This window comes from Lycium ferocissimum, chromosome 9, assembly GCF_029784015.1.
Source record: "Lycium ferocissimum isolate CSIRO_LF1 chromosome 9, AGI_CSIRO_Lferr_CH_V1, whole genome shotgun sequence".
Classification (NCBI taxonomy): Eukaryota; Viridiplantae; Streptophyta; class Magnoliopsida; order Solanales; family Solanaceae; genus Lycium; species Lycium ferocissimum.
In genome coordinates, this window is record NC_081350.1 from 36,007,982 (window position 1) to 36,071,827 (window position 63,846).

The window sequence follows — 63,846 nt, forward strand, 5'->3', positions numbered from 1 at the left end:
TTGGTCCCCGATAATTGTAAAGATTATTTTGTGAAACATAATATTTGAGCTCTATTACACATGTACTCGCATCTCACATGCCCATCTACCAAAAAAGGGGGAAAAGTGCAAATATATTCCTCAACTTTGCGATTTAAAGCAAATACTTTTTCTTGTTAAAAAAGGTGCATATATACTCCCGCAGTTACACAAAAGGAGCAAATATACCGTTCTCGCTAATGGATTTTTTTTTTAAAATCATTTAGCTTATTTTTTAATTAAAAAAAATGTCACGTGGCTTTAAAAAACAAGACTACCCATTTTTTATTAGATTTATTCCTTTAAATCCATGTGGTAATTTTTTCTGGTGGGTCGAGTTTGGTTCGTTTAGAAAAATGGGTAGACTTATTTTTTTAAAGTCACGAAGATATTTTTTTAAACGAAATAGACAATCCATTAGAAAAACATTGCCACGTGTTTTAAGAAATAAGTCTAATAAAAAAAATGATAGACTTTTTTTTTTAAAAGCAATGTGATATTTTTTAATTAAAAAATAAGTTAAATGATATTTTAAAAAGTCCGTCAGCGAAAAGGCTATATTTTGCATTATTTGTGTAATGGCGGGGATATATTTGCACAATTTGTGTAACGGTGAAATATATATGCGCCACCTTTTTTAACGATGATATATCTGATCTAAATTGCAAAGTTGGAGCGTATATTTGCACCTTTGTCCAAATGAAAAAAAGGAAAAAAAAAAAAAAAAGAGAGAAAAAGAAATTGCTCTTTCTCGGCGCCTGTTTCGGTGTAAAGGGAGATCCAAACGTCAAAGCAGAAATGAAAATTTATCTCGAAAACCAACACACTCACTCTGCCGCACCTGGGAATGTTGATACCAACGTCGGACTAAAAAGGTACAGAGTCACAAACTACTCCTACAAAAATATGCAAAAAATTGGAGTTGCTGCTGGTTTACTTTAAAACATTGTCCCCTTACGCCCATGGAATATTTAATTTTCTACACACTTTCACTCTGTATAAATTGCACCCTATACATACACTTGTTCTATGCACTACTACTCAAGAAATAGCGCAAATTGTATTGATCTACTTTTTAAGTGTTCATTTTTACTCCTCACTACTTCAAATAATAATGGATGTATACATTCCTGAAGAGTACGTTATTCAACGAAGACTCGAGAAAAAAAATGCTTCTGCTGCTGCTAAGAAGCTCAATGCGACGTCAGGAAAAGTCAGAAATGTGTTTCGTTCTGATAAAAAAGAAAGAAAAATAGCTGCAGGCGAACCATCACAATCCTCTTACTTGGTAGAGGATATTAGGGAGAATGTAGTTTTCACATATTTTTCTGCTTAATTTTTGTATTACTTAGCTATTTATTACTAAGTGTTCATTGCTAATAATCATAACTTCAATGTATAGGGAAACTAGTTTTACTTCTTATTTGCAATGATGAGAAAAGCTCTAACTCTGTGTCGCTGCTGTCTGTATGCTTGTTCCAATACAATGTATGTGAGATAATTATTTTTGTACATGAAAAAAATTGTCATTGTACTTTTCTGTAAATCTAATATACATTTAGGACGGATTTTGACGTAGTTTAATTGAATTCGTCAGTGCTGTCAATTCGAATTGTGTACACATAAGCAAGGAAAAATCTAAATGTATAATATAATAAGTTGGCATTTGTTCTAAATTCAATGACTCTTAAATCATAGATTCATATCCATGTGAAACCATCAGATAAGTTAGGATTCAAGCCTTCGTTTGGATGCTAATTGGATTATTGGACTGAGTCAAGGTCAATTATTTGGACTTTTGGTTATTCTGAAGTTTAATGGGCTAGAAAATGGAGAGGAAGATTTTTGGGCCCTTACCAATATTGGGATCCGATGAGATATATTAATAGCTGGGCAATTTGCACAATTTTCCTTATCAGGGGGTGGTCTTTAATTTTTTTCCCCTCAAATGGGTGATCTTTAATTTTTACCCTTCAATAAAACTTCTTGGTTTAGGGTTCGAACCCGCTCTCAGTCAAAATTTTTAAAAAAAAATCGCAAGGTAGAATTTGGTCTCGCAAGATAGAGTTTTGTTTGCAAAACTCTACCTTCAGGCAGAGTTTGACTCAAATTCTACCTGATCAGGCTGAGTTTGACTCAAATTCTGCCTGATCAGGCATAGTTTGACTTCATAAGGCAAACTCTACCTTAAGGTAGAGTTCATTAAGGCTTTTTTTTTTTTTTTTTTTTTTTGAACTCAATTGGAATTTTGCAAAACTATGTCTTAAGGCTTAACTTTTGCTACGAAACTCTTTTTTTAGGCCGGGGTTCGAACCCCAAACCTCATGGTATTAGACGAAGGTCAAAAATTAAAGACCAACAATTTGAGGGACAAAAATTAAAGATTAGTGCCTTTGAAGGGAAATCCGCACAAAAAAATGTTAATAATTTAACAAGAAATCTCCACAAAGTTTGACTCAAACTGCGAGCCGATCTGAGCAGAGTTTTCTTTATGAAACTCTACTTAAAAATTTTGCTCAGCATAAGGCAAAACTCTACCTTAAGGTAGAAGTTTGCATTGGACAATTTTTTTTTTAACTCAGTTGGAATTTTGCAAAAATCTATCTTTAAGCCCTAACTTTTGCCCGAATGGGCCTAATTTTGCTATGAAACTCTGATTTGCGATTTTTTTTTTTTGGACTAAGCCAGGGTTCGAACCCCCAAACCTCATGCTATTAAGCGAAGAGCAAAAATTAAAGACCAGTGCCTTTGAAGGGTAATCCGCACAAAAAAATGTTGATAGTTTAACACAAAAAAATGTTGATAGTTTAACAAGAAATCTCCAGAGAGTTTGGCTAAAGAAGTGTATATATTTAATCACACATTATTCTAACCCAATAAAGGTTAATTTGTAGAACAATTTTCTAGCATTTTATATGTACAAGGCTCGATTCTCCCTAAATACGTTAGTTATTCTCTCTTCTAGCTCAGATCTCTCCAACCTCTCCAACATCTTTGAGAATATTAATTGTTCAAAGTTGGTTTTGATTTTTAAAGCAAAATATAGAGTATAGATGATGCATAACACATCTATACATTATGTACATTGGTTAGCCAGCAAAATCTATTGGGCCTAGCGGACAATGTATAACTTCCCCTAAGGTACGTTCTTAGGACAAATAGGAAAAATTAGGCTCCGAAGTTGGCAAAATATACATAGTGTAGCTTAATAATTCGGAAGATTCAGGTTAAACTTGATAATTTTGCCACATTGAGCCAATCAAGCAAATGGTTTTAAAGAAATTGCACGGTTTGTAATTCAAATGGGTTGGTCTTTTATTTTTGACCTTCAAATGAGCTGGTCTTTAATTTTTCCCATTCAAAATCGAACCTATGCTTAGCGGCGCATAAGTTCTTTAAGTGATCCGGCATAACATGTGAATTATGAAGCGAAAATATAAACTTACATTTCGTGAAAAAATTGTTTGTTTTGAGGAACAAAACTTAAAGACCAGCACAAACAATAGGGGATCAAACGTCCAAACATTTTTTTACGCGGATTGCCCTTCTTTTGGGGTGGTCTTTAAATTTTTCCCCTCATATTTGTGGTCTTTAAATTTTGCCCCCATATTCTTTGGTCTTTAATTTTTGCCCTTTCATTGCAACCACGAAGCTTCGCGCGAGAAATCATGAGGTTACGGGTTCGAACCCACTCGAAGCATAAATTTAAAAAAAAAAAAAAAAAAAAAAAATTACAAGGCAAGGTTTGGGTCGCGTGTATGCCGGACCCGGCATACTCATGCCTTATGGGCAGACTTGGCATAAGTATGCAGGGTCTGGCATAACTTTAGTTATTTCTTAACAAGTGTATGCGGTTTCGCATACTTATGGTGACTTTTAGTTAAGCCTTAATAAAAAGTCTTTTCCTAGTTATACCTTATTTATAGGGCAGACTTTTATTAGGCATAACTAAAAGTATGCCCATAAAAAATAACTTTTCCTTAAGACATAGATTTTTGCCTTATAAGGCAAACTTTTATTATGCGTAAGGAAAAGTTCGCACTTATGAAATGGACTTTTAGTTATGCCTTATGGGCGGACTTTTAGTTAGGCATAACTAAAAAGTATGCCCCTAAGCGAAACTTTCCTTAAGGCATAAACTTTGCCTTATAATATTAACTTATAGTTATGCCGGTCCGACATAACTTTAGTTGTTCGCTAAGGAAAAGTTCCGCCTTATGAGACATACTTTTTAGTTATGTCTTATGGGCACATTTTTTAGTTAAGGCATAACTAAAAGTTTTACGCCGAAAAGTAAAAATAAAATAAAAAATATATGCATCAAGGCAAAAAAGCATCTACAGACTTTTAGTTAAACATAACTAAAATTTGGGTGGGGGGCGTAGCAAATTTAAACTCTGCTTTGCGAAATTTTTTAAATTTTTGACTAGTGGGGTTCAAACACAGAACCCGTGGGTTTTTAGCAGAAGAAAAATTTAAAGATTACAAATATGAGGGGCAAAATTTAAAGACCACCCCAAAAGAAGGGCAATTCACAAATGACCCAATGGTTTTCACTCATCTTGGGCCTAAATATGACGTGCAAGGCCCATCTGGGGATGAACTATGAAAAAGCCTAATCCATAATGTTGGACAACTGCTAATCTGTTCTTTTCCAGGGGTCACAGATCATAGTACCCCGGATTAACGTTATCCGAGATTGATTTAAATAAAATATTGTCTGCAACATGGCACACACAATAATTTTGCCACAAAATTTGTAATTATGAGAAAGGTATTGAATACTATGTGTATATGTTCGATTTAGAATCTGAACTATATATATGATTGAGGAAATCTTCATCTGTTGTTGGTAAAGAGTATTAAAACGAGTTCCGACTATAGGTTTTTTTTTTATTTTGTGTGTCGAACAATTGATACTTTTAATAATAGTGTATTATAGAGAAGGCCATCCGGATATTTATTGTTTTGCAAAAATGAATTTACTAACCATATACATACATAGGGTTAGAGGATGTGGCCAACCTGTAATATTTCCACTTGCATATCTTTAGTATAGAAGATGGACATGGACTTTTTTCACATGTGGATTTCAACCTAACTGTCTAGCATGTGATAAAATGCTATCGCTTGATAAATCTTCACTAAATTTGCGGTCAAACATATTGTGATTCTCAAATCCGATGTTTGATTTACACCTGATTTACGAATACATGCAAGACTTGTATTTTTTATGTACCTTTGTTAGTGATCATGGTTAAGTAAAATAGTAATTCCTGACCTTGCACCGATCATCTAATGGATCATAAATTAAACGACTAATGCCTGATCAAAGGACTATGTCTAGGGGATGGCTGCCCCCTCCCCATCATAAGGTACACCTCACGCTTATTGACCGCAATGTCATTACCAAAAAAACGATAAGTTCAAATGGACGTTTTATTAGAATTTGGCTCGTCGGTAAGAAATTTGAGAAGAAAAATACATCAATGGTAAGCTAGATTCCGACGAATTCCATAAAAAATTAACATGCTAAACTATTCAAGAAGATATTATTTCATCTTTGAGTCATCACTTGTCATGATAAATTAATTTGATTTGGTGTAAATACTTAGTACACGTAAATTTTTTTCTTTTGGTACGTACCTTATCTTTGCATCTATATCTTTACATTTCTACTGTTTTTCCCCTTTCCAGCTTCTGTTAAAGAACATCAGTATGACATAAGAGGAGAGAGAGAGAGAGGAGCCATTTTCCTCATAGGACAAGAAATTAAGGCAAAAGCAAGTCATGTGTTTGTGAATCTAATGCTGTCTCTTGAAAACCATTGGACCCCTTCCTCTTCTTGTCCCAACACCATATAGTATGTGATACTCTGTGTCTCTTTGTCTTTGGGGGGGGGGGGGGGGGGTGGGGGGTTGGGTGGCTGGGGATATGGCCATGGATCAGCTAAGGATCGCAAGGACTTCATTCCTAAATTATATTTTTTATTTATTTTTATATTGTAAATGTTGAATTTTCTTAACTTTTTCATGTTGTTATTTCTTTATAGTTTGAATTTCTTTAGTGAAATTCTGATTTCGTCAAAAGTTTGAGGTAGAGGGTGGGGGTAGGGTTTGAAGGTAGGGAACCATCACATGAGCACCTTGTGTTGTCTCCTTTGTGTGCACATTATCTAATGATTAATTTCACCTTCTCTTCTTGTTTTCTCTAATAAAGAGATAAAAAAAGTCTTTTGTGATCTTTTTCTTCTTTAATCCTTCCTCTCTTTTTCTTTCAAAGAAAATTCATTGATGAATATTTACTTTTGTGTAATTATCTTCTTTGATCTTTTTTCTCTTTTCACTTTAGGGTAACCTCCTCTACAAGTAAATGAAAATGAAGCTTTAATGACATGTGATCATGTGATTGAAAAAAAAAAAAAAAAAAGAGAAAAGAAGATAAAACATCATTATTTGTAATAAATAGAAAAAGGCAATCATCCCCCTCGTGACCAAAAGTGAGATCATCTATTGACTAATCAGCCTTTTGTCGAGCGTGATATGTATATATGGACTTTATTTCAAGATTATTTCTATTCAGTTAGTAATACGAACAAACACAATTATTTTGAGGTCATCATTTAGAATCACAAGATTAATAGAAAACCTAAAGCCCTTCTTGTTACTAGAAAATTCTATTTTAACAGCCGACTATTATGCTCTGTTTCTCATTCTCTTGTTATAGTGTAATTTTCAATTTATTTAATTGACATGTGACCAGATCCTCAAAGCTCCAAGACCAACCCCCCCCCCCCACTCCCACCCCCACGCCCAAAAAAAAAAAAAAAAAAGGGGGGGGGGGGGGTTTGGCGGGTTCACCAAAGCTCAATTACAAATTGCAATCTTCTCGTAACTTCAACAAAGACTATCATGTGAAGTTGTGAACAGCTCTAATCACATGACAGAAAGCAACAAAAGGAACCTTGAATTTATTAATCCCAAGGTATATATGATTTGTAAATTATGGATTTAATCTCACTTGGATTTTGCTGAAGTTCCTTTTTCCAACAATGACAAGACAATCTTTCCTTTTAACTATGATTGTAGAACTAGAACATGGTCCGATGCTAATTATAGAAAGAATGATAGTTGTTGTTTCACATTATCTATGGAAGTGGAAAAATTAGAGAGGAAGGAAGCATATCTTTGTTATATAAGAAATCTAAGATATATAAACTATCAATCGGCTGAATTTTCACCTTATAAATATTCTCCTTCGCTTTTCCTTTCCCTACCCCAATGTAATTAAAACAAAATTTAAAAAAAAAAAAAAACTATCAGTACAATTTTAACTTATTATATTACGGTTATTGTTATTTTCTTAGATTACCATATAAGGAAATTATTATGAGTAATTATTGATTGTTGCAAGATGACTTAAATCAGATGATGTAAGAAATTATACAATATCGGATACTCATAAGATTAGCCTGATGGTGCACAAATATCTTTGGTCAGATGGATGTCGGTGAAGCAACATCCAACTCATATGTTGAGTTTCCAAATTTATTGAAATTTGAGGGTTATACCTATTCTGAATAAGTATATTACTTTATCTGCTTCTCTCTCTTTTCCTTTAATCTTCTTAAAGTATTATTCCCTTTATTTTAATTGATGCGTCTTATTATTTTTAATTTGTTTTTTAAAATTGTCACTTTTCTTATTTAATGGTTTCTTAATTCTAACACCCTATATGGCATGTTAAGATACAAGATTTAATAACAGTTTCATACATAATATATATCTTTACGAGATTTAAAAATATTTTCTATGTTTTTAAATCTTCGCGCAAGACACGTGAATTAAAACGGAGGGAGTAATACTATATGTGTCATTACTACAGTTACTAGTAATGGTTTAGCTTAGCAGAAGTCTATGTAGATGATCAATGCAGTATCTGTTAGGTAAGTATTGCATATAATGATAAACAAATTATTACTACCTAAAAATCCACCTAACACTTTTTTGCTAAATTGGAGATAAAAATGTACTTAAAATGAAGGCCTTGATGAAAATGAAAGATGATTAGCAAGTGGATAAAAAGAAGCTCTCACGAGAAAGTTGAAGAGGACCATCTTAAGAGATCATCATCATATATGTTCCTTGTTTGTTCACGAGATGTACTCTTTTCTTTTTCTTTAGATGAAGCCTCATCTCCAAACTTTTTGCACTAATATTAAGTTATCCTAATGGCACAAAAATCTTGAAAGTGTAATTTGACTTAATTTAGATGTTGACAATCCTTTAACATCAATTGACTTTACTGATAATGGTGTTAGTAATTTTTTGCAAAACAGGGAAAGAAATTTTTTATCAGTCTCAAGCGAGATTGGTTCAATGGTCAAGTGATTTAAATCCAAATTTCATTGACAAATCATTACATAACTCACATAACCATTGACCCAATCTCGCTTGTGAGTCTCAAGCGAAATTGGTTTACAATTAAGAACATTTTATCCCGAACGTTAAACGAAGAGTAAAATTGATTTCTTTTTCTTTATTATGGAACAACGGTTAGTGAGGAGGGTATTTTTAAGCTATTTGATTTGTGAGGAGGATATTTTTGAGCGACTTGGCTTGTGAGGAGAACATTTTTGAGCTACTTGACCAACAGCGAGACATTTTTATTCCAATAACAAAACGAAAGGACAAAATTGTTCTTCTTTGAATAGTTCAGGAGTATTTTTAGTCCTATTTTCTTTACTTTATATGCAGTGACAATGTATATAACTAATTCTACCTATGCAGTTGTCTTTTAGGTGATTTAATACTTTTAAACTTCGTTTACACTATCCGTGCATAGTGTCATGATTTCAAAAACTTTATAAGTAAGAGCATTTGAGGGAAATATCCTTTAGGAAATTTTAAGGGGAGTGAGCGGTACCGAAGCCAGTAAGGAGCAAGGGGGTCATTTAAACCGTTTTCGGTGGCAATTTATACTGTATTTACAAAGTTAAAATTATTTTTTATGTGTATATCGTAGATGTTGAACCCCTTAGTTTCTTCGTGTGTTTACTTCTTTAAATTTCCGAAGCCCTTACTACAAATTCTGGCTTCGCCACTAGGAGTGACTACTTCGATTGATAGAGTAGGAGTAGCTGTTAAATCCATTGTACCTTATTCTTGTAATATGCCTTCTAATAACTTTATACAGAGGCTTTAGTTACTCTAGGATCACATGTACAAAAAACTTAAAATTAAAGTCACTGGCTTGATGGGGGTGCTTGAGCCCTCTTGTGTGTTCCATATATCATTTCACTAGTAAAATTGCTCAGCACTTTGCGCGATTATAAAAGTGCATTAATCTCATTTGCCGAAAATTCAATAAGTCTAATAACGTATTTAGATACTATAGTCTATGCCTCTCTTTTTTATTTTTATGAAAAAGGAAATGCTCATAAATAACATACGTTTGGGTTTGATATGTTAGTTTATTAGTTTTGTTTATTTATGGGGTACCTCTTTTAAGTCCAATGTATAGTTAATTAAACTACTATGGTCAACCATGTGTGTTTTAACTTTTATGTAATTAAGAAATATTCAAGGAGATCTAGTCTAGAATAATAAAGACAAAACTCAAATTAAAGTATTTAAAGTTTTATTAGTCATATATCAGAATATAAAAATTGGTATATAAATGAAATATAGCATAAAACTAGAGAATTTTTTTTAAAACCAAAAATATAATCATCACTTTGTATTACAGAGTAAATTGATCAAATTTTTTGTCTGGATTAGGTTTTGAACTTAGTATAAAGATAGACGTTCTTCAACCACATTTTTTTCCTCTGAATCAGTGACCAGAGAGAGTATATATTTATGTTCGAGCTAAATACTAAAAGTAGGAATCTGGTGCCTCTTGATAGAAAGAACTGGACTCAACTTACAAGAGGTGTTATCTGACACCTATTGAAACAACCTTCACCTATTATGTGTATCCTTGTTTTTATATAAGATATCCCTATAAAAGTAAAGTTGCATAATAATGTAATAACGTGAACTTTTTCGAGGAACAACTCCGTAGCTGTAAAAATCATAAAAACCTCACAATCACCCAAATGGTGTATGATAATCCTAATATTTTGTTAACTCCTCCTGCACATGTAATAGCCTTAATCCAAGCTGACAAAAATATATGCAGCAACTAATAAGTTAGTTTTCTCTCTCCATTATATGTAATGTTTTAAGAACTTTGAAAAACTTGAGTACTATCACTTTTAAAATGAAAATGAGTGTTTTTATATTCCACCTTAGACTATAAATAAAATATATCTTTTGAAAAAAAAAATTCATTGATTTTTTTTTTTTCTGAATAGAAAATGAACAAAGAAAGCGCACTAAGTCAATTAAAAGGCAAATTTAAAAATGTTATAAAGAATGTAATTTTTTTAAAAAGAATATTAAAAATTAGCTTTTCATTGTTACCTAAAATCCTAGTGGGAGGTGGATAAAGATTCACTGGAATTGGTCTAAGGTGTGCGGACATCACGGATTTATAAATCAGTTTTTTGAATATATAGGTCTTTCAATACAAACTACAAATAGATATCGTTTTAAACAGTAAGTAAAAAGTCCTAAATTAAAACAAAAATTGTCTATTTTTTGAAGAAAGATTTATTTTAATAAAGCAACATCAAAGGCGGAACACAAGAATAAATAAGATAAATAGAACGCACACACTAAACAACCATGTAAATTCTTCTGGCATTTTCCTTTTTCAAAAACACACTCATTTTTGCCTTAAATAAAATAAATAATCTTGCATTAGTTTCTCAATTATTTCAGAAGCAAAAATCTTGCTAGAATAAATGACTAATTTAAAGATCACAATCGTGAGTAGAAATAAACCAAGTAATTGCTTAGAAAATTAACAGACAACAAACTAATAAAGAATGGTTATTTTTGTTGGTGTTTCCGGAAATAATTATATTGTTACATTCCTTATTTCTTGGTATCCTTATCGAAACTTAAGTGAAAAAAGGAGATTTTATTTCTGTGTCAACCTTCAACTTGGAATCATCAATGTTTAATTATCCAAAGAATCAATAGTAATGCCACAATAAGGAAAAATATAAGAAAGAATTGCAACTCAAAAATTAATGTAGAAATGACGGGAGAAAATGGAGATAGAAGGAAATTAAAGAGTAAATACGCAAAAAAAAAAGGGAATTAAAAGAAAAGCAAACCTGTTCTTCAAATTGATGGAATGGTGATATTTTTGCTGGACTAATCAAAGCAAACTTACAGTGATTTAGTTTACCCACTTATTTTTAATCAGATAACTTGGTCAAATGTATGTAGGAGAAAGAGGAAACCGGTTACATATTGATCGGCATGTATACACCCATTCCGAAGGGCTGTATGTTTTTCGATTGCGACTCTACAGAGTTTTGATCTTGTTTTTTTTAATAAGAGTCTTTGTTTTTTGTTTTAAGAAAATAGAAGGTTAAATCAAAAATTTGAGAAAATAGATAATTTAATATTCCAATTAACGAGTCAACCATGGTGTTGACTACTTGTTACATTCATATTTAATAAAATAATTTTATATGGTGAACTAATATGCCAGCAGATATCTTTGTGATTATGTACAAAATAAATGCCAGCTCCACTCTCATTTGTCCTTCAACAATCAAGATCACAAGTCACACCATGAAGTACTATTTTTTTTAAATTGAATTTCGATATATTGCTAATTGTCAAAAATATTTACTATTGAGATTATTTATTTAGTAATTGTACATGAATATCTTCATAAGCATTAATAATTGGTAATATGATAAATATGGTAATTGGTCTACTATCACAAGTTAAAATTCACTAATAATATAAAAGTTATTTATATTGACAATGAGTATAAGTTAAATTCCTCGTTTTATATCCAATGGACAACTGGTGAATTAATAAAAATATGGTGGCCAACCATGTGTGTGTTTGCCTTATTGCCATTTGTAACCACCAAGGCACTATCGGAGGTTAAAGATGACCCTTACAAGACAATCTTTAGGACCCTCCACCCTTTAAATGGCACAAAATTTTGGCCCCATTTATAAAGAGAGTTACAGTTAGGATGGTAGTTATTGGTACTCTCTGAGTTTCTCTGAGAGTGGAATATAGCAAGAAACTAGAGAACCTTTTTGAGTCAGATGATAGTGGCTTGCCACATAATTTTCACTTTGTAGTACAGAGTAACATTACATCCACAATTTTTTGTGCCACTAGGTCATGAGAACTTAGTATAAACATAGATCGTTTTAGAATTTTAGAACTATTCCTTCCCCCACATAAATTAGGACACAGAGAGAGAGTATATATTTATAGTTCGAGCTAAATGAGCTAAAAGTAGTATATATTTTGCTAGTGGTAGAAAGAACTTATTACAACTTACAAGAGGTGTTATCTGACATTGTTTCATAAAAAAAGTGACCAAATTTATGTGTAAATCATATTTTTATATAAGATATACGTATAAAAGTAATATGTTTGAAAACAATGTTAAGGTAACGTGAATTCGGAACAAGCCTGAAGTAAAATCATAAAAACCTCACAATCACCCAAATGAAATTCAATGGGATCCAGAGACCATGTCTTCATTCATAGGATTTAAACGCGGATCGATATAAAAGTTCAATTCAGACATGCAAATACTTATTTTCAAATTATATATATCCACATTGTTAAAAAATGTTCAGTTTCGTTTAAAAAAATTCTTATAAACCACTCTCTCCATTTCATAATAAGTGGGTTTTAGGCTTATACGCGCATGCCCAAGAATAGAAAAAAAGAGAAATTTCTTAGAAAATTAAGAGTGTTTTTATATACTAACTTACCCCAAATCAAGTTTTACTACTTTCTAGAAAAAGAAAAGATAAGTTAATGAATCTTGACTATTTACATACGGGTAATCTTGAAAGAATTTATCCAAAGTCTTCTTGAAATCCTAAAGCACCACTTATTTTGGAAAAAAATTGAAAAGCTTAAAACACCACTTATTATGAAACGGAGGGAGTAGTACTATCAGTTTTCGCATTGAATCCACAAATGTCTGTATCTTTTAGTTACCTTGAGATCATTATAAGCAAAATTGTGATAATAAGTCCACATCGCTTATACAAAATTCTGCACACATCATTGTAGGATACATCCTCTATGCTTCTGGCAAAAGTCTTTAACCGAATATACACAAAATAGTTACCAAATGCCCTTTGTCTACAATGTAACAGCATACGTACACTTGAATTTGAGAATACTACAGATAGTTGGTAGGCCAAATTCAAAATGGTATAGTCTATTCATTCTGGTGAGTAAAGAAGGAAGTAGTTTGCTTACTATGACTGAAATAAGGACGTCACTTCTCTCACGCTCAATCCATGACCCTCTTTAAAGCCAAGAAAAGGTGCTATTTTTCTAATCCGAACAACCCATTACCCTTTTTTCTCCTTTGCCCTACTATGGAAGTTTCAATATTTTCGTGTTACACGTATGTGTCTTAAGCCCTTATCAACATCCTCCTATCACCATCCTATCCATACTTTATCCGGAGTATTTTTTTAAAATAGCAGCGTACACAAAATTTTATATTAATAGTATTGATCTGTCATTAGAGATCTAATCTTGTATCTAAGTTTCGGTTTGGAGTTGTGTGGGTTTTAATGCTTGATTACTCCTATTCCTAATGATCTTGATATTTACTTTGCATTATTTTCAAGCAGTATCGACCTATCGAATGCATATAAGTTTTATAGAGAATAATATTGCTTATCATGTAATGCGGCGGAGTGGTATATGGTGACACGCATTGCAGTAATTAAATGTCTTCACCAGTTTGAAAACTATTGGAACCCGAAGTTATGGTTGATTTCATTTTTTTGGAAGTGAGACTTTTTTTTTTTTAGTTTGGAAATCCTTCATTGAATGAAAGATTCCTAATATGAGATTAATGAAACTTTGTACAATTGTACTCTCTCTACATTTAACGATGACATTAAGAAGAGCTCCGCACCATGGAGTAAAGCATTTGGAATGCTACATTATTTTTTGAAACAAAAAACTGTAAGGAGAAAGGACGAGTGTGGAATATGCATACAAAATGCATAACCTTATTAAAAGCCGAATTGTAGACTTGTAGTTGAGCACATGGAATGTTAGAATTGTAGTTGAGCATTTATTAATGATCATAAATCTTCCAACAAAATATGACTCCCTCCGGTTCATTTTACTTGTTGTCCTTAATAAAATTAGAAGGTCCGAAATAGTTATCACTCTAGAAAATTAAGATACAATTAATTATTAATTTCACCTTTATCCTAACTCAATAAATGTGGAGAGAGATTAATGTGGTAAAAAAAAGATAGTAGTATTAAATTGAGATAAGGAATAAATAAGAATATAAGGAGCGTGGAAAAACAAATATGACAAGTAAAATGGACCTGATTAAGTTTTATTTTCCATCCATTTTACTGTTTTTAATGTCCTTAAACACTTCTCGAAAAAGTTATTTAACAATTTTAGTCATAATAGTGTCTATCTAAATTTTATCTATCTCTTAAATGTCTACTTAATTTTTATTTCACTAATTAAAATTGTTTTTTAAAATATCGAATATCTCGATAAAAATTCAATTTGCCAAAATTACAAACATATGAGACTGAATAGTATAATGACTAAAGTCATATACGTACATGTTCATAAACAAACTCCCTTTTAAAGTATAAATAAGCTAACTCCTACTCGCATCTAGCTTTGATACACATAAATATTGGTACTTTCATAGTTTCATTCCAAAAACGTAACTTAAAGTGACCCCTACATATTAGTCCTACAGCTTCATCCTCCTCTGGCTTTCTAACAACTTGTTCTTTTAAAAAAGAACATTAATTATAGCTTTGAATACATATATTCGAAGAGTACTTTAATTCCTATACCTAACGTATCTAACTTGTCCATTTCCGTTATACATGCATTCCTAACAAAGAGACGGCAACATATACAACAATTTTAAATGTATTTCTGTCATTAAAATAACAATTCAGTTGCTACCAAACAAACCTTTCTTCGATATTACTATCTGGAATTTAATTATTTTTCTTCTACTTCATATACTTCCAAAAAGAGTACGCATCTTAAAAAATTCCGCTTACCATAGAAAATTTGTAGCACATACCAAACAATTTCTGATCTTTTTTACATCAAAGACAAAAATGGTCCTTTATCTTAGTTAGGCGGTTCAAAATAGTCTCTTAAGTATCACTTGAGCAGTTTTGATCCTTTAAGTTAGCCAAAAGTGAACATTTCTGGTCTTTGTCAGATATTTACCAAATTTTGATTGTTAATTTAATCTGATCTGTGAAAACGAATATTTAACGAGAGCTCACATTTGGAGGTATGAATTTTGTAGTTTAGGTTTTTTTTTTTTTTGTCTATTTCAAGAGACTAGAGCAACTTTTTGAGGTGCAATTTCTGTTGTTTTTTGTGTCTGATGTAGTTTTTTTTCATATTGCATTTTTTTAAGAGATTTTTTGATATTTCTGGTAATTTTTTCCACAGTTCCGGAAAAATTTAGCAATAAGAGATTGATAAATATTTAACGGAGATCAAATATGCTCACTTTTAGCACACTTAAAGTATAATTTCTCAGTTAAATCTACTATAAAAAATAAGGGACCATTTTTATCATTTTTTCTCAATAATTATGACTCAATTATTTAGAGTCCCAATATTAGTGTTCGATAATGTTAATGAACATTGGAGTAGAATTTACATCGATCTCCAGCAATGTTATCGTTCTTTACACAATCATAGATCTATTGCTCGAATTCACTTACCTATACCACGTGCTATGCTATTTTTTAGTGTTATTTCGAGACTTCACTGCGTTTACTTTTCTTTTTTCTTTATTTATCTACACATTTTGAGATGATTACTATTACGATATTTGGGTTTCTTAACCAAGATCAGTATATACTATATATCTCGGATATAACAATTCTTTAATCATTATTCAATATTTATTCACCTTATAATAATAATAAAATGTGAGGGACATAACATGTGGTCAGACATAAATGATAACGGTGGCGATCCATAAATTAGATGTTCAAGAAATATAATATGGACTAATAAAAAAACATCTGGAGCCAGAAAAAATTGCAGAACAAAATATATAATTTTTTGTACCACCGTGTATTTATGGAGGGTACAGATATTATTTCCTTGTTTTTAAATACTCTAAACCAATTGAACAAAAGGTAGAAAATGATTATCAAACACTTTAAATATGAATTTATTGTTTGAATAATTTTTTGGTAACAACTGTAAATATGAATCTACCATTAATAAATTATTTGAATTTTTTTTACGTCATTTGAAGGGATTATTCTTGTGCTATTATTATTGGGGTTGGAGTTTGATTTTTAATATTAAACTTTTAACCCATATATATATTGCACCATCATATCCTTTTTCGGAAATATTACACAGGTTTTTTATGTTTACATTTCTTAATGACGCGTAGAAATAAGGGAAAATACGTGTTATATTTTGATTTTGTATTAGACAAGAGATTTAAATAAATGTAAGAGTAAGCCCCCGAAGATTGGTGCTTCGCAACGTGCCGATGTAGTTCCCAAACTGATAGTTTGATTTATAGAAAGGATGACTTTGCCTCTCAATAAAAGAGCAATAATTTTTGGTCTCTAGCCGACTGATCCCATCTAAGTTTCGAATAAATTACATAATTAGTTATGACGCCCCGAGTAATTATTGTAAAAGAGAAAAACCAAAGGAAAGACATACGATACAGTATCAATACTACCATTTTGTCAAGGGGTCGTTATTGAGTTTGATTTTTGCTTACGAAAGAACCATAAAATAATTGGGCAAAAGGGTATTATTTTAATTCAAAGGTCCTTTTCTGGAAATTAAATAATCAGTAACTGATCCATTATACACGTAACCGTACTGACCGTTGGCAACAGGGTCTTTGGGTTTTGTTCTTCAGCTCCTTTGTCTGACATGACAATTTTATCCTCTATCTTATTGTTGACACCATAAATTAGGTTGTCATTTTCTTGAAAAATTTGTGTACTTAGGCATAAATGAAAGGAACAAAAGTAGAAATATTAGAAGTTGTGGCGGAAGAGTAAGTACTCATTCATCATAGGAAGTATTGGGTTGGAGTTTTGAGAATATATAGCATGTTTGGCCAAACTTAATTTTCTCTAAAAGTATTTATTTTTTCGTAAGTGCTTATTTTTAAAAAAGTGAGGTGTTTGATCAAGCTTTTAGGAGAAAATAAGTGTTTTTGGAGAATAACAGAAGCAGTTTTTCAGAAGCTAAAAGAAATAGTTTTTGCCCAAAAGCACTTTTGAGAAAAAATACACTTAGAAACACTTTTTAAAAGCTGATCAAATGCAAATTGCTGCTCAAAAGTGTTTTTAAAATTAATTAGCCAAACACAAATTGTTTTTCGCTAAAATTACTTTTTTTATAAGCACTTTTGGAAAAAACACTTTTCAAAATAATTTAATTTTAGAAGTTTGGCCAAACAGGCTAGTCGTCTTTAGTAGGAAATGCTTTACTCCTAAAGTGAGACTTCCCGACTCGAATCGAGATTAGTCGAGTTCCAAATAGATACATAAACATAAAAAAGGAAAATAAGAGAAGGAAATGATGATTTACCGGCACGCGAAGTTTTGCACCAAATCGATTTTTTCTTTTCTTTTCATTTTTTTAAGAAGGGAATATTGATATGACAATTTATGTGTCTAAGTATAGTCTCTATAAGGAAATAAAAGAGAGGTAATGGACCATTCACCTACAACTAAGGGTCACCTAATTTCATTTACACCGACTGATTTGGCATTTTCCTTAAAAAAATGGAAAGGAAAAATAAATTAAAGACATTCTTCCCTGAGACAATAGTTATTTTTTTCATTTTTAGTTATATTGAATAGATTATCATTTAAACAAAACAATTAGGTTATGTTTTATTAATCCAACATGGCTTATTATTGACAACTCCATATTTGTAAAATCTTGGCGTGAGTTTGGTTTCAAATCCTAGTTCGAACAAGAGGAATATGATATGTTAATGTGTCTTGGTTGATTTACATCGTAGGATCAGACGTCAATGAATACATTGAATTATCATGTGGTTAAAAGACATTAATTTCCAAACATAATGATGTAGTTGTTAAGGACACATTTTATCACTTAGCTCATAGCCCCTAGTATGATCGTTTTACTCATTCAATTATATTATCAAAATAATTTTTGATTTTACCTAAAGGAAACTTTTAAGGGATAGCGAAATTAAGGAAAGTTCATAAATAGACAAGTGACTGCCTATTATTCTTGACACAGTAACATGATTGTGATTTAACAAAAAAATGAATATTACCAAAAATAATTGTTGAATAGATTGAAGATGTAGCAACGAACATTTTAGAAGACCCTAAAACAGAAAAAATAAGGATTTTTGCATTATGCAATTTAGGTTGTAAAATGAAACCCCACCAGGAAAAGGTATTTGAATACAAAAACTAACACAAATTGATTTCGAACCCAAAAAATTATTGAGATTTTGGAATTTACAAAAAATGAAGAAAGTGACACTTTTCATCTTTTTGATTGGAATCAATTGACCGTGAAGCAAGATCTTCGTTGAATAATTTGAAGGTCATTAATGTCAATTCAGAACTTAAGAGTAGCAACACACTTTGTTAATTATATATTGTGCAATTAATATAATAATTTTACTAAAAGATTTCACCTACTTCTGATCATCAGATTCTTGAAACAAGACAAAGAAGCTTCCCTTTACTATATTTTATTTTCTTCTTTCTCTTTCCCCGATTGTGGACAAATAAAACCAATAGAGCCATTTATTGTTAAAGAAACAAAACATCAAAAGCCAATTATTTTGCCAAAGAAAAAAGGGAAAAAAAAAAAACATAAAAGGAACAAAAATTAAGTAACATGATAACTATTTTAGACCGGTTACTTTTAGGTAGTACGACGATTAGAACGGACCAGCCGTAGTAACAATTTAATTTTAAATTTGTTATTTTAACATTATTTATAACTATATAAATATTTATAATTTATTTTAGATAATATCCAGTATAATCTACATATCTAGTATAGCCACACAAGTGGAATCTGAGGAAGGTAAGATGCACGCAACTCTTATCTCTACCTTTGTGGCGTAAAGAGGTTGTTTCCAACAGACCCTCGACTTGACAAAAAAAAAAAAAAAAACAAAGGAAAAAAAAAAATTTAAAGCATGATATCAAGAAAAATTTGGCAACACAATAATAAAAGCTTATGCACCAGCCTTAAAATCTTCATTTATTTTTAACTTTCGTGTCTAGTCAAACACAAATACATAAATTAGGAAAGAGAGTACTATTTTGCCAAATTAAAAAAAAATAGTACTCTCTCTGTTCCAATTTATGTGATATGCTTTCCTTTTTGGTCAGTTCAAAAAAGAATGATACATTTCCTTATTTGACAATAATTTAACTTTAAACTTTACTTTTTACGCTTAACGAGATGATTTATAATCACACAAATATCTTTGGCTTGTTTTTTACCACAAGATTCAAATATCTTCCTTTATTTCTTAAACTCTATGTCCAGTCAAACTATATCACATAAACTATGTAAGTACATTGTCACTATGGATGTGTTTGGTACGACGGAATATATTTTCCACGTATTTTTGTATTTAATCAAATATATCACATAAATTAGAAGGGATGGAGTATTATTTTGCCAAAGTAAAAAAATAAAAAAGAAGAAATATTACTAGTAATATAATATAGTAAGTAAATTGTCACTATGTGAGTACTCATTTTCAAAGGCAACTGTTATATATATATACACACAAAACAAGATACAGAGAGAGAAAGAGAGAGAAAGAAGCACTGTGTGTGTGTGTGTGAAATATAGAAAGGAAACAAAAAACCCACTTCAGATCTACTGATCTCTCTCTTCTCAAACACATTCTTGATTATTTTCACAAGCATTTCATGTAAAACCTCTAAAAATAGCAAAATAGCTCCATTTTAGTTCAATTTCAGTTCACATTACATCCACTCTGTTTAACTCACTGCCACGTGTCTCCTTCTCAGCTGCATGGTCATTTTCCGGCAAGATTCGCCGGAGCTTCATAACTGAGCTCCGGCGAGAGTTTGGGGTGTGTTTTTGTTACAATGTGTTAAATTGAGGGGTTAAAAGTGAATAAAATAAAATGTTTAAGTCTTCAAGATGGAGGAGCGAAAAGAACAAGATCAAAGCTTTATTCAAATTGCAATTTCATGCAACTCAGGTACTATTATTACTCTCATTTTCACATTTTTTTTTTGTTGACAATAAAAGAAACTAAAATGAAGTTTTTTAACAAATTTACATTCTTGGGAGCAAATTTTGTAGTCAAAGATTGATTTTTTTTTTTTTTTTTTTTTTTTTTTTAACTTTCTTTCTATCTAGTGTTGAATGCATTGGAAATAAAAATGTGTAATTGAGTGATTATTTGCACTTCTTTCTAGATTATACAGTAGTAAAGGAAAAGAAAAAAGGGGGTGAAAAAAAAAAACAATTTTTTGATGTGTAATTTGATGTCCAGATTCATGAATGATACAATTTAATTAGTGGGGTAAATGGTTGATTTTTGTTAAAATGGAGTTTAAGGTCTTACATTGTAAAGATCTTTGATTTATACATCATTCTGCATTTTCTTGTCAATGGAGCTGTTTTCTGCTTCCATTTTCCAATTTTAAGTTGTTTTTTGGGACAAGTTACACATTCGGCTGGTCAGTCAAAAATAATTACATTTGCTAGCCAAGTATACAAAAATGTACACTATTATGTATCAAAAATGTATTATACAATAATATACAAAAAATATACATTTGCTGGCTATTATTTTGGTGGGCAGCTATTTATGTCAATTTCTCTATTTTTTTGGGAGGGGGACAATGGGTGGTTGAAGGACTGACTGTTATGCATTGAATGAAAGTGTAATGGTTAATTTGTATAGGTGTCACAAGTATTAGGAGATGCATTAATGGTATCTGTGGTCCCTGCTGATGTTGGAAAGGCAACGGTAAGATCAGAGAAGGCAACGGCTCGTGATGGGAGCTGTTACTGGGAGAATGCAGTTTTCGAAACTGTGAAATTTGTTCGAGAGCCAAAGTCGGGGAAGATTCATGAGAGGATCTATAACTTTGTTGTGGGAACTGTAAGCAACATTTTTGGTTTATGATTTGTTATGTTACATTATGTCCTAATTATGTGAGTTAAATGAATTCTTCGTACGTGTACTTTGTAGGGTTCTTCAAAAGCTGGATTAGTTGGCGAAGCTTCGATTGATTTTTCGAGTTATGCAGATGCAAATAAGGTGTCCTTGGTGTCTCTTCCTCTAAGAAATTCTAAATGTGAAGCTGTGTTGCATGTAAGTCTTTTAACCCTTTTTCAAAAAATGTTTTAGGATTGGTATTTTGTAAATTCTTCGCATTGTAATTGGTTTCTGTTAAATTATAGGTTTCAATACAGAGGATTCAAGATTCTGCTGATCAAAGGTGCTATCCGATTTCTAGAAGTGTTTCATTTTTTTTGTGTGCTTAGTTCTTGATTGCAGGTTGAATCTAAATGACTAAACAAAAGTTTCTGTTTTTTGGTGTTTTAACAGTGTTGTCGAAGAAATCGAAAATGCACAACTTAATACTCAGGACAAAAGCTTGAGATCACAATTAAGCAATGGCGATTTTGAAGAAATACTTGAAGACAATCCTATTGAGGTAAACACATAAAGACCTTGGTGTGATTCTAAGGGAACAAAAAAAGATCTGTTCTCAGATCTGGTCATATTTGGAATCCATATTTTGACTTTACTCTTGAGAGTTTTTAGCCAAACTATCCCTTATCTATGGGAGTAGGACTATTTTGGTCCTTTAAATACGATTCTGAGCATCTTTAGTCCCTTAAGTTTGCTAAAGTGGAGCACCTTTGGTCCAACTAACATTTGAAAAACACTACTAAAAAATACGGCAAAAATTGACCAAAAAATACCGACCAATCTGTCTTGGGATCAATTTCTGAAAGCTTGTAATTGCACTTGGTTCTTGCGTGCGCACACACACACATGCACGCACAAACATGTGTATATGCTGCATATATCAGTCATTCAATCAACTATGCCTCTTTCTTGGTTTTCTGATTCTTGACTGACAAGATTGTGTCATTACTTGTCCTTTATTTTACAGGATGATCTTACCAATAAACCCGTATCACAAAATGGTAGAAATAATGGCAACTTCCGGACATCAAGCGAATCTGATATTACCCTGTCCAGTTCTGGAAGCAGCTCCGGGCTTGATACACCCTCTGAAGTCCCATTGAAGAACAACACGGGCCATCACGAGCAGATAAACTTTCCATCCTCTCTGAATCATCATGTTTTGGTTCCCCAGAAGCAAAATAGCAATATCTCAACAACAACAGTTCCTGAAGAAAGTCCAGATGTACAATGGGAGTGGACGGATGTTGACAAGCTCAAAACAGAGCTCATGGCTATGGCTAGGCAGGCCGACATGACAGATTTGGAACTACAGACTCTTCGGAAACAGATAGTCAAGGAGAGCAAAAGGGGACAGGACCTATTAAAAGAGGTAGCTAGCTTGAAAGAGGAACGAGATTCTTTCAAGGAAGAATGCGATAAACTTAAAGCCTCACAGAGACGTATGGATGAGACAAGGTCCAAAGACAGGTTGCTTTATGACAATGGAGATATTCAGGCTCTTGTAGATGAGCTTAGGCAAGAGCTGAATTACCAAAAGGACCTTAATGCCAATCTTCAGATACAACTTCAGAAGACGCAAGAATCAAATTCTGAACTAATTCTTGCTGTCCGTGATCTAGACGAGATGTTGGGACAGAAAAACCAAGAAATCACTAACCTAGCCAACAAATCGATGACCCCCGATGATGCTGAAAAGTTTCCGGATGTTATCTCCAACTCCAAGCATGAAATGACTGATGAAGATGATGAAGAGCAAAAAGCACTTGAGCAGCTTGTGCGAGATCATACCGATGCCAAGGAAACACATGTGCTAGAGCAAAAAATCATGGACCTACATGGCAAAATCGAGATCTACAGAAGAGACAGAGATGAGTTAGAGATGCAGATGGAGCAACTTGCGCTTGACTATGAGATACTGAAGCAAGAAAACCATGACATTTCGTACAAATTGGAGCAAAGTGAGCTACAGGAACAATTGAAGATGCAGTATGAATGTTCCTCTTCATATGCCTCTGTAAGTCAACTGGAATCCCAGATCGAGAGCTTGGAGAATGAGCTGAAGAAGCAATCTGAAGAACTCTCCGACTCCTTGGTCACGATTAGTGAACTCGAAGCTCAAGTGAGGAACTTGGAGGAAGACCTTGAAAAGCAAGCCCAGGGATTTGAAGCTGATTTAGCGGCGCTTACTCTTGATAAAGTTGAACAGGAGAAGAGAGCTATAAAAGCGGAAGAAGCCTTGAGGAAGACGAGATGGCAAAATGCTAGCACAGCAGAGCGGCTTCAAGAGGAATTTAAACGGCTCTCTGTCCAAATGGCATCCACTTTTGAGGCTAATGAAAAATTGGCTAGCAAAGCGCTGAATGAAGCTAATGAATTCCGCTTAGAGAAAATGCACCTTGAAAATATGCTCCGGAAATCGTCCGAGGAGCTTCAGTCAATCAAAGACCATTATGAAGTTAAGGTTTTCGAGCTTTCCAGCCAGGTGAGTAAAATGTCAGGTCAAATAGAAAAGTTGCAGACAGAAGTTGAAGAAAAATCAACCCAAATAGAGAGACAAGAAGAGCTTGCCAAAGAAAGTCAGCTGCACCTTTCGCAGAAAATTATAATCCTTGAAGCCGAGATTGAAAATCTTCTAACAGACAAGAAAATATCTCCTGATCATGAAGAACAGAAGAATAGCCTGATGGCAGAAATGGACAAGCTGAGGACATCAATTAAAAATATGGAAATGCTTGTCGAACAAGGTCAAAATGAAAGAAGTAAAATGGAGACTAAGCTTGCATTAGTGAGAAAAGAAGCCGAGGAATCTCTTATGGAATTAAACAATATGAGGTCTCTTAAGGATGAGAAGGAGGCATTAGCCGGGAAACTGCATGCAGAAGTAGATAACCTTAAGTCCAGGTGCAATGAGATGAAAAGGATGTTGTTTGAGGACGAGGTGGAGAAAGAAAAATTGAAAAAACAGGTGTCTCAATTAAAAGGTGATCTGAAGAAGAAAGAGGATGCATTTAATGGTCTAGATAAAAAGCTCAAGGATGCTAATGGTCGATTAATAGCTTCTAATGGAATGAAAACAACATCAAGGAACAGCAAATCCATGCCCACATCTGCTGGCTCAAGAGAGGTTGCAGGTCTTAAAGAGAAGATTAAGTTGCTTGAGGTAAATATTTACCAGCATACTCTACCTGAATGCAGTTCTAACCCAATATTAGTTGCCATCTGTTACATATTTTTGATTCTTACTATATACGAAGATTTTCTTTATGTACTTCTAATACTAATATTTATGTGTTCCTTCTCGCTCAAGTCTTGCGTGAATTAGTTCTTGAAATAGCAACTGGTCTTAATTCTGTATCAAATTTTAATGACCAACAGGGTCAAATCAAGCTGAAAGAAAGTACACTTGAAATCTCAACAAATTCATTTTTGGAGAAGGAAAGAGATCTTCAAGACAAAATAGAGGAGTTAGATAGAAGACTAGAAGAACTCAGTCAGAATGCAGAAAGGCTCTCTGAACAAGAGTCCCGAAAGGTCAGCTCCAAGCCATCTAACTCGTTGCTTAAGTTACTTTAGTAAATATCAGCAGCAAACTGTTTGTTCTTCTCTTGAGAACTTATAAACTGCTCGATATAATAACAAATTGTGAGCATACACTTATTATTGCAAGGTTATGGCTTAAGTACCGAAACTCGGTTCAATTTTGAATTGACACATGCAATTTTAGCACGTATTACTTTCTTAGAATAGCATTGTAAGTGCTAGTTCATATATGATACAGGTGATTGAAGAAGTTCTAAGTCCAGGATCTACGATGTTTGCAGAAGATGAAAATCCCTGTCAAATGTTGACAAGGAAGAGGTACGAGTTCTCATATTATTTTTAGCTTTTTCTTTCAAATCATGGTCGGATAGTTTACAAGAAATATGAATGTGTCCTTTCTTTATCATTTTGCTAATTGGAATACCTTTGTCCTTGCAGCTGCAATGTTTGTTCACTTGACAAGGAAATTGAAGCCTCAGCATCTAATACAAGACATCTCGAGGAATTGTCCAGCGAAATTGAACTCCTGAGGGAGAGAAACAAGGTAATGGAAGATGAACTGAAGGAAATGCAAGAGAGATATTCAGAAATAAGCCTCAAGTTTGCTGAGGTAGAAGGAGAAAGACAACAGCTTGTAATGAAATTGCGAAGACGCTAAAAAGAGAACCTATGAGGCAGTTCCAGGGAGATGATGAAACCAGGTTTTTTCTGCCAGAATATTAAATGTGAATTGTACCAAAAAGAAAAAGAAAATTTAAAATAAATGTATATTGGTGAGATATTTTTCTCTTTTCCCATTTTTTTATATTTTGTCTGTAGCATATAGTGTTTGACTTTAGCTCTGCATATTATACAAGAATGTAAAGTAGTTCACCAAATAGGTTATATGTCTCACTTACAAGTTGTGTAAGAGTACTTTCAGTTGTTTCTGTGAGTAGTGACTGGCAATGTCTTCTGTTTATGAATAGATGTTTTCTTTTCTTTTTTGGTTTCATATTTCATGGACAGAAATCTTTCATTCTTTGATCTACAAAATAAGAATATTGGTACTAGCTATTTGAGCAATGGGAGTAGGATATCTTTACCAATGAGTTTATTTTGGCAGCAGTTTGACTTTAACATTTCCAAAATAGAATTTAACATATATATCAGACTACCTCAGGGCCAATTGTTAACGTTATATCAGGGAAATGGAGGAGTTTTACCTGAATAAGAGGTGAAACTATGGAGTAACTATTTTCTAGTGCCGCTAGGAGGTAGCATATATCTAGTGGAATAGTCGAAGTGTGTGTAATCTGATCTAGACATCACTGTTATAAAATAAAAAAGAAAGCTAGTATATAACTATAATCTGTGATGTGTAATAGTAGGACTGTAGAAAGAAATATTATTCTGAACTACAGTGAAGTTACGGATTCACTTTGCTGCCATAAATAGGAGTAAGGCCTAGAGAATGTCTATAAAATGGTTAATAATCTATCACATCAGTTAGATTTTGTTCCAATTTGTGTGTCATACATATATCACCGGGGGCGGGGGGGTTGGGCCAACCTCTGAGAAATATTGAACTGTGTAGGGATCCAATTAGTCTAATTTTTCTAGTTTGTTAAACTAATGTAACTAATTTTATATCAGTCATGCTGTGTGAATTTACTTGCTGCATATGCACTGTTCTCTGCTTATATACAAATGGAATATATCAAAGCAGAGGTGACAAATGAGCAGTTTAGATTAAATTTGGGCGAGTTAAATAGTTGAATCAATAAATAGGTCATGATCCAATAGCTTGGATCAAGATTGGTCAAGTAACAAATCATAATTCAAACTGTCCAACCTGACACATAGATAATTGATTGTACACTTCGATATTCATCAAACGATTACATCCAAGCAACTCATCCCTTAAAGTACAGAGTACAGACTATAATCAAGTTCTACTATAGAGGGATATTGCAATTATTGAAGAGAAAAAGTAACTAGGACTCTTAAAGCACTTATAACTTTGACTTATTTTTATTATTTTGACTTGAAAATAAGTGTTTAAAAGCACTTTTTTTTTTATCTTATTCAAACACTACAAAAGTGCTTCAAAACACTTAAATTAAGCCAATCCAAACAGGTTTTTAATACTAATATTCAAATTCTGTGATGGATGAGACCACAAACAGTGACAAGAGCCATAACTAATGAGTGATCAACATGAGGTTCCACCACCAATGTTAATACATCATTTCCGAAAAGTACTCCTGAACTTGCTTGTTTTTGTTTTACCTGATAATAAACACAAAGTCACAAGCACTATTAGAGAAAGAATAATAACTTATAAACACCGACAATGTAATTTTTTTTTCAACACGAGTAGTGTATCTTAACTAGTCGTAGCAAGTAATATGCCCTGTTTTCTGATTATTAATCCAAGATTTCGACGAACGGTTATATATAATTATCTTTCAGATGATTTGATAAATTAATATAATTATCTCAAAAAGGTAGTGACTAACCTCTGCAACAAGTCTGCCATGTTGGTTCACAATCTTAATTGATGTTGTGCCAAGGATAATGTTATAGCAACTTGATTCCGAATTACATCCCAATATAACATTATAGTAATTCATATTATCTCCCCTACGGACATTGTGAATTTTCTTCACTTGAAACCACGGTATCTCCTTACTAGTCACTCCATCATAACTCCATTTATAGCCCTCCCAATGGCCAAAAACTGGAACTTTCTGAGGAAAAATGCAGAAAATATGTTAGCATCGAACGTTGAAGATATAATAAAATAAATAAAAATGTAGTTTCTTAACAATTTAATTTTTTAGATAAAGTGGTCACACAACATGTACACTTACAAAAAAAAAAAGAATTAGCTACAAAATTCATCGCTAAAATAGCTCGTAGCTAACAAGATTATTTGTAAATCTGTTGCTAATCCGTTACTAAATAGAATAAACAACAATTGTTTACTGTTTAGTGAAAGAAGTTATTCTATTTTTATTTTTTTTGGTAGTGATATCAAAGCAGACAACGTTCTGAATTCAAGACTTGTCGCCAACAATTATCAGAAAGAAGTTTCACGTGTTCGGGTTATAATAAAATAGTTTTTACATGCTCGGCTTGTAAAAAAGAATCAATCCGGCAGGTGAGGGCCCAACCTATGCTTACCCTATTTCGAATAGAAAAGAGCACTCTGCCATTGGAATCCATGAGATGGACTTCTTTGCTACGTTTTATGTTGTAGTTGTCAATTCGATAAATAATTTGGCCTTTTGAGTCATAAACAGTGCATCCATTTCCATGGTAGACTAGAGATTTCATCCACAAAGTGAATATTTCTCTACTTGGGCTCACATAACAGTTAGAGGAATTAATAGAAGAAGAAGAAGAAGAAGAAGAAGAAGAAGAAGAAATTGTACTTAGGTTTGATTTGGTAGGGTAAACTTTAGCCATTGACATAATTGGCTTAATTTTGAGAGTGAATTGGAAATATTTTGAGGGGAAGAAGACACTAGAAAGGGGTATATATACTCCCAAAAGAATAAATATGAAATGGGATCAACTAAGGGAAGAGAGAACCATGCAAGTACTAAAGTTTTCCACTTTCTTGGTTACTTCTTATTGGCTAATTGCAAGAAACGTGTAAATATTAATTAACTTACTTTTTATTTTTTATTTTTATAGTGGTGTTAGAGGTACATCTTGATTGTATTACATCATATATCTGCTCACTCCACCAACACAACAGATAAGAAGGAATCATCTTGCATTTCTTCTTTCACCTATAATTTAAATCCTAATCTCCAAAATCATTACTAAAAAATGTGAATTTTCAATGAAATTTTCCAAAGGAATTCATTGAAATTGGTGTGTCGAAAATGTTTTCTACCTATTTTCTGCCAAAATATCATATTTTCGATCATCTTCCGATAAAAACATACGTTGGAAATTGACTATTAAGCCACATATCTTGAATGCTAATATTATCCCTTCTTATTTATTCCCTATTAAAAAAAGTAGAAAAGGATGTAAAGGAAACAAAGAGGAAAAAAGAAGGGAATATATGAAAAAGTCAATTTCTGAAACAGCTAGATATATATGGGCATTGACGGTTGACACTTAAAACATGTACACATTAGTGAATCGATGGTGGTTTCTTTTTGGCTAATTTACAAACCGTTAAGAAGAAATTCTTTAGATTCTTATACTTTTTGAACTAGCTGGAGAGTTCTAATTAATAAGCGTTATATCAGCATCTTCTAGCTGTACATGGTACCTACGTACTCATAAACATAATATCGAACTATATTCCAATCAAAGGACGGACGTACTCTAGAGAGACAACAATGTGTTTGGTCAATCTTTCAAAATCTGTTTATTTTGAAAAGTGTTTTTGTCAAAAGCAAAAAAGTTCTTTTGGGGATTCGCAATTTGTGTTCGGCTAACGAATTTGAAAAATACTGTTGTCAATATTACAACAGTAATTTGTGCTTGACTAAGCTCTCAAATGTGTAATTAGGAGAAAGCTATTTCTTTCAGCTTATGAAAAGCAGTTTCCACTACTATTCAAAAATACTTATTTTTCATATACGATTTCGATAATTTCAAAACAATTTCTTCTTCTTTTTCTAGCGCTATTTCTCTTACACACATATGTAAAGTCTATGTGGTTTGAACTTAGACAACCGATTTTGTCATAATATATTTCTTGGGGTGTAAATGGTTCGATTCAATTAGTTATCTAAAAGAAAAAAAAAATTACATCAATTTTTCTGTATTTTGTATTGCATATAATCAGAATTTGACCTTTTGGAAATCGTTCAAATAAGCTTGATTTTTCTTTGATATCGACACACTTCAATTAATTTTAGGTACTTTTCTAAAAGGTCACCTAAGAGTCGACTATTATTAAGATGTTTCATTTATTATGTAAAAGAATAACAAAAGTTAATACTAAACACAAAGTATAAATTGAGACGGTACTTGAATCACACTTTATATCATTGCATGATGTGTCTGATAGAATATTTACTAACTACCGTCCTCTAAAATTATATTCTTCTTAAAATAATAGGCTATAAGCTCCTCCTCAGTAATAACTGTCATGTCTAACCGGAAAATTAAAGTTAATATTAGAGAATAAATCCGCGTTTCGCGCGGTTGGCTAAATGAATTCTTCTTTGGAAAGATTAGAGCCCCTGAAAACGAGGATAGCATCTATAAATTTATCATTGGGAGCTACAATTTCAATATTAATGTTTTTTTACGTAATTTATAAAACAGTAAATCAAGAAATACATTTGTCAACAATATTAAAATTATATTGTCTGTGATATTTTAGAAAGGTGAGAATAAAAATATAAGAAAGTGATAATTATCTACATCTCCAAACCCATGACCACTTTAATAACCACTGAATGATTGAATTTTTGCTTGTCCACAAAATTTATGAATTTAATGGACATATATTTGGAATAACAAATTGAAGCGGAACCAATTACTTGTTCCTCTATCTTAATTAAAACTTAACAAAACTTCCACGAAATAGTATATACAGTAGGGGTAAGCGTTCGGTTCTTCGGTTCGGTTTTATCAAACTTCGGTTCGGCTATTTCGGTTTCGATTTTTTGAAGGTGGACACCGAACACCGACGGTTCTTTCGGTTTCAGTTTTTTGAAGTTCGGTTCGGTTCGGTTTCATTTTTTTCAATTCGGTTTTTTTGATATAATATTAGAAGCGATTCCATTTACACTAATTCATATTCTCAAAAGCAATAAAACATAAAACTGACAAATTGAAATCAAAATCAAACAAACATAGGATACAAGAAAGTAAAACCTTAACCATAATATAGGATTACTAGGTGTTATATACATACAGTAAGAATAATTAAGAAAATACATAAAGGACATACATTAATCTTAAAGACACATCCTAGTCACCTATCTTTGTTAAGGATATTTCATTTTCTCAACTGAAGTGGAAAATTAGGGATACAAAAGTAAAAGAGGGCTTGTTACAATTGGGTCTATTTTGGGCTTAAACTTAATGGGCCTGGACTATTTTAATTTTTTTTGGGTGATGTATTAAATTTCGGTTCGGTTTCATCAAAGTTCGATTCGGCTATTTCGGTTTCGGTTTTTTGAAGGTGGACACCGAACACCGAACCAAACTAGTTCGGTTCGGTTCTTTCGGTTTCGGTTTCTTGAAGTTCGGTTCGGTTCGATCCGATTTTTCGATTTTCGGTATTTATGCCCAGCCCTAATATACAGTCCTCCTCGTTGATCCCTATGATTGTATACAAAAGAGACAAAAATTGCAACACTACAACACCGACGAAAGTAGATTTATTTGTAAATATAAAAAGGAACGAAAAGAATCAATACATTTCTTTATTTTTCTTTACGCAATAAATGTTTCACTATATAGTTTTCCATGTTCTACTTGTTCAAAATCATAATTTAATGCCGCTATCAATATATAAAACCAGCAAATTACGTAAAACAAAATAAAACTACAAATATATAATTGTTGTACATGTCACGACACATCAGTAAGGTGAAAAATAATGAAAGTGAATTTGAATTAATCACAAATATTATATATTCACATCGTATTAGCAAAAAACGTCATCGAAGAATGTAATGAGATGGTTCTTCCATATTTAGCTAAAGATCTCGAATTTGAGCCTCGAGAATTAATGAAGAAATCCCTCATAGAAGGTCATGTTGGATAATCCCAGTGATCCCATGAGTTAATTTTGTTACCAACCTCTTTACTATACAATTTTTCTATTTAGTGCATAAAAGTTATTTGTAGTAAAATTGCTGGACTAAAAATAGGAATAAGAAAGTACTCAACCATTAAAAATTATTTAAAATATATATAAAAATATATAAGAGGTAGAAACATTAAATTACCTCCTCATTAGTTATCCAAGTTAATTAGAATAAGAATAAGAATCCAAACAGCTAGAATATAAGAAATAAACAGATTAATTAGAGGATAAACTGTTGGGAATATAATAAGAACCAAGCCATCGTTATAAATTAATTATGTATTATAATTTTATCATCATAAAATGTAATACAGTACTAAATGGTAGGGGAAAAGAAAGAAACAATATTGAATAAAATAACGTACAAATAACACGAAGAGCTAGAATGGATATGGAATCATATTTTTTGGACCTGAATCAGACAGGGAAAAAACAAAAATACTTACAAATAGAACTGTAGTTAGATCCAAGTATTACAAGAAATGACAATAAAAGAAAATGAAAAAGCAAAATCGCATTTTAATTGATATCATCAAACTAACTTCTAACGGTCTATAGTAAAAGCATGCTTTATTCAATGTATAATATGCTAGAACACCTATGAGAATCAACTCCAAAAATATTATATACGGTATTCATTGAAAAGGGATATATAAATATTATATAAAGTAGATGATGAACCCGAATGTGATCAATGATGCCAAATGTTGCCACTGCACTCTTTCACCTATTCATGTGAAGATACAAAATATGGAGAAAGACATGTTTTATGAAGTTAGATTAATTTTTTTTTTAGGATTAACCAAATTTTAAGACAACTTTCCTATTGTCAAGACCTTTTGAACAAAACACATGGATGGGTAATTTAATCATCATTATCAGACCTCAAAAGAAAAATAAAAACCTCCCACAAAATATGCAAAATTTCAATATTATGCTAGTGAGAAATTTAAATAACACTAATGAAATGCATAATTACCCATTCAAGAACATCTGGAGGAAGAAAAATAAGGGCAAAGAGGAGGACATTCTTAGTTGGTTGGCTGTTGGAGAAGCCCCATATTTCTACGTTGTAATATTGTTTTATTGCATAATTAATCACTAAATTAATGACATTGACTTTTCAACTTTCTAAACTGAAAAAGACATGGTAATTAAGAGAATTAATGTGATTAAAAATTTACTTCTAGGTTTTATAATATAGAATATAAGTAGAAAAATTTAAGAAAAATGCCCAAAAAATGAGTAAAAAAATAAATGTGATCCTTGGCCAAAGAGAGGTGCCACATCACTCTTTTCTTGCCTAGCTTTATATTATATAGAGATTAGATATTAATGCATAAATTAACTTTGTTAGAAAATTCACTTACGAAATAATATAGATGGTGAAGATGTTGTCTACTGTGAACCAATATTGGGTTATTTACATAGAGAGATGAAAAAAATTACGGAAAATCCAACAATTATACAATCTTTTTCCTTATGTAACACGTTGGGATGCACCTTTAGTTTATGGTCAAATATTGTATAAAATTTATGTGTCGGTGTTCTCCCTAGCTAGTATGGTGTTAAAGGTTCAGTTTGCACTAAATAAAGTTGCATACATATTATTTAATCCAGTGAGCTTTGACAAAAAGAAAAGGAATATTTTTCTTAAATACATTTTTAACGAAGTATTGAGTCAATAAAAGAGTGGAAGAGGTATGCGTATTTCGAATATAAGAATATTTGATTTGATTGAAACCCTTTCTCCTGCATTATTTGTGATTAGTTTAGTAGTAGTAGCAGTAGAATCAATGTGCCAAAATCCCAATATAACACGAAAGAGAAAGATATGGAGGACTTAAAAGAATTCAAAAGAAATGCTAACCCTTTATATTTTAAAGTAATATAATCGTCGATGTCAAAATATTTTACACTATCAAAGTCACCCCAAGGATATAAAGCCTTTCAAAAATTTGGGATTGTAATTTTAAAAATAAGATTAATTATCTTGTACCGGTGTGAGAGATTACTTAGAAACCATACTGAATGAACGACTTGAAAAGGTATCAATAGACATCTCGATCGTACAAAACTACTAAAAAACATGAAGCAGCGATGGACACATTTCATAGCTAAATAACAAAATTCGTTAGTAATCCTATTTAAAATGAATTATCAAAAACATTTATTAGGTACGAGCTATTTAGCGACAAATTAGCAATGACGTGAGTAACTAATTTCAATTTTTGTTGTAGTGCGGGGTTAGCTAATTTTTTTTTTTTTTTTTTTTTGTAGTGCGAGGAGAGGTTCACTATGATGGTGATACTTTTTTTTCATTTAAGAAAAAGTGAAATGTATATAGGGGCCATCCTTTTGTTGCAGCAGATCTTTCTTACTATAATAGGTAAAGATAACTGTAAAAAGAATACTTACATTGATGGTGTATATATATAACTTAAGTTCATTATTGCTAGATATCGGATTTTTGCATAGACAAAAAGCATTAGATAATTTTTGTGCTCGCCCTAAATTTTTGTTGACAGAGTAATCTGATATTCACACTAACAAATCAAGCTAGTAGTTATTTAATGAAATAATCGATCTAAGTGCGTGCAATGGAAAATGGAAAACGGATAACAAAAACAGAAAGATGTTGAAGTAAAGGATCGTGACATTTACTCCATAGCTTCCATTGATGAAGCTTTCGAAGCTTGAATTGAAAGAGTGAAATGAGAGAGAGAGTGAAAGCTACTAATTGATAGAGAGAAGAATGAGTTTGTGCAAGTGCAAACTGCATTTGATTTCATAGAAGCAAAGTATATATATACACGTGTAGAGGAGAGAGAAAAATATATCCAACTAACTAACTAACTGCATATCTCCTAAATTACAGAAATTCTACAGCTGGCATTTAATACAATAAGTAACCAACTAATCATGTTCTAACTAACTAAGCTAATCTTAACACCCCCCCTCAAGTTGGAAGGGAGTTGTCCACTGCCAACTTGAGCAGGATTGAGTCATGTTTGACACCAGTTAGAGCTTTGGTGAAGATATCAGCCAATTGGTTTGTTGTTGAAATGTGGTACAGACTGATCAAACCTTCATGTAGCTTATCTCTGACAAAATGGCAATCAACCTCTATGTGCTTGGTTCTTTCATGGAAAACAGGATTTTTAGCTATGTGGATTGCTGCTTGACTATCACAATACACTAGAATAGGCAGCTTGCATGGCATGGTCAGCTCTGTAAGCAATCTTTCCATCCAAACAAGTTCACCAACCACTTTCTTCTTTGCTCATGCTAGAACTTGCTTTGAGGATAAAGAGATAGTAGATTGTTTTTTTGATTTCCAACTAATTGGACAGTCACCTAAGAGGACAAGATACCCACTAACAAATTTTCTTGAATTTGGGCAAGAGGCCCAATCTAAATCACAATAGGCTGAAATGGAGAAATCTAGTTTATTGGATAGAAAAATTCCCAAAGTAGGATCAGTTTTGAGGTATTTAAGTACATGAAAAGCAGCTTTCAGATGTGTGTCCCTAGGACTTTGCATGAACTAACTGAGATGTTGCACATTGTATGCAATGTCTAGTCTAGTATTTGTGAGAAAGTTCAATTTCCCCACCAACTTTCTGTAGTAAGAAGGATCAAGCAATAGTATTCCTTCAGTTTCTTTGAGTTTCACTGTGCTATCAAGGGGAGAGGAGGCTGAGGAGTACTGTATGCAGTCAAATTCTTTGAGCAGGTCTGAAGTAAACTTTCTTTGAGAAATCAATACTCCATCTAGTTTATATAGTATCTAAAAACCCAAGAATTAATGCAGTTTACCTAAGTCCTTAATTTTGAATTGGTGGTGTAGGAAGGATTTCAAGGCCTGAATTTCTTCCAAGTCTGTTCCTGTCAATATAACATCATCCACATAGACTGTTACAAAAACTATTGATGAACCCTTTTTTTTGCAGAACAGTGAGTAATCAATTATGGAGTGTACATAAACCTTTGAAAATAGTGAGGCAGCTAATTTATCATACCATTGCCTACTTACTTGTTTCAAACCATGAAGTGACTTCTTTAACTTGCACACAAGACCCTTGTCATGAATCTCAAGACCTTGTGGTGCTTCCATATACACTTCTTCATGTAAATCACCATGAAGAAATGTATTATTAACATCCAATTGATATAAATCCCAACCTCTTTTAACTGCTATGCTAATGAGTGTTCTTATAGTGGTCATTTTTACAACAGGTGAAAAAGTCTCAGTGTAATCTATTCCCTCTTGTTGAGTGTATCCCTTCACTACTAATCTAGCTTTGAATCTTTCTATGCTACCATAAGCCTTGTGCTTTACTTTATATACCCATTTACACCCTATAGCAGTTTTTCCAGCAGGTAGAGGGACTAGATCCCAAGTATTATTAGCATATAAAGCTTAAAATTCTAGAGTCATAGCTGTTGGTCAAGCAGGATTCAAGGCTGCCTCTTCATATGAAGATGGTTCACAATCATGAGAAATGCTTCTAATTAACTCCTGACTACTAAATTCTAAGGCAGTAAAGGCCACATGTTGGTTTTGAGGGAAAACTTCATGGAGAGGGTTGAGAGTGGATGTTTGACAGGTGAAGCTGCAAGTTAGGCAAATTGTAGTTGTATTCTTTTAGGTAGGTTGGAGTATTGTGAGTCCTAGTGGTTCTTCTAGGTTGAATTGTTTGAGTGGCAGTTTGTTCCAAGGGTTGAGGTGAATTTTCTTGGAAGTCATGAGCAGTAGAGTTCAAAAATGGATCAAGTGGTGGTTGTGGTTGTTGCTGTTCAGTATCGTCATGGTGAGAATCAGGCTGGTTAGGTAGACCAACAGGAAAAATGATGTCATTAGTGATGTCTTGATTCTGCAAAGGACTCTCTACACAGTTGTTGTTTGTAGAAATTAAAACATTTGTGCCATGCATTGTAAGTTTCATAACAGACTCCAAACTTAAACCAATAGGTGCAATAGCAAAAGGAAAGACATTTTCATGAAACAAAACATCTCTAGAAATGTGAATTCTTTTGTTGGCTAGGTCTAGCACTTTATACCATTTTGTGTCATAAGGGTACCCAACAAATATGTGAGGTGTTGCTCTAGGTTCAAATTTATCTCTGTGAGTTTTGAGTGTGGTTGGGAAACACAGACATCCAAAAGCCTTAAGATGTGAGTATGTTGGTTTCTTTTGGTAAAGTAACTCAAAAGGGCATTTATTGGTAAGGACAGTGGAAGGTAGCCTGTTTATTAGGTATGTGGCAGTTTGGATGCATTTCCCCCAATATCTCAGGGGCAGTTTTGATTGGTATAGTAATGCTCTAGCAGTTTCCAATAGGTATTTGTGCTTTCTCTCTACTATGCCATTCTGTTGAGGTGTATAAGGGCATGACTTTTGATGGATGATTCCTTTGGACTGAAAAAATCTTTGAGCTTCATTGCTTGTGAATTCTGATCCATTATCAGATCTTATACATTTTATAGTTGTTCGCAATTGATTTTCAATGAGTATGACAAAGGCTCTGATGGTCTGAAGTGCATTACTTTTGCAGTTTAAGAGTTGTGTCCAAGTTGATCTACTATAGTTATCAACCATGGTCAGAAAGTATTTGTGGTGATCATGTGTGGGGGTATGGTATGGCCCCCATAAGTCTACATAGAGAATGTCAAATATCTTCTTAGTTGAGGTGGTTTATTATGGGAAGGCTAGATGTCTTGCCATGGGGCAGACAGGGCAAGTAAAAAGTTATTTTGGTGCAAAGTTGATAGGTATTAAAGAGATGGTCCTCATTTTCACAAAGGGTACATGTCCCAGCCTATTATGCCATACGTGATTCACATCATTTCCATGAGATACAGAAGGCAAAAAAGAATTCACAGCAGGAATGACTCTTTTAGTACTTGAATGAAAACTCTATGTAGGACTGACTCTTTTATTTGCTGAATGAGAGTTTTGTACAAATAGAGTTTGAGATGGTGGTGCAATCACATTTGGATGAGAAAACAAAGAACTAGAGTTATTCCTATCAATAGCAACATTATTGACATTTGAGATTGAGAGGTGAGAGTCACAGTTACCCATAGAACAGTTGTGGTATCTTGGACACAAGAATTATAATCCATTCCTTGCTCTACCAATCTCCAGAGGGCTCTTCAGTGAAGGGCCCTGCAATAGGCATGAAAGAGTCTTGAAACTGACTATACCTCTAAGTTGTGAAGCTAAACAATATACAGAATCAGATTAAATTTGAAACTAGGTACAACAACACTTTGTATAGAGTCAGTGCTGAACTAAGGGTAACATCACCAATTTCATTTACTTTAAATTTATATCCACTTGGCAAAGTCACTAAGAAAGGATAAGGTAATATTTTGGTATTGGTCAGTAAGGTTTTGTTGTAGGTCATATGATGTGAGGCTCCTGAGTTTATTATCCATGAATCAGCCAAAAGTTTGATGCATTTACAAGAAAGTTCACTAATTTCAGTAATGGAATAGTAACAAGCAAGAATACCTGCTAGGTTTACAGCTCCTTCAGTCATGTTGCATCTCCATTTCCACACTACAGGCTTTCTAGTAGTGATATCAACTGACTATACTACTCTTTGGGGAGATGTTGTGCCCTTTGCTTAAAATTATGATTCATAGACTGTGTGTTAGTGAATATTTCTCCAAGTGCATTATTTGCATTCACCACATTCTTTCCTTTAGTGAATCCATAAAGCCTATAGCATTTGTCCTTTGTGTGTCCACCCTTCTTGCAGTGTTCACAAAACAAATTTGACTTGTTATGAGGGAAATTTGATCTATTGTTGTTCACATACTTTCTTCTAGAGTTTCTCTGCTGGTTGTAATGTTGATTGTAGTTTGTTCTAAAATTATTTCCTCTTGTTCATTTGCACTCAGTAAAGTGCTTCCTTGACCACTTGCGTTCAGTGATGTGGACTCTAATGCCATCCTATAATGAGGCTTGACTTCTCTTTGTTTTTCTTCTTGCACTAGAATGGAGAAGGCATGTGCCATGCTAGGTAATGGCTTCATTATCAAGATGTTGCCCCTTACTACAGTGTAGACTTCGTTCAGTCCCATCAAGAATTGAATCAATTTCCTATCTTGCTCAGCTTTGTGCATGTTAGCCTTTTCTCCACAAGTACACAGACAGCTATATTGAGAGTTTGCATCCAAAGTACTCATCTCTTCCCACAGTTTCCTCATCTTGGTGTAATAACTAGTGATATCGAGTGTTCATCGAGTGTTCCTTGATTCAACTAATTGATCTCCTTCTGTAATTGGTATAATTTCGCACCATTTGTTTGATCATACCTGTCCTCAAGCTCTTCCCATAGCTCTTTGGCATTGTTCACATATTGAAGACTATCCATCAGATCTGGTGACAAGGAGTTTAGCATCCACGAAGTCACCATATCATCATACCTTTCCCATTGCGCATAATTTTCTGAATCGAGATCTGGTTTCTTATACTTTCCATTGATAAAACCAGTCTTGTTCTTCACTGATAATGCTTGGAGTACACCCCTCCTCTATGATCTGTAACCTGTTCCATCAAATTTTAACGAAATTAAAGTGGAAACAACACTTTCTGCTGGGTGCATGTATAGCGGATTGGTTGAATCTAAGGTTCCTCCAGAAGTCGATGCGAATTGGTCCCCCATTATTGCATTCAAGTTATCTCGATTTTCGGTCATGGTCTTTACTTATTCAACTCAGATCTCAATTCGATTTCCAATTGATTTAGAGCAACACACCCAGCAATCACCAAACAACAATCACAGCAGAGATTGCAATCAATAACCACCAACATAAACTCGCAACTGCAATAGAGATTACTAACGCAAACTTGAAACTGCAACAGAGATTAAAAGGGAACGAACGTAACTTAACCTAAATTGACAGCGACGATCGTAATTCAACTGGAAACAACAATCTCAACTAGAAACAACAATCCCAAGTAGAAATCAACAGCGACAATCACAATTCAACTAGGAATAACTATCTCTACTAGAAATCAACAAGTCCAGATGAAAATTGATTCAAATTTCGTTCGAATAAAATTTAGGGAAAATCTAGGGTTTGACAACAAAGAAGATGAAAGATTGATATTGAAGTAATTTCTTACAGTCGGAGTTTAATCGAAGAAGAGGCAAGGCTCTGATACCATGTTGAAGTAAAGGATCGTGACATTTACTCCATAACTTCCATTGATGAAGCTTTCAAAGCTTGAACTGAAAGAGGGAAATGAGAGAGAGAGAGAGTGAAAGCTACTAATTGATAGAGAGAAGAATGAGTTTGTGCAAATGCAAACTGCATTTGATTTCATGGAAACAAAGTATATATACACGTGTAGAGGAGAGAGAAACTATATCCAACTAACTAACTAACTAACTAACTGCATATCTCCTAAATTACAAAAATGCCACAGCTGGCATTTAATACAATAAGTAACCAACTAATCATGTTCTAACTAACTAAGCTAATCTAACTATGCTAATATTAACAAAAGAGAGAAAAAAGAATTAAAAGGAAATAACTAATTAAGGGAGCTTTCTCTTATACATATCCAAATAAAATCTAGGAATGTCGAAGAATATTTTGGTGAAGTGTATTTAAGTCTTTCACCTTCACATAAAACTTGTGGGGTATCAAACTATTCCAACATTTTTTTATTGTGTTTTATTTATCTTTTCAACGTTTTCATCGAATGTCATACTCCATTAAGGTTGGATTATGTTCATATTTATTCCTACAACGGTATTGTGTAGGGCTGTGTATATTAACGGTTAAATTAATAACCCGAATCGACTATTGGGTTAATGAATTACTGGTTCGGGTATTGGGTGGTGCCCTGTGGTTATTGGCTTATTGGGTCGGGTCACGGTTTAGCCATTTTTGTTAACGGGTGAACTGATAACCCGATAACCATTTATTTAATTTCAATTCTACCTTTTTATATACAAAGTACCTTGACTAGATTTAGGGTTATTTGATTTCCACTTCATAAACAGTCTCTCAAGTCTCAAGCGGCGATTTCACTTGACTAGTAAACATTGCTTGTGAGAAAAAAGGGTACTGAATTAGCAAAGGGGTTTTATGTTTTGCATTTCATCACTTGTTGGTTCTGCTTGAGTGCTTTTCTTGCCTCTTCTTTGACAACCGCAAACAGGTACTACTAACTTATAAAGTTTATTTTCAAAATTTAGATTTAATGTTAAAACTTCCAAGTTTTCATGGTCTTTTGCTTTACCTTGGAAAGAAAAGAAGTGGGTCTCTTTTACATCTTCTACATTGCTTTCAATTCTCACTCTTGTTTCTATTTTTTTTTTTTTTTTTTTTTTGTATTTCTCTTTCGTTCAAAACCGTGCATGGGTTCTTTGTTCTTAAAAACTTTTTGTGTGAAATCTTAACGGTTAAACCGATAAAGCTGATAACAAACAACAACCGATTAACTGATATCTTAACGGTTTAACATATCTACAAACCGATAACCAATAAGTTGAACTGATAATTTTGAAACCCGAACCAAACTGACTGATATGAAGCCCTAGTATTGTGTGCATGGAAAGAAAAAAAAAAAAAACCACACGGCTGAACGTAAAAGGTATGCAGTGATGCTTTTCACATTTGTAGTTACACACGAATCGAAGAGAATTAATATTGGTGTGACGGCTATGAATAGCTGTAGCCGGAGGAGTTACTTTAGTTAGCTATGTTTTCTATTTTCTGTCTTTACATATTTTCAAATTGGGTTGTATATAAGCTAGTTCTTCTTTCAAGAACCTTTATGTGTTAGTAGAATATCAGTTTTATCCGAAAGCAAAAAAGCAATAATTGGTAATACAATTGCGTTTCAAAAGCGCGATCTAAATTACATTTAGGAAGCACAACTGTAGTAGGTATCCGATGAAATAATCGAGGTGCCAGCAAATTGATCGAAGTTTGATGGTTTAATTAGTTAAATAGGATTCACTATCTTAAAAGCTGGGGACTCCATAAAGTGGAGTAAGGCCTAGAGAATGTCTGTAAAATGGTAATGATCTATCACATCATTAAGATTTTGTTTCAATTGATATGTCCGCTTTCACTGGATTTTTTTTTTTTTTTTTGCATGAGCATGAACTACGATTAATGCATATAATAAGATCGAACATAGTTATAATAGAATTTTACACTTCAATATTCATATCACACGATTACATCTAAACAACTCATTCCTCAAGGTACAAACTATAATTAAGTTCTCTTTTTCCTGTTCCAAGAACAAAGGAAAGAGAAAAATTACGATTATTAAACAGAAAAAGTGACTAGGAAAAAATTAAACTTATTACTCTTGATACTAATAAAATCAAATTCTGTGATGGATGAGACCACAAACAGTGACAAGAGCCATAACTAATGAGTGATCAACATGAGGTTCCACCGCCAGTGTTAATACATCATTTCCAAAGAGTACTCCTGAACTTGCTTGTTTTTGTTTTACCTGATAATAAACACAAAGTCACAAGCACTATTAGAGAAAAAATAATGACTTATAAACACCGACAATGTATGCTTTTTTCAACACGATTAGTGTATCTTATATAACTAGTTGTAACATGTAATATGTCTTGTTTTCAGATTACTAATCCAACTTTTCGACGAACGTTTGCATATAATTATCTTTTAGGTGATCCAATAGATTAATTATGTTAAAAGGGTAGTGACTAACCTCTGCAACAAGTCTGCCTGTTTGGTTCACAATCTTAATTGATGTTGTGCCAAGGATAATGTTATAGCTACTAGCTTCAGAATTACATCCCAATATAACATTATAATAGCTCATATTATCTCCTCTACGGACTCTGTGAATTTTCTTCACTCGAAACCATGGTAGCTCCTTACTAGTCACTCCATCATAACTCCATTTATAACCATCCCAATGTCCAAAAACTGGAACTTTCTGAGGAGAAAAAACAAGAAAATATGTTAGTATCGAACGTTGAAGATATAATTAAATAAATAAAGATATAATTTCTTAACAATTTAAATTTTTAGATAAAGTGGTCACACAGTTTAACATGTACACTTAAAAAAAAGAAGAATAATTAATTACGAAATTCGTTGCTAATATAATATAGCTCGTAGCTAACAAGATTATTTGGTAATCCATCGCTAATCCGTTATCAAAAAGAATTAGCGATGGCTTTTACTGTTTGGCGACATAAGTTGTTCTAATTTTTTTTATTTTTTTTTGTAGTGGTATCAAAGCAGACAACGTCCTGAATAATTCTTGTCGCCAACAATTATCAGAAAGAAGTTTCACGTGTTCGGGTTATAATAAAATAGTTTTTACGTGCTCGGCTCGTAAAAAAAATCAGTCCCACGTGAGGGGCCAACCTATGCTTACCCTATTTCGAATAGAAAAGAGCACTCTGCCATTGGAATCCATGAGATGGACTTCTTTGCTACGTTTTATGTTGTAGTTGTCAATTCGATAAACAATTTGGCCTTTTGAGTCATAAACAGTGCATCCATTTCCATGGTAGACTAGAGATTTCATCCACAAAGTGAATATTTCTCTCCTTGGGCTCACATAAGAGTTAGAGGAATTATTCGACCTGTTTGGGTAAACTTTAGCCATTGATATAATAGGCTTAATTTAGAGAGGGAATTGGAAATATTTTGAGGAGAAGAAGACACTAGAAAGGTGTATATATACACTTCCAAAAGAATAAGATCCATGCAAGTACTAAGATCCAAACAGCGGTAAGAACAAATTCCTTTCTTTAGTGTTGGAGTTCTAATAAGCGTTATATAGGAATCTTCAAGCTGTACATATACATACTCCTCGTTATAAGGTCAAATTGTTCCACTCGAGGACGATTTTAGATTAAAGCAGCAAGTAAAAGTTTTATGTTTTACTGTAAAACGTAACAGCCTAATGGATTTGCCTAGGTATCAGCCACATACTTCCCCCTTAGAACTCAGTATCCTAGCTAGCTGAAGTTTGCTAGCCACATACATCCCCCTTAGAAACTCAACGTCCTCGCTGAGTTTTGCCCAGGCCAACCCACTAGCGATATGTTCGTTTTGGGCCTTGACTTAAACACAGACGCCTTTAGTACGCATCACTAGGATCCCATATATACTCAGCAACATCCATATTTTTTTACTGATGTGGGATTTGCCTAGGATGCCACATGCAAGCACCTCCTCAATAATAAATGTCACGTCTAACTAGAAAATTAAAGTTAAATACCCCGTTTCTTTTTAACTATTGCTTTAGCTTAAAAAAATTGTCCAACAATATTTGTCACTTGAGGGATTCAAGCTTGACAATTATTTCCAACTATACATTTAACATTAAAAAGTAGTTCTTGTTAATATATATATTGCTATAAGGATAATGTAGTAAACTGCACCTTGCATTTATTACTTTTAGATAATGCAGAATTTCATTTTGCTAGAAAAATCACTTGCGAAATAATCGTTAGTACTCAACGAGGCAATGATGCCAACTAGTGGTTGAAAAGTTAATTCTGTTCAAATATTGTACTATGAAATTTAAGTGTCGGTGTTCTCCCTAGGTAGTATGGTGTTAAAGTTTCAGTTTGGACTAAATAATGTTGCACTAAATAAGTTTAAGAGAACTTTTTTCAAATTAAATACGTTTTTAACAAAGTACTGAGTCAACAATATTAAAGAGTGGAAGGTGTATGCGTATTGCGAATATAGGAATGTTTGATTTAATTGACACCCTTAGCTTTCCCTTGCATGGTTTGTGATTAGTTTAGTAGTAGTAGAATAAATGTGCCAAAATCCCAATTTCAATCGAAAAAGAATGATATGGAAGACTTAAAAGAACTCAAAAGATGCTAACCCTTTATATTTTAAAGTTATATACATCATCAAAATAAAACTTTTACTAGCTATAAGATTATAATATAAATAATATCTGCAAATAAACCTCCTTAAATGTAGGATGTAATCTTCAAATAAGACATGCTACCCTACAATCTGCGTGAGAGATTACGTTGAATCCATATTAAATGGACGACTTGTAGAGGTTTTTCATAGACATCTGGATCAAAATTAGGAGAGGTTCGCTATGATAAGAATATTTTTTCCCTCAAGGAAAAAATGAAACGCATAAGGGTAAGGGATCATCCTTTTGTTACTGTCATGTCCTCCTACTACAATAGGTAAATGATGGTGTAATACTTTTTTTTTTTTTTATAACACCAACAATATATATAAATTGAATTCATTATTGCTATATACGAGATTGTTGTATAGACAAAAAACATTAGATAATTTCTTTTCATTGGCCTAAGTTTTTGTGGACAAAGAGTTAAATGATATTTGTAAAAGCAATGCTAATACATATCTAATGAAATAATCGAGCTACGTCGTGCAAACTGATTTGAGTACTGCCGTCAGAGGGGAAAAAAAAGATATGGATTAGTGCAATATAATACACACTTGAGAAGGAAAACGGAAAACAGAAACAAAGAAAAAAGATTTAAAAGTCAATAACTTGAAGGGAGCTTTCTCATACGTATCCAAATAGAATCTAGGAATGTCAAAGAATATTTTGATGAAGTGCATCAAGTCTTTTACCTTCACATAAACTGGTAGGATATCAAATTATTCCAAGTTTTTTTCTTTATATTTTCAACGTTTACATACAAGAGTCTGAGAATCTCCAATATAATAAGGTAGGATTATGTTCATATTTAGTCCTACAAATGGTATCGTGCATGGGAAAATACCGAACCACATGGCTGAAAGTAACAGGAATATATAAGTATATTAACTAGCTATTCATTTAGCTAAGTTTTCTATTTTCTCTTTTTACATAATGTCTCTTAGGAAAATATATTTCCAGACAGGGTTGTAAGTGCAACTACTTCGTCTTTCAGGAACCTTTATGTGTTAATAGAATACTAGTTTTATCCTAAAGTAATAGATATAATTATGTTAAATAGTTTTAAAAAATTATAAAATAATTAGTAATACAATCACATTTCAGAAGCTCGATTTAGAAATCACATTTTAGAAGCGCGATTTAGAAATTGCATTTCAAAAGCACAATTACAAATTCCATTTGAGAAGCGCAATTTACAAATCACATTAGAGAAGCGCGATTAATTATCACAGTAGAGAAGCGCAATTTAACAATCACATTTGAGAAGCGTGATCTTAAAATTGCATTGGAGAAGCGGCAAGCACAATTTATAAGGTGAGGTAGAAATTGATTTAGAAATCGCATTTGAGAAGCCACAGATAATTTACAAATTTCAAAAACGCATCCAAAAGTGCGATTTTCAAATCACATTTCATGATAAGCATGATTTACACATCGTAATTCAAAAATGCAATTTAGAGGGTGTAAATCTTTTATTTTCACTCACTTTTATACACACGCAGAGTGATTTAAGAATTTTTTTTTTTAAAGCAAAAGTCCATCAATGGTGCCGGGGGAGGGGGTGGGGTGGGTGGGTTGGACCTTTATATTATTTTAAAATCAAATACATGGCCTGGGCGTAACAGGCCACTTGGGCCTTGCTTGCATCTGTCCGAGCGAACCTCATGGCTTGCTTGTCAACATAGGCATCAAAACAACATAATCTATATGATGCAATTTAAATAAATCATGAAAACGTAATTGCGGAATAAAGTCTTGAAGTAATCTCATAGCATGAAAAATCATGAAAACGTAATAGTCTGCAAACGTAAAAGCATAATAAACGACTCCGTGAACTAACATCTGTCTATGAAACCTCTAAAACATGTCTGAATATTAACTACCAGGACATGGCCCTGGACTACCATAAACTGAATACTAGTGCAGACTTCATGTTGAACCCCGAGAGAAGTGGGGCTCACCAATAAGCCGATAACTAAGGTAATCCTACTGCGTAGGTGTATGCTCCTGAAAACCGGTATCTACATCGTGAAGTGCAGGCCCCGGGCAAAAGGGACGTTAGTACATGGTGAATAGTACTAGTATGTAAAACCACTCGAAATAAAGAACATGGCACAACAAAGTATAGGACATGAACTGAAACTTAATATAACTTGAACATGGGCATGAAGCGTGAGTAAAGTCTGAAAACAGTAAATCAATGGAAATACATGTATATATAGTTACTGCTTGTAACGTGGGGAATGCTATAGTATAACCGACAACATGATCTGGTACTTACGTCCTACCAGCAGAACACTCACACCCTGCAGGGATATGAGATTTAAGTAATAATAGCATGTAAGGATCCAAACTGCATAATGAAGGTGTTGCCTCCATCGACAACGTTTAAGGTTCCTTATCCTACGGTGGCTATGTAGTTTCGGCTTTACTGAGCCTTCTCGGCTAACTAAGCAAATCCCAAAAACATGAACATAATATAGTTGGCTAAGAAGCCCATGATTTTCGTGAAATAACTTGTAACATGGTTTCATGAAATATCTTGTAACATGGTTTCATGAGATAACTTGTCATAGTCTTGCAAACATGTTCTTGATTCATGAGTAATAACAATAGTTCATAATTATATATATAATTGACTTGAAAACATGCTTGTAACTTGCTAGATAAAAATCATAAAGTTTCATATAAACATAATGAGAACACATGAGGAAGAATTCATGATTCATGGATTAAGCTAGGGTTCCTAATAACCGTAATGGAAGATTAGGAATACAATAACGAATATAGATACAAAATTCATGTACATAAATACATAAATACGGGCTACCAATATGTTGGGTTTAATGCCCTAGGATTTGAACTTCATGGATATCAAGAAACAGAGCATGGGGAAGAACGTAGAGATTCCCACATGTGGATAGAAGTTCTACATACCTTAATTGCTCCAAAACTTGAATTAAAGACTTGAATTTTGGAGAAGATTTCCTAAATCTTGATTCTTGAACCTTGAGATGGGTTTTCTTGAAAAACCTAGATTAGAAACAATGATTTCTTGCTTAGATTATTAGAGTTTATGTTAGAATTGAGCTGGAAGGGCTTGGATTGACTTACCTTGATGTTTTGAATTGTTGCTAGGGCTTGGAATTGTGAATAATGAAATAAAAGAACTGAAGGCTTGAATTTATACAAAAGTGAGGCTCAAATTATATGGACATATTATACGGTCCGTATAATATGACCATATTTTATCATGGCGCAAAACAGAATGTCGAGTTGAAATTTCATGAAATACGGACGAATTATACGGTCCCTATAAAATTATATGGACCGTATAACCAGTTCGTATAACATGACCAGTGAGCGGACTGCTCTGTAATCCTTCAGTAAAATGGCCATAACTTTTTGTACAGATGTCCCCTTGACCCCCATAATATACCGTTGGAAAGGTATTTCAAAGGGCTACAACTTTCATTTAGGAAGTTTTCCCAAATTCCTAATTAATAAGGGGGTTATGGTTATTGAAAGTAAGACCTTTTACAAACTCACTTACAAACATGCCCCGTAGAGTGACTTCCAACTTTGCTTTGCCCAAAGACGTTTCTTATGACTTGATTAATTTTCAAAACACTTCCTATAACGCTCATATTGGTTTCATTATATTATCATCTTACGAGTCAAATCTTAGCCCAAAGCTACAAGGTGTCACAATAGACCAGCGAATAAGGGTACTTTGATCCATAAATTTTCATTAAATGAGAAGTAGGGGCAAAAATTAAAGACCTACGATTTGAGGGGCAAAAATTAAAGACTGATCCATATGAAGGGCAATCCGTTCGATTGTTTGATTCAACCCAAGTAACATTTAATCCACATATTTATTAACTTAATATAATTTGACCTCCAAATATGGCCCAACCGGCTCATTTACACCATTTAAAATCATTTTTTGCTCGGATTGCCCTTCTGTTGGGGTGGTCTTTAATTTTTGGCCTTCGCCTAATATCCCGAGGTTCTGGGTTCGAACCCCAGCTCAGTAAAAAAGAAGAAGGAGTTTCGCAAGGCAGAGGTTTGGATTCGAAGGCAGAATTTTTCCCAAAACTCTACCTTAAGGTAGAGTTTGAAACTTTGCCTGAAGCATGCAAAACTCTACCTTTCTTGCGAATTCAAACTCTGCCTTGCGAATTTTTTTTTTTTAATTTTTGACTGAGCGAGGGTTCGAACCCAAAACTAAGGGATTCTAACGAAGGGTAAAAATTAAAGACCACCAATTTAATGGTAAAAAATGAAAGACCACCCCATAATAAGGACATTCCTGCGAATTGCCCGTCTAAAATTGGACTTGAAAATTGAACCAAAATTGAAATCAAGCCCATGACGGACTTACACCAGATATGGGCCTAGGTTAAGTGTTACTTGCTCTGTATTATGGATACTCAGCCATATTCATACAAAAACCCGATAACTAGGCCCATAAATATATAGTCCTAGCCTCTTTTTTTTTGGTAAAGAATATTGGGGAAAGAACACCAATGTCACTACACACAAAGTAGTTACCTTTCATGCCCCCTTTACTTACATAACCCTAAAACTATTTACCCTTCCTACCCATTGTAGCTTTTGTAGGTAATTGTCTCATTTTTCTACTTTTCTTTTTTATTTCTCTACTTCTTTTCTTCTTTTTTTGATTTTTTTCTTTTTCCCCTTTTTTGTTCATTTATTTCTTTACCAAATCATAATATTTTTATTTTCTTTTTCACCATAATTTGATTTCATATTTAATTCTTGCTCCTTTATTTTTATTTTTTTCTCTATTTTTTTTTATTTCATATATTTATTTTCTTTTTGTTTTTTATCTCCAAAATCTAATTTCATTCACCTTTTTAGTTAGTTCTATTTATTATTCTTTTTTTATTTCCGGTGATTTTTATTTATTTTTCCTCTTTTTTTAATTTCATTTTTTCAAATTATTTTTTTCTTTTGTTCCTTTTTTTTTTCAAATTCTAATCTATCTTTTGGCTCCTTTATTTTTTATTTTTATTTTTTATATCAATAAGAAGGATAACTAATACGTATAATTTTTTTCCTATATCTCAAAAAATAACATATTTTAGCATAGCGGATACCAAATCAATAGCAATTGAAGTATACTATTGGAGTATCCTATGATACCCATGTGGTATATACCATATACTAACATGGTAAGATAGGGGATTGTCAATTCATTCCTTCAAGAAAAACACTCAGTCCTTTATGATACTTAGATGGTATATATTATATACAGATAAGGTATCATAGAACGTTGGATCATTCCTTCAAAAAGTACTACTCAGTCATCAATGATACCCACATAGTACATCATATATTGACATGGTATCATACAGGACTAACAGTCCATTCTTTCAAGAACACATTGAGTTCTCTATGACACCAACCTGGTATATCATATACTAACAAGGTATCGTAGATAGCAGATTCATTCCAACACTGTTCAATCCTCTATGATGACCACACGATATATTTATATACTGAGGACCGGTTCATTTCTTCAAAAAAAAAAAAAAAAAAAACACTCCTTGGTCCTCTATGATACCCACACGGTATATTCATATACTGTCAGAGTTTCAAAGAGGACTGGTTTATTTCTTCAAAAAAAAAAAAAACACTCATCGGTCTACCCACACAATATATTCATATACTACCAGGGTATCATAGAAGACTGGTTCATTTCTTAAAAAAAAAAAAAAAAAAAAAAAAAAAAAAACTCCTCGGTCTCTATGATACCCACACGGTATATTCGAGACGATCGGGGTATCATAGAGGGATGTTCATTTCTTTAAAATATATATATATATATATATATATATATATATATATCTCCTCGGTCCTCTATGATACCCACACGGTATATTCATATACTGTCAAGGTATCATAGAGGACTGGTTCATTTCTTTGGAAAAAACACTCCTTGGTCCTCTATGATACCCTGACAGTATATGAATATCCGTCGGGGTATCATAGACCAACCGATTTATTCCTTCAAGAAAAATACTCATTCCACTGTGATACTAACATGATATATATCATATACTGACATAGTATCATAAATAACTTGTTCATTCCTTCAAAAGAAAACACTCCTCGGTCTATGATACTCACATGGTACATTCATATACTAACAGAGTATCATAAAGGACTTGATTCATTCCTTCAAGAAAAACACAAACTCATTTCTTAAAAAAAAAAAAAAAAAAAAAAAAAAAAAAAAAAAAAAAGCCACTTCTATGACACCAACATTGTATACATATACTGGCATGGTATCATAAAGGACATGTACATTCTCTCAAGATAATTTTTTTTTATAAAACTATAACAAATATAGTTTAAGCTTAATTTTCAGAATATTTTAATTATTATATCATTTTTTTCAAGTTAATTGTTTTTATAAAAATATAACAAATATAGTTTAAGCTTAATTTTGAAAATATTTTAATTATTATATCATTTTTTTCAAGTTATATTTTATAAAAAAATATTTAAAAAATAGAGTCATATTTTTAATATAAATTTTATTTTCATTTGCAAAAGTGAAAAGAAATTAAAAATATATTTTCTAGTAATTTAGGTTTTAATAAATAAGCTAGTGACTTTATTATTTTTCTTATGTTATTTTTGGTGTAGTCTAATTATTTCATTTTTTATATTCTTAATAATTTAAAATTAATTGGTTAATTTTTTTTATATGTTATTTTTATCTTTAAAAGGAAAAAACACAAAAATAAAGAAAGAGACAAACAAGAAGAATATAACTAACCAAAAAGGAAAAGGATATTAGAGATCAACTCCTAAAGAATGGAGCCAACTAAGAGAAGGAAATTAATTCAATTTGAGCCGCAATTCACGCCACAATTAATCATGGGTATGCGGGTAAATATTTAGTTCCGTGTGGGTAGGAACCTTAATTAATTTTGATGGGGGCAATTTCGGGTAAATAGTTTGTGTTGTATAATATAATCACTATATTATACGGATTGGGCTCCTCTCCATTTCCCTTCTCTCCATTTTCCCTAAGTTCTACCTTGGATTAGAGACACATGACATAAATTATAATTAATGGCTAAGATTTAATTGACTAAAACAAGGCCCTAACCATGATTTACATAATTAATAACTTATCCATAAATATATTAGAATATTTTCTCTCTCTTCCTATTTTACTTTTCCTACCTAGTAAAATATCTTTTCTGATTTACCCGATTATTTTTTGCCACTTTTTTTTTGGCTACGCAGAAATAGACCCAATTATTCAATTGGTGATATTTTCCCTTTTTTTTCAATTATGATGCTTACTAATTCACATAATGTAGACCCCATTATTCAATCGGTAATGGTATATTTGTGAAAGAGTTGTCTATATTCTGAAAAATATCTCCATTAAAAAGTTGTCATAATTGAAAAAAAAAATGGAATATTAAAATAGGAAGAGAGAGAAAATATTTTAATATATTTATGGATAAGTTATTAATTATATAAATCATGGTTAGGGTCTTGTTTTAGTCAATTAAATCTTAGCCATTAATTCTAACTCATGCCATGTGTCTTTAATCTATAGAAGAACTTGGGGAAAATGGAGAGAAGGGAAATGGAGACGAGCCCAATCCATATTATACAACCAAATAATCTTGAAGAAGTTAATGAAATAGGCAAGAAGCATAAGAAAATAAACTACAACTATTATTACAATTTCAATCTCAAACTACTTAGAGTCGGTTACATGAATCATCACTATATATACTTCATTTAAATTTGGACTCTTCTATTCCAATATTCGATAAAATTGTGTTCTCTTAACTCTAGAAGGTCATTACATGTTTAAATTTCATATAAAATTTGAAGAAAAATTAACTTAAATAGTCGTCCGCCCACAAAAATAGTTGGCAGATGTATAATAGATGTATATTGACTAGCGGCACATATATAATATATATATGTATATTGGCTAGCAGCCGTAAATAGAGGCAGATAAAAAAGATTGCCAACACATATTAGACTAACCATAACCATACATTGATGTCAAGAATACGTCATTTTCTTTTCTTTTTTATGGATTACACCAAAATATTACTCAAAATTTATAGGTTCTCAAAGAGTGTCCTAAATCGAAAATGAAAAGAAAGTAGTAATCATCACGTTAAAAACATCTCGTTTTGTCATTAATGGTTGGCCCCATTTGTTAGTGTAAGTAGGAGACACGTTTTTTTTTTTTTTTTGGAGACACCTTTTTTTTCCTTCTCAAATTAAGTATAACATTATCTTTTGGTAGGGAGCGCTTGCTCCAAATGGACCCTACACGGGCTCGAATTTCAATTAATTCATGCTCCAATACGGATATCGCATACCGGATGGGAACAAAAAAAGATACTTTTAGAGCCTGTTTGGAAAGCCACCTGGTAATTGGAATTGGTGTAATTACTACCCTAGTAATTACACAGCCTAGTAATTACACAGTATTGTAATTCTGATGACTTGTTTATTTGTCATAATGTAATTATAGTGTAATTACAAGCGTGTTGTTTAGTTGCGCAAGTATAATTCGATTAGTTTAATTTAAAAATAACTTTTGATTATAAAAAAATTAAAATTAATATTTAAAAAATATGTGCCTTTATAAATAATATTAAATTAGCTATTTAATGATATATTGTTTCTTGAAAATATGTCAATTAATAATCATATATCTGTAACTAATATTGTGAAAAATAATTGATATATAAATTTAAATTAATAATATTTTAAATTTTAATTGATTATAAAACTTAAAAGCATACCTTTTTTGTGAGAACATCATGGGATTGGATGTTTGACAAAAAAAGAATATTTATAAATATAATGCCATAACATTATTCAAATGTTTGACAAAATTCTATCAACTACAAGTGAAAAATAAACAGCATGCAATGTACAATAACAAGTCAATAGCACCAAAGCAAATATTTTTAAAATCAAAAATATAACCCAAATTCAAAATCCAAAAGAATTTTTTTTTAACATAATACTCTTATGTCAAATTCCAACGTTACATAAGTAAGTTTCAATGTAACATAAGTAAATGCTCCTATAATTCAAAAGAAAGGGAAAATATAAGTCTATAACTTCATTCACAACGAAATTCTACTTTGATAACATCACTTATTATATGCCAAGTTTGTTAATGACTCATTTTTTCTAATATTAAGAGATGTAGTTTCAAAAATTAGAATATTAACACGGTTATGCTAAATGAATAAAATAAAAAACTAAAAAAAAAAATACGAGCAATTACATGGAACTACAAGAAGCAAAGGTTGGGAATGAGAAGAAACGAAATGAAATATAAAGACTATAAAAATAAAAATATATTTTAAAAAATAAAAATAATTAAAAAGTAAAAATAATAAATAAATTAAATAATAGAAATAGAAAATAAATTAGAAAAGAGAAGAAATTAAAATAAAATAAAAAATAAATTAAATAATAGAAATAAAAAATAAATTAAAAAAGAAAAGAAATTAAAATAAAATTAAAAAGAAATAAACTAAAAGGTAACCCTGTAATTCTTGGATGTAATTACACCCAATTCTCCCCCCCCCCCCGAGAATTGGAGGGTGTAATTACCTAGTCAAACAAACAGGCCAAATTGTGTAATTACACCCAATTACAACCAATTCCAATTACCTGGGTGGCTTTCCAAACAGGCCCTTAGTTTACTTTTACATTTTAAGTAGCTACATACAGCATTTGTTTTTTGTTCACATGAATATTTTTGCAGTAGTTTTTTGACTTAGGAGCTTTCATGTCTTAAGAACAAGAAACATATATGCATTTGTTCATGTACTTGTGTTTTTGTTTTGTCACCTTGTCATTATTTGTAATCAAATTATTTTAATCTCTTAAAAATGATGGACAGAAAGTTCAATTAGCAGTATAATTATTATGTTTTGCTATTAGCTAAGCTAGATTGGTCATGAACTCAGGATAAGGTGTTTCATTGTGCTTGTAATTAACTAACTTAATAGTTGACATTTGGCAACTTTACTTTCAGTAGATGCAAATGAAAATTAGAGCATTAATTTAAAAAAATCACAATTATATGGTACTCATCTTTATAATATTACATAAACTGACGACGTTCTAGTCTACCTCTTCTTTTAGTATAATAACATCAATCTTTTTAAAAGCCAGCTTTATGTGTTTCCTAGTAGAACATCCTAGTACGAGTTTTTATCCTGATTTTAAAAAAATTAAGGTCTAATTTGCGCGTATAATGTCTAAAAATAAAATAAATCCCATAAACTTGCAGGAAACTCTGACCAAAATTTACTCATTAGTAGCATGAGCTGGGATGTTCATATCAAAGCGACTATCTACTAGTTTGATTCGATTTGAATTTTTGTCTTGTCAAACTTTCTGATTTCTTATTGTACTTTCGTTATATAAGATGTAGCATTGTAGTAACTAGTAAAGTCTAAAAAGCAAATAATTGCATGGTTTTCCCTTCAAATGGGGTGGTCTTTAATTTTTGCCCTTCAAAATCGAACTTAGACCTAGCGGTCAACTTCTTTAAGATCGCGGGCATAACTTGTGGATATTATAATGCATAACTAATGCTCTCTAAGCGGACAAAAATTAAGACCAGCACAAAATAGGATAAAAGTGCAAATGACCCTCTAAAAAGATTGTTGGATTACGAAAATAAAAACTTGTATTACTTACTTTATGCGATCAAATTGAACCGGTTCAACCTTCTAATGTCAACCATTTATAATACATACATGATACAACTATATATACTCTCTATATGTCCAGTCAAATACCTTAATTCTCAAGTAGTGAGTAACAACATAATGTACACAGCGGAAAGAAATTAAATATCTATCGTACATTCTATATAAATTATGAAAGTATATAATTAAGCATTTCTATTTTCAAGAAGCTTAGCCTAAGAACCTATAAGTGTGCATAGTATTTCTTGACCATCTATAGTAAAACTTAAATTTTAGATTAAGTTAAATCCATAAGCATTTTGAAACAGTTTATACTAGTTCGTGGCAATTAAATATTACTAACATATAGTGAACTTAGCATATTTGACGTGAAAAAAAAAATCAATAGCACTTAACTTTCATTGCCAAAGCAAATATATTATGAGCTAAACATGTCAAGGAAACTATATGTGAAGAGATGAGACTGATCTTTCATATAAAAAAATAAAATAAAAAATAAAAAAAATAAAAAAAAAATGAGTCGGCCCAAACCACTCAATCAAAAAATCATGATTTATACTTGGAATCATATCTTATATACGTACAAAGCTACATATTTGATGATGCTGTATTCAGTATTCTTATTTATCCTCTCCACACTTGTATACATTATCATTAATATATACAGCACTGTCATGTTAAACATGATACTGGAATTAAATATGAATTATACTCTCCTCTTTTTCTGTCTCTTTATCTTTTTTCCTTTTTGACTAACTCGTTTTCGGATGAATATGAATTAAATGCCAATATATTTTTAAAAGAATACACTAGATAAATACTGTGTAAAGGATTCTTAGGTATAGAGCCATTGGTGTAGCTACATAGACTAAGGGTGGTCAGTCGAACATCCATAATTTATCGAAAATATATATTGTGTATATAAAATATAGAATTGCGTATTACATCTTGAATACCCTTAGCGAAATTTCTGGCTTCGCTACGTGGACCTTTTAAACTAGACAAAATGGTTGGTTTTAAATTTCCCTAAGAGTTGCTATAGCTAGTTTTTTTTTTTTTTTTTTTTTTTTTTTGGGGCGGGGTTGCGGGGGGGGGGGGGGGGGGGGGCGGGTGGGGCTTGGGGGCAAAAAAAATCATTTTTCATTGTTCTTGCCTTCTCGGAATAAAAAAGAGATTTTTTTTAATTTTTTTTTTAAATGTGGAGATAGGTTATGTTGCTGACTGGTCCCCATGATAAAATAGCAATATTGGAAATTTTTGTTTCTTTTTCTCCAATAAATAAAATGTAATATCCCTAGCTCTTTAGGTTCACACAATTAGATACTCTTGTTAAGAAAGGGAATCTTCACTCACTATCAAAATGGAATTTTCACTCACTATCAAAAATTATTTGAAGGTCCATATATATACGTCCCCTTCTTCATGCTTTTGCCAATTCGAAGAGCTGGTTTTAGGGATCAGCATAACCCCATCCTATCAAATACATGGCCCTTTTATTATTTAAAAAAAAAAAAAAAAAACACTAAAAGCACGATGTGTTTTATTGTCGTTTCCAATTTTAATAATTTGTGGCATTACCTAAGGATTTTGTTATAGATATTTTTCTTTTCTTTTTCTGTTTCCAAATACACAAACAAGTTCTCCAGGGTCAATGCAAGTCTCAGGTTGCATGACTTCTATTATAGAGTATGGTCACATGCATTAATACTTTTGTTAATTGGATTTTCCTTTCATAATTTTGGTTTTCTTGAAACAAGTAGCGGGTTTGGAATGTGTTGCGACTCTTTTGAATCGTCAGATTTTGTAATATAAGGTAGTGTAGAATGTAGATCGAGAGACATGTGATTGAACAAAAAGGAAAAAAAAAAATATAAAAAAAAAAGTTTTAAAAAAGGATTTAAAAAAAAAAAAAAAAAAACTAAAAACATGGATTAAAAAAGAATTCCTTTTAAAAAAAGGATTTTTAAAACCTTTTTAAAAAAAAAAAATTGAAAATTTGTTTTTTTTTTACCCGTTTTTTACGAAAAATGATTTTTTTTTTTAAATATGGAAAAATGGATTTGTTAAAAATATGGAAAACTTGATTATTTTTTTAAAATGTCTTAAAAAATCTTGATTTCATTTTCTTAGGACACTTTTATTTTTCAAATAAAATCCGGAAAAATGTTTTTCTTGCCAAAATGTTTTGAATTTTTATAAAATTTTGAAAAAATTAATTATTTTCTTAACATGTGGAAAACCCGTTTTTTAAAACTAAATGTGGAAAGATTTATTTTCAAATTTTTAAGAAAATGCAGATTTTTAAGAAAAAAAAATTAAGTTTTCCTTTTTTATGTTTCTTCTCTCAAAGAAGTGAACCACACTCTCTTTGCCACATCAAGCAGGGGTAATTATTCCGTTTTAAATAAGTTTAGGAGGGTAATAGGGCCTGTGGAAAGGTAAGGTGTGTCGTAGCAAATTCGAGTATAGTTCAGGGGGGTAATGGTGCCTTATCCCTTTTGTAATATAAGGTAGTGTAGAATGTAGATCGAGAGACATGTGATTGAACAAAAAAGGAAAAAAATAAAGTATAAAAAAGAAAAGGATAAAAGAATTCCTGAAATATACAAGAGCGGATTTACCAATTAATCGCATTTGTTAAGTCAGTCTAAAAGTGGCAAAGTTAACCCATAAAAATATGATTCGTCCAAACCGTCCAAGTTTGGGGGATTAAAAATTCGCACATTTATTAACTCAGCATCTTGACTGGTCGAAATTCAGTCCATCTAACATTCAGTTGATTTGGGCTAATTAATAAGTATGTAGCTCAAATTGACCAATGAAAAATTATCAAAATATTTCAATATTTTTTTATTTGATATGTTATAAATAGCATACAATTTTTTTAATTAGTTCAGCTTATTAATTAAACAAATTATAAGAAATAAATAAAGAAATTAAAACTTGATGAGAGTTGAACGAGTGGGATTAAGCTAGAACTCATTGTTTAGTCATTTCACTCCGGCCCATTTCACCAAACTAACTTTTGAGAAGGGGCTGGACAATGGTCCATTTACTGAGCTAGTTCATTTAAGGAGAAATTGCACGACTTCCCTTCAGGTGGGATGCTTTTTAATTTTTGTCCTTTAGCAGTTGAACTTATGCAAAAGCGGCATAACTTGTGGATATTATAATGTGAAAATTTAAAGTTATATTTCGCAAAAAAGTTATTCTCTCCGTGTCAATTTTACGTGAACCTATTTGACCAGACACGGAAGTTAAAAAAGAATAGAAGATTTTTAAACTTGTGGTGTTAAATGAGTCACATATATTTTGTGTAGCTATAAATTATTGCATTAAAGTAAATTGTTTCCAAATATAAAAAATGGTCATTCTTTTTTGCTCGGACTAATAAGAAAATAGGTTCACATAAATTGAAATGATAAAGTATTTGTTACGAGGAGCAAAAATGGAACACCACCCGAAAATTAGGGCATAAGTGCCAATGACCTTCGTTTTAACCCTCCAAATTTAGCACAACTTGCTCAATTACGACTCTTAAGCAAATCTTTGACTTAGTGAACAGCTGGGGTTTCAACGCTTCTATTATCAGTCAATTATTGTGTATAAAAAATATTCTGATCTTCTTTTCAAGGTTTTAATTGCTGTAATTGGCAAGTTGTAACTACGTACCAAGGTAACTTCCTCCGATGGAGAAAGCTTCATTAGAATATTGAAATTTGTATCGCCGAGTACTTTTGTCTCTCTTATGATTCTTGTAATATCATTAGAATTCACGTCATATTTTGACTTCCTACTCATTTTCACACGCACTAAAAAGTGAAACATTCAAGTCCAACTACTACTAATTTGTCTGAAAAAGTTCAGAAAGCTTGAGGCGACCATGAAAGGGTGTTACTATACTAAACAACAACTTGCTGGACTAAGGATTCGGTAGGCAGAGGTTTATGAGTTTCAATTAAATTCTATGATAGTGACATTAAATGCTACTCCTTCCGGATTAAAAAGAGTGTCCACTTATCAAATCTAGAAAGAATTAACTTTATTTTTCCAGATTTGTCCCTATTAAGTGTTATGCGATCAAATCTTAATGCTTATTTAATTACGGGCAGTTTATTTAGTCAAATTACCTATTTTTGTTAGGAGTTAGTATTTTCTTAAGGGATGTGCAAATGGCTAAGTGGACACTTTTTTTTTTTATCCGGAGGGAATAGTGTTTAAGTAGGAATGGAGGCAGAGGGGTGCAAGTGGGTTTAATTGAATCCCCTTTGTCGAAAAATCATACTATGTAAAAAGCGCAAACATAATTCTTTTTGCATATATAAGTTGTTGAATCTCGTTCGCGTAAGGAATTTTATTTTCGAATCCCCTTATTTGAATTACTGGCTTTGTCATGTTAGTAATTGCATTTTGAAGTTAAATTTTTGTGAATATTTAGTTATTTTCTAATACCAACTACAAGATTTAGACTAACGTTATACGTCGACTTCTAATTCCGCTCCTGATAGTATGATGCCCTTATTGAAAGGGGCAAAAAAAAAAAAACTATGTAGCATGTTTGTGATCTCTCCACCTTTAACTTGAGGTTTCAATTTGAGCACTGATAATAAATAAATGTCTAGTAAAAAACGCTTTCTCTTCTAATGTGCCTTGTACTGTACAAATTTAAATCAGTTGAATAGTGATACCGAATACGGAATGAATACCTATGATTGTATGGATGACAATTCTCATGATATCTTAAGCATGGTGGGGGATTTGTAGGGACATAAGAAGCCTAAAAAACAAGCAAGTTGCCGGCCAAACTTTGTCTTCTATACACATGCATTGTGTGCCCGACGATTTTGACGTCTTTCCAAGAATAGTACATGGTGTGCTTGCAATTGCTTATCATTGTCGTCTTCTTGTCTCTACCATGTGATGAGAGTTGCAATTTAGTTGAAACTCTATGAAAACAAGTTCTTTTTCTACTCTGTTTATAGACCATTTGGACTTGTCTGCAAAATTTATTTGAGCAAATTGACTACGGTATCTATTATTTGTGAGTGTAGTTTAACGTTTTATCTCAAAGATTGGATAATATATAAGCAAATATTAAACCTGAACACTATCGGAAAGAGTAATTTTTTAAAATGTTGTGTTTGTACTACTTTTAAAGATAGGCACAAAATTTAAGTGATGACGGGTAAATCAACCAGAAGAATGCCATCAGAAACAATCATTGAATATGATATGAGGAACATTCTAGTAAATTTATTATGAGATTAATCAATTTCATTTAGGGAATGCTTGATTATTTACAATTCAGTCTTTTCAATAGAAAAGTGTTGAAATTAGATACTTCTCATCAAATCGACATAGACAATGCAATCAGATCAGTGAAAATGATTGTACTTTTGGATTTCGTCCAGCTTAATCGGTATAACATTGTTCATCATAAAAGATTGGTCTTAACGCGTCTATAAAATAAGACTAGTGTCTGCTCTTAATTGGTTCACATCTTTCTCAGACTATAAGAATTCTAATTATTAAACTTAGAGCTTCTTCTATTCTAAACTATATACTCTCGCAAACAAAACTCTTAGCAGTTTTGGCAGAAGTAGAATAAAAGGCGATTAAGCAGTTCATTAAGCACAAATTTCTACATAATTCAACGAAGTAGAACTCAATGCAAGTTAATTAAAAAACCCAATAATATATAAATGTACATTAGATGAGGTTGGATTCGCTTTTTTAAACAACAAACCAAATCAATTGCGTCGGGTTTTTAAATTTAACTAAACCAAACCAATAAAATTCGGGTTTTTATAATTTTTTTTTTTATATATATACTTTTACTTCAAATATTTCTTTAGTTAGTAAACAACTATATAATTAAGGTGTTTCTTAAGAAATAACACAAAATGTGAGAAGAGTGATGACATTGTATTAAAATATTTAACAAAAGCTAATAAAATCGGTTAAAATAAATATTGCTAATTAACAAGCCATAAAGAAAATGACCATAACCTAAAAATATTAAGTCATGCTAAAATAAGTACGACAAATAAGTATTAATTCAAGCAGATAAAAAAAACTTAAGTTATGTATTTTCACTTCTAAATCAATTATGCAAAAGAATAGATATCTAACATTATTGTTATTCCTAATGGTAAATTGAATTTCTTTTATTAGCATTACACTTTATTTAGTTACTTAACATCATAGGATATAAAACTTAAGTAGAACTTAATAATATGATAATAGATAAAAAATTACGAAAAAATTTAAGAAATAGTACATTACAAATAAATATTTTTATGTATAAAATATTTTAAAAAAACATGTAATGTCGGACCCATGGTATTTTTTTTTTTTCAACACTAAACCAATAATTATAGTTTTTTTTTTCTTGGTTTGACTCGGTTTATCGGTTTGGTGCGGTTTGTCGGTTTACTTTGTACACCCCTAATATATATACCAATGGTTAACAAATGCAAATATTTAAGAAAGGTCAGATTAGTACCTTTTGAATTACTCATTACAAAAATTGAAGATTTCTACAACAAGAAATGCAAACAAAATGTAACTAGACTATTTCTTCTCTTTGTCCTACATCAAAGCTTAATTCTCTTGTAAACTGCATATACAAATTTGATCTCCTATTTACAAAGAGAAAATAAATGCACACAACACATTCTAAAATCAGAATGGTGGTTCATATGGAAGAGCCCCATGTTTCTTGAATTCTTCATATAATTTCTTGATCATAATTTGCGAGTAATCAAACCGCAAACTGTCACTAAAGCCATAATTAGTGACTGATCAACTTCGGGTTCCACTTCTAGAGTTAACACATCATCTCCATAAGCAAATCCTCTGGATGATTGCTTTTGTTTTAACTGCAACAAGAAAAATCAGTTTTAATTAATCTTTATACTGACAATATATATAACTTAATAAAAAAGACGTTAAAAAAGTTATATGAATCCAAGATTTCAGAGGACATACCTCTGCAACAATTTCTCCAGTATTATTTGTAACTTTAAATGATGATTTTCTGTCCAATTTTTGAATCTTGTAGCAGCTTTCGATGGATTTTTCATGCCCCAAATTGACATTACATATGACATTTCCTCTTGAAAATGTGCAGTTCTTTCTCACTTGAAACCATGGCCTCCCCTTAAATCCACCACATAAATATCCATTCCATCGACCAAAAACTCTCAATTTCTGCATAAGAAAAAGACAAATAAATATAAATACCAACTTCCATAACATGAAATAGACCAAAAACATTACTCTCTCTGTCCTAATATATGTGTGGCAGTACTGTTCAGATTTCGAAAGTCAAACAAGTTATTCTTTGACTCTATGTCTGAATTCACAGTTAAAATTAAGAAGTTTGACTCTCGAAATCTTAACAGTGCCACACAAATTGGGACGGAACAAATAATTCAAAGTGCAAAAAAAATTGCCGTCTTTTTTATTACCTCTTTTTTGATGGAGAAGAGAACTTGACCATTGAGATCCATGAGAAATACTTCATTGCTACATTTTTCTTGATAATTATCAACTCTAAAAGCAAGTTCACCTTTGGAATTAAAAACAGTACATCCATTCCCATGAAAAACTAGTGATTTCATCCATATGGTAAAAGTTTCTCTTATGGATGTAACATAAGGAGCTGAACAAGAAGAAGGAGGAGAAGATAGATTTTCTGGATGAATTTTACCCATTAGAGAAAATTAAATAAAAGCTTGGAATATTGATGAAGGAGATGAAAGGGTTTGAGAGAAGATTTTGAATTCTTTCTGATGAGTAATATAGAGAAGTTGAAGGGCTATAAATAGAAGTTGAAGAAACAACCACTAAAAAATAGCTGAAGAAGCAATCAAGAAAGTAAAAACATTTGACTTTAGATAACATTTTGCCGACGTTAAGGTGTAAAGTTGACAAGGATTTTTATTTTTTTTATTTTATAACCATTTTGATATTTGGTATTCACTAGTCCGATTAATTTAAATTTACGCACATGTAGAATGCATTAAAATAGGAAATTCTTCTTATTAGAGGTTCTTACATCCCAAGATTCCAATTCGAGACATTTGGTTAAGTAGGAAAAAAATCTCATTCATCCCACTATAAAATAGAAGAGTAACCTGTTATAACAGTATTAAATTATCTGACAGTGTAATTTTTTTTTTTTGTTAGTGTATATCTCTCCTTCCCATTTTAAGTATTGTTTAAAAAAAAATACATGATAAATTTTATTAAGTTACTTATATTTTTAGATAGTTTTTAAAATTGAGCAATATTATAAAGGACTAGTAGGGTTTAGTTAGAAAAAATTGCTAACTTTAGTTTTGTATTTACGTCGGTAAAAATGGGACGAAAGGTGTACAGCTTAAATTTCGGCGGTTGACGGTAAGATTTATTGTCATTATATTTATTCTTCCAGTCTGTCTTGGGGAATAAATTAAAGTAGAAGCTG

General features: G+C 32.1%; 4 protein-coding genes across 5 annotated transcripts; 1 reads left to right on the forward strand and 3 right to left on the reverse strand.

Annotated features, from left to right (window-relative positions):
• The first annotated feature begins 19,952 nt into the window (after positions 1 to 19,952).
• Positions 19,953 to 25,886, forward strand: LOC132030498 (uncharacterized). 2 transcript variants are annotated; one of them, XM_059420153.1, is made up of 9 exons: positions 19,953 to 20,391; positions 21,082 to 21,303; positions 21,394 to 21,516; positions 21,606 to 21,643; positions 21,754 to 21,862; positions 22,328 to 24,523; positions 24,739 to 24,894; positions 25,142 to 25,221; positions 25,342 to 25,886. In XM_059420153.1, exons 2-9 carry the CDS (start codon positions 21,130 to 21,132, stop codon positions 25,559 to 25,561), a joined length of 3,096 nt encoding a protein of 1,031 aa, XP_059276136.1. In that variant the 5' UTR covers positions 19,953 to 20,391; positions 21,082 to 21,129; the 3' UTR covers positions 25,562 to 25,886. The 2 variants fall into 2 exon arrangements, with proteins under 2 accessions (XP_059276136.1, XP_059276135.1); XM_059420152.1 differs by having other exon boundaries at positions 21,103 to 21,303.
• An 833-nt stretch (positions 25,887 to 26,719) lies between these two features.
• LOC132030499 (protein LURP-one-related 11-like) lies at positions 26,720 to 28,411 on the reverse strand. Its single transcript, XM_059420154.1, has 3 exons — positions 28,072 to 28,411; positions 27,405 to 27,635; positions 26,720 to 27,174 (listed from the first exon to the last, which is right to left on the reverse strand). The coding sequence occupies exons 1-3, from the start codon at positions 28,360 to 28,362 to the stop codon at positions 27,040 to 27,042; spliced, it is 657 nt and encodes a 218-aa protein (XP_059276137.1). The 5' UTR covers positions 28,363 to 28,411; the 3' UTR covers positions 26,720 to 27,039.
• A 13,517-nt stretch (positions 28,412 to 41,928) lies between these two features.
• LOC132030501 (protein LURP-one-related 11-like) lies at positions 41,929 to 43,323 on the reverse strand. Its single transcript, XM_059420155.1, has 3 exons — positions 43,090 to 43,323; positions 42,412 to 42,642; positions 41,929 to 42,183 (listed from the first exon to the last, which is right to left on the reverse strand). The coding sequence occupies exons 1-3, from the start codon at positions 43,321 to 43,323 to the stop codon at positions 42,049 to 42,051; spliced, it is 600 nt and encodes a 199-aa protein (XP_059276138.1). The 3' UTR covers positions 41,929 to 42,048.
• An 18,532-nt stretch (positions 43,324 to 61,855) lies between these two features.
• On the reverse strand, positions 61,856 to 63,132 carry LOC132069460 (protein LURP-one-related 4-like). Its single transcript, XM_059462803.1, has 3 exons — positions 62,846 to 63,132; positions 62,364 to 62,585; positions 61,856 to 62,254 (listed from the first exon to the last, which is right to left on the reverse strand). Exons 1-3 carry the CDS (start codon positions 63,089 to 63,091, stop codon positions 62,120 to 62,122), a joined length of 603 nt encoding a protein of 200 aa, XP_059318786.1. The 5' UTR covers positions 63,092 to 63,132; the 3' UTR covers positions 61,856 to 62,119.
• Between the last annotated feature and the right edge of the window lie 714 nt (positions 63,133 to 63,846).

Coding starts and splice junctions, on each gene's coding strand:
- LOC132030501 (XM_059420155.1), bottom strand. CDS start 43,323: ATGGCTAAAGTTTACCCAAACAGGTCGAATAATTCCTCTAACTCTTAT. Junction 42,643..43,089: donor TCTTTTCTATTCGAAATAGG/GTAAGCATAGGT, acceptor TTTTCTCCTCAG/AAAGTTCCAGTTTTTGGACA. Junction 42,184..42,411: donor CAGGCAGACTTGTTGCAGAG/GTTAGTCACTAC, acceptor GTTTATTATCAG/GTAAAACAAAAACAAGCAAG.
- LOC132030498 (XM_059420152.1), top strand. CDS start 20,314: ATGTTTAAGTCTTCAAGATGGAGGAGCGAAAAGAACAAGATCAAAGCT. Junction 20,392..21,102: donor TGCAATTTCATGCAACTCAG/GTACTATTATTA, acceptor TAATTTGTATAG/GTGTCACAAGTATTAGGAGA. Junction 25,222..25,341: donor CAAATGTTGACAAGGAAGAG/GTACGAGTTCTC, acceptor TTGTCCTTGCAG/CTGCAATGTTTGTTCACTTG.
- LOC132030499 (XM_059420154.1), bottom strand. CDS start 28,362: ATGTCAATGGCTAAAGTTTACCCTACCAAATCAAACCTAAGTACAATT. Junction 27,636..28,071: donor TCTTTTCTATTCGAAATAGG/GTAAGCATAGGT, acceptor ATTTTTCCTCAG/AAAGTTCCAGTTTTTGGCCA. Junction 27,175..27,404: donor ATGGCAGACTTGTTGCAGAG/GTTAGTCACTAC, acceptor GTTTATTATCAG/GTAAAACAAAAACAAGCAAG.
- LOC132069460 (XM_059462803.1), bottom strand. CDS start 63,091: ATGGGTAAAATTCATCCAGAAAATCTATCTTCTCCTCCTTCTTCTTGT. Junction 62,586..62,845: donor TCTTCTCCATCAAAAAAGAG/GTAATAAAAAAG, acceptor TTTCTTATGCAG/AAATTGAGAGTTTTTGGTCG. Junction 62,255..62,363: donor CTGGAGAAATTGTTGCAGAG/GTATGTCCTCTG, acceptor TTCTTGTTGCAG/TTAAAACAAAAGCAATCATC.